General features: G+C 35.2%; 1 protein-coding gene across 1 annotated transcript; it reads left to right on the top strand.

The window, feature by feature from the left end:
* The first annotated feature begins 31,291 nt into the window (after positions 1-31,291).
* Positions 31,292-36,644, top strand: LOC145037705 (serine/threonine receptor-like kinase NFP). The gene is made up of 2 exons (XM_078986414.1): positions 31,292-32,440; positions 35,578-36,644. The coding sequence occupies exons 1-2, from the start codon at positions 31,346-31,348 to the stop codon at positions 36,310-36,312; spliced, it is 1,830 nt and encodes a 609-aa protein (XP_078842540.1). The 5' UTR covers positions 31,292-31,345; the 3' UTR covers positions 36,313-36,644.
* The last annotated feature ends 35,445 nt before the right edge of the window (positions 36,645-72,089 follow it).

Below are 72,089 nucleotides of genomic sequence, written 5' to 3'. Positions count from 1 at the left end.
TTTTCTTTTCTTTCTTCTTTTATTTCGTATTTGTTTATTATTTATTATGTATTTATTTACCAGTTATCATCTAAAATACTTATCTATGCCTTTAAAAGAACAAAAGAATTGTGCCTTAAACCCTACGCACATCTCCTCTCCACCATCATCACCCATACCAGCCACCTACATCATTCTTATTTGCCGGAAGCATCTCCAACAGCCACTATCTTCTTCCTCCAGCAACTATCTCCAATAAGCACCAAAACAAACAAAATCAAATAGAAAAGTGATACTTGTTACAGCTCAAATCCTACATTGCAATGCTCAAATCCCCAAAACTTAGATAACCACTTTTGCAATTTAGCAAAAAACAATTCCTGATCTAGGGCAAAAACCAAAACTTCATACAAACCCTCAGTCATGGTTCAATTAAAGATTACGTCTTCTGAACCTACAAACTCTTACCACCAAAAAGACTCATCTCATCTTTTAACCCCTTTTATCCTTCTTTTCATTTATTTTTTACTTAATTAAGAAACAATCATGTACTTATTAAATCCATTGCAGAGGTCAGCGAATTCTTTAAGGAAAAAATTTGCATCTCCAATCTCAAACAAGATGAACAAATTGGAAATAGATTAGAAGAGGGAGATAAGGAATTTGTTGTTCGAGATGGGCCACTAGCCACATACAACAAAATTATTTGATGGTGTAGCAAAAATCAAAGAAGATGAAGAGTTATAAATCTGAGACGATGAGGTGCGGATCTCAAGGTGAGGTAGATTAGAAATCATGTTCGCTTAGGGCTTGTTTGGTAGCCTCTTAATTGAAAAATTAAGAGGCAACCTCTTAATTATTCAGATTAAGAGTGTTTGGTAGGCTATGAATTAAAGCCTCTTAAAGTTTTAGACTTGGGCTTGCATCTTAAAAATAAAAAGCACGCGTCCTTCTCTCTTTTACCCTCAGCGTTGTTGATATGCCCACCTCCAAAACAACACACCCCCTTCAGATCATCTCTTCCGTCTCCGACTCTCCTCCTACCTCTGACCATGTCAAGCACCAATCACCTCCTCCGTCGTCGACCTCCCTGAAATCGACTCCCACCACGACTTCTAACGCTTGGCTCCTTCTCTTTCATCCTACCTCTTTTCTTACCTCTCCGCCTCAGGTCCCTCTGGTCATGGTGGTTTGAGTTCTGTTCCTCCGACAAGATTGTTGATTCTCCTTCATCCCACCTCCTCTCTTACCTCTCCTATCTACAGTTGTCTACACCCTCCCTCCGAAATTGACTTCGCCCCCATAACCTGCGCTGCCTCCGCCAGCTTCCGCTAGCACCACAACAACGACAACCTCCTATTGCAGGTAAGTTTTTTTTCATGGCTTGTTCTTTTTTCCCCTAAAAACCGATTCTTAGAAATACATGGATTTTTTTGCCCTAGAACTCGATTATCAGTCCTTGATTTTGATTTTCTTTGTATTTCATGCCCGATCTTGTATTCGATCTTCATATAATACATGTATTTCTTTCTAGATTTGTGTCTTAAATTGTCTGTATTGAGGTTCTAATTGATAGTATCAAGGTTTTACAAAATATAAACATTGATTGAAATCTTAATATAGAAGATGATAAAACAACCAATTGTTTGGTGAATCCGAAATAGACCACACAAATTCATACGTTTGGTGAATGAAACTGTATATTTGAACTCTGAAACTTTGAAAAATCGAGTTTGAAAAATATGTTGATACATAATTGATGGTACATCATTATCTAGCAATTATGCATGAACTGTGTGTGAATTGAAAGTAGTTTAGACAATTGGAGTTTTTGACAATTTATTCGATTCTAGCAAGATACTTTGAAAATTTGTGATGGATTTGGTATGCAATTTCTATATATATGTTTAAAGTGATTTTTGGAATCACTTGAATTTCAACCCAAACCTACAAATGTAAAGATGATTCATTCAACTCTAATTTAATGATTATATAACTTGCTATTGAGCTTATTTTTTCCTTGTTGAATTTGGATATTACAGGTTGAAATGTTTGAAAGAAAATTTTGAGACGCTATCATGTTTGATGTAATGATGGAGAAGTAAAGGAGTACAAATCAATCATCAATAGTTCAGTTGCAAGTTCCTTGTCATTTATGTTTCATCATTCAATGTCAAATATGTTATTTTTTAACTTTGAAATCCTTGGGATATAAACAATGATGTTATTTTTGTAAATATATGTCACAAAATCATTATAAATTGTTGAAGATAAATTTTGGTTTATGTTAGTTTTGATTTTGTATGTTTTTTATAATTATTCAGTAAAAATTAAGACAAAAGGGTAAAATGGTTGTTTTTATAATTCAGCACAATAATTCAGAGGTTCCAACCAAATAACATGTTAAAATTCAGATCTTAAAAATTCAGACCCTCTTAGAAATTCAGACCTCTTAAAAATTCAGATATTAAAAATTCAGATCCTGCCAAACAGCCCCTTAGTGAGACGGTGGTGCACATGTTGCAGATGGAGCTTGCGAAGACTAAAGTGCATAAAGGGATCTTGCGGTGGTGATTGCGAAGATGGTGGTGCACAGGTGACGACGTCGGTGCACCCAATCTTATCTTTTTTTTTTTTAATTATTAAAATATAAAGAAATTAAAAATAACTCAAAAATAAAATAGGTAAGGGTAAATTTGTCTTTTTAGGTATGGTTAATGAAATTATGGACTAAACGTGTATCTCTTTACAATATAAAGAACAGTCCGAGTTAATTTTTATAATTAGAGACTGAACGTGTTTTTTAAAATTAGGGAGTGAACGTGTCTTTTGATATTTGTACGATAGAAGATTCGTATAATTTACTTTATAAGCTATTAGGTGTACAATATCCTTCTTCGATTTCCATTTTGTTTTGTTCTTATCAATCTTTTTTATATCATTCTGGTGTAACTTCTCTTTACAAACACCACCCATATTTAGGTTTTCATTTTTCTCCTTAAACGTTATTCCTTTCACATTTTTATATTTAAGTAAGGGTAAATAGTACAAAAGACACTGAGTTTATACAAAAATTATAATTTGATACTATTTTTTTTTTGTCTGAAATTTTACACTGTGTTTTTCAAATTTTTACAATTTTGATCATTTGATCGATCAACCCAATTACCTGCTGATTTGGTATAATGATGTATCAGTTTTGATGATGTGGCATGCTGACATGACATGCTGATATATCAAAATTAATTTTTTTTCGCAAAAGACAGTAAGTTTTCATTTTTTTTTTCAATTTTGACATTAAATTTAAGTTTTTTTTCTTTAAATTTTGGCATTTTGGTATTTTTTCCAAATCAAACATCATTTTTTTCAATTTTGTTCAATGTTTAGCATTTTCCATTTAAAACCGTATAAATATATTTTTCATACATTTTAAATCGTATAAATATATATATATTTAATTTAAAAACCATGTTTTTGTATAAATAAAATAGTTTTTTTGTATACATCCAAATCATAATTTTATGTATAACTATGTATTAGTTATATAAAAAAACATATTTTATATTAAATACGCAACTTTAAAATGAGTTTGGAGGTTTAGAAGCGAATAATCGATCAAGACTTAGAGGTTAGGTTTGCAACTTATGAGTTTTTTACATCTCATTCAGCGCTTATTGTCAGTTTGGTTCTCATGATATAACTAATGCATATTTTTACATAACATTATGCATTGAATTAAAATTAAAAAAAAAATTATTTATATTAAAGTATGGTTTTTACATATAAAAATGTATTTATATGGTTTAAAATGTAATAAAAAAAAATATTTATAAAGCTTCAAATGGAAAATGATCAATATTGAATAAAATGAAAAAAAATATGATGTTCCATTTGGAACAAAAAATAGAGTGTTAAAGTTGAAAAAAAAATTAATTTAGTGTCAGAATTGAACAAAATGAAAACTTAGTATCTTTTGTGGGAAAAAAATTCAATTTTGATACGTCAGCATGTCACATCATCATCCCAAGTCAGCATGTTATCTGGTTGACCCGTCAAGTGATCAGAATTATAAAATATTGAAAAATACATTATCAAAATTTAGACAAAAAAGAAATGTCAAATTAAAATTTTAATATCAACTTAATACCTTTTATTCTATTTACCTTAAATACCATATTTTTTAAAAACATGAAATTTTGTTTGGATAGTCGATCATATTCATATATAATTTTGTCTATTAATTTGAATTGTTGATCATCAGCTCATCCGTTATACCCACCACTAACCACTATAGGGTTGGGTGTTACATCATCAGTACTAACTACCATTAACATATTGAGATAATGTTATGTAAAAATATGAAATATTTCCACCACTAACACATTGACCACTAAATATTTTCACCACTAACGCATTGAGATGGTGTTCATATTTATGATTAGTGGGCACCTAGACCATTAACCCTCTCGTGATGATCATACCATATGGTCTCATATATATGTTAATATTGATTCATATTTTTTATTTCAAGAATAAGAATTGCTAAAACCATACCACTAATGTAAACTGTTAGGTGTAAAATATCCTTCTTCGATATATATATATATATATATATATATATATATATATATATATATATATATATATATATATATATATATATATATATATATATATATATATATATATATATATATATATATATATATATATATTAAGGGGGTGTTTGGGGTATCTTTTCAGTGGGCAAAAGAATTTTTATGAAAAATTCCAAAAAACTAGGTTTCCCTGACTTTTTCAAAAAATCAGTTTTTCTTCTTTAAAAAATCTAAAAGGAGCCTTTAAAGAGTTTTCCCCAAACATCTTTTGTTTGTTATCTTTTCCCAAAAGTTCTTTTACCCTTTCAAAAGATATCCCAAATACCCCCTAAATTGTAGATAAATGTAGAAAGGTAGAGAGAGATAAAGAGAAATAGAGAGAGAACTAAGTTGATTGGCTGTGGCATTCCGTGCTCTCACCACAAATGATCACGAAATATTTCTACCACTATCCACCACTAACACCTTGAAATGGTGTTCACATTTATGGGTAGGAGTCATCTAAATCATTAACCCTCTTGTGATGACCATACGAGATTGTCTCATAATTTTAATGTTCATTTTGATTTTCTATTTCGACCAAAAGAATTGCTACAACCATACCACTAACGTAAGCTATTAGGTGTACAATATATTTCTTCGATTTCTATTTCCTTTTGTTCTTATCATTCTCTTTTCTATCCTTCTCATGTAACTTCTCTTTACAAGCACGACCCACATTTGGGTTTTCATTTTTCTCCTTAAACCTTATTGCTTTCACATTTTTACATTAAACTAATTCGATCTAGTGTTCCCTTTATAATTTTAAAGTTAAACTATTGAGATTTTATAAATTTTGATTTTGGTATTTTATTATATTTGAAAGTTATGTTTTTGTCCTTTATATAATTTATTTGTATAGTGTTTCTTTTATTCATATTGCCTTTTATTAATATTATTTTTAATTAATTGTCATTTGTGTATTATATACTAAAGATATATTTTCAAATTTTATTTTTTCGGTCTCTTCCATATATAATTATTTATTGTTTAGATCAAAACTTTAAACATATTTATGGTCCACTTTGTAAAAAGATTCTCCACTGCAACAAGGCCATGTGCCATAATACTAGTTTACATTTAATTGGTAAATGGTAATACGTTTTAACAAAAAACTGTTTGATACTATTGAATATCTAGACATTGCGTATGATTAATTTCATACAATTAGACAGATATATAATTTCTAGTTTGAAATGTTATTTGTATTTTTCTCCTCCTAATTGAATCTAATCCATTTCAAAGATAAGGCTATAAAAGTCGTGATATGTGCCATTTTCCATTTGCTTTTTAGATTCAAAATGAAGAGTCGAGAAAGTGATTGTTCAGCACCACCAACACGACTTGAATAGACAAGTTAAGTTTTATATGGTACAAAAAACACTCATTTTACATAGAAATTCGATTTTAACACCGTGTTATTTTTTATGTCAATTTTAACACTGTGTTTTCCAATTTGTTACAATTCTAACCACTTGACCGGTTAACCAGGTTCCATGCTGATATGACATGCTGATGTGGCATGTTGACTTGTCAGTTTTGATGACGTGGCATGCTGACATGATATTCTGACGTGTCAAAATTGATTTTTTTCCACAAAAAACACTAAGTTTTTACTTTTTTTCGATTTTGACACTAAGTTTAATTTTTTATTTCAATTTTAACACTATGTTTTTTTTGTTCCAATCGAACATCATTTATCAAATTTTGTTCAATTTTGCCTATTTTCCATTTTAAACCGTATAAATATATTTTTTTCGTTTAAAAACCAAATTTTTATTTAAATACAAAATGTTTTTTTCTTACATTCAAAGCATTAGTTATATCATGAGAATCAAACTAACCATAAGTTTCTAATAAGATTGTAGCACCTGGTTCCTGGTATGTAAATCTTATTTGAGTATTTTTCATTTTTAGCCTTGGACTCGGCGAGTCATAGGTCCGACTCGCCGAGTAGGGACGAGACCGAGGACACGTTTAAGTTGGTGACTCGGCGAGTCCATATCCTGGACTCGGCGAGTCACCGCTGTTGGATGAAACCCTAAGTTTCAGGGGTTTGCACCCTATTTAAACCTCATATCCGCCCCTTACCAGCCCCCATTCACCCCCAGAGCTCCCAACCCTCGTTCTAAGCTTGTTCCTTTAGAGTTTGAGGCTATTGTGTGTGTTCTTGAAGGCTTTAAGGCAAGAAGGGGAAGAAGATCAAGAGGAAGGAGAGCCATCCAAGCATCATTGTGTTTTTCAACAGTTTCATTGAGGTATATCCCATTTTCCCCCTGTTTCTATGCTTAAGGTTTCATTTAAGACATTCTTGAGCCATTCCCCAAGCTAGTATGTGCATAATGTTTCGTAATAAGTTGATTAGCCTCTAGATCTAGGCAAGATTGAGCTCCAGGAGCTCAGATCTGTTAGCTTTATGGACCCATGTGGCTTGTTCACCCTAGATCTACCCTTTTGAGGCATTTTGAACCCTAAAATCCATATTGGTGAATATCTACACGTAAAGTTGGAAACTTTACGTGTGATTCGTGTCTTAGAAGCCCAGATCTATGAATGGCATGGACTGGAATCGAACAAATCGGTGTAATTAATGGATGCATGGCGACGACTCGGTGAGTCGTTCATGTGACTCAGCGAGTCTGCTCGCGAGTCACCGAATTTGTCCCTTTTTGCTGTATCGAGTTTGAGCAGTGAGTTATAGGGTGTGACTCGGTGAGTTGGAAGTTGAACTCACCCATGGTAGGACTCGGCGAGTCCAAGGCAATCTTCATAGATCAAGAACAGACTCGACGAGTTGTTCATACAACTCGACGAGTCTAAGCATGAGTGTTCATCGGATGAAGATGAACTCGATGAGTTGTTCATACAACTCGGCGAGTAGGATGAAGAACTTCAATGTCAGTTTAGAAGAAGAACTCGTCGAGTCATAGCCTAACTCGACGAGTAGAATCAGGGACTCAGGAAAATCGTCTGGATAGGGACTCGGCGAGTTGGAGAGCCAACTCGGCGAGTCGGGTCAACTGAAAGTTGACTCTGACTTTGACTTAGGGCTAGACCAGGGGTAAAATGGTCATTTTACCCAAAGGACAGTTAGCAGTGTGTGATTGAGTATGTTGTGGGAATTGCAGTCGGAGGATTTCCGGAGCAGCAACAGCAGCAGTCAGTCAGTTCCCGATTAGTTGAGCAGCTACTTTGAGGTGAGTTACCTTCCAGTAGCAGTGGGTCTATAGCCACAATGCCGGCCCACCAGTAGGAGATGTGTGATTAGATGATTGTCTATGTGATATTCATCTAGGGTTGCTACTACTGTGTTATGTTATGTGTTAGTGATAGTAGGGGGAGATAGTCGCCCAGAATACCGGTCGATAGGGCCGAAGGGGCGGTTATGCCCAGCCATGCTAGATAGACTATGTGATATATGTGTTATGTGGTAGTAGTAGTAGGGGGTGAAATAGTCCCCAGTATCCGGTCGAAAGGACCAAAGGGGAGGCCAACACCCAGATATGCTAGGCAGTATCTGGTCGAAAGGACCGAAGGGGAGGCCAGCACCCAGATATGCTAGGCAGTATCCGGTCGAAAGGACCGAAGGGGAGGCTAGCACCCAGATATGCTAGGCAGTATCCGGTCGAGAGGACCGAAGGGGTAGGTTGGGCACCCAGATATGCCTGACAAATTTACGTATGTTATGTGATTATGTGGTATGCGGTACAGTGGGGGAACTCACTAAGCTTTGTGCTTACGTTTTACAGTTTTGTTTTCAGGTACCTCTTCTTCGAAGGGAAGGAGCTGGCGCGGTAGCGGCACATCATGCACACACTCTGGTTTCCGCATTTACGAGATTCATTGGGATTTGTACTCTGATATTTTGATGGGTTGTATGGTTTGGCTTTTTAAACATGGTTTACGTTATGTTGTGGTGTGATCAAACAATGTTTTTAATTATAAGTGTTTTCTAAAGTAATGTTTTAAAACGAAATTTTCGGACGTGAAAATTGGGTCGTTACAAGTTGGTATTAGAGCCCTGGTTTGAGGGATTCGGACTCACCTTCGGGGGTGTCTGAACTCAAATCGAGGGATTAAAAGATTTTTAAAACAGGATGTTTTCCAAAATGGAGAAAAGAGTTTAAGAAAGAACAAAAGTGTGTGTGATGTGCGCGACCGGCCGAGCTCAAGTAAGTATTCCCCAAAGTACCCATACAAGTTATGCTATGTTTATCAGCTTTTGTAGAACAGCATGATAGAATAGGACTAAGGATCTAGGAATGATGCCTTGTGTGCCTGCCTTATGTGTTCCACCTATATGAGAATTGCATGCTAGTATAGAGTAGACAGCAGTAGGGTAGCCTGTTAGGGTGTGCCTGATAGTATGAGTTAGCACGGTGTGCTAGTTCAGTTTCTCTCTATAAGAGCGGAATTGCTTGAGGTTGTTTCCCCTCGTCTGAATGATGCTTGCTTCGTGCTACGTGGGACTCTGAATACTGGGAATTAGCCATTAGGCGAATACGTCACATCACATGTGGTCAGAGTTGAATAATCTTAGAGTACCGGATTTGATCCTACTGCGCAGCTCTTGTTTGAGTCCAACCGTTGTAGGGGCGAGTCGGGTACTCGAAGGATTATCTGAGTCTCGTCGCATGTGATGGTATTCGGGTGATGGCTAATTGGCATTACGAGGAGGCCTGCAGCAGCTGAGGACTGGATCGAGTAGAGCCGGAGATTTCCCTACGGCGAGCCTGGGATGAGTATAGTAGTAACCAGCCTTAGCGTAAGGGACCTGGTGGAGTCGAGGCAGTTCTTGAAGAAGGTACGGATAGATGTGGAAGGTAGTATGGGCCCATACTACTGAAAGCAGAGGATCCATACCCGAACCAAGGAAGGCCAAGACAAGACCAGAGAACTTGTAAGTAGCTGTGATCCCTCAAGAAGCATCAGTGTATCTAATGATTGTTGTGATGTATTGCAGAATGGTGATACTTCGATCGAGGCCGGTGGATGGCGGTTCTGGAGAGGGATCAGGTTCCGAGCCGGTAGATGAGGGGCTACGTGAGTTCATCGCATCAGAGATCACCAGGGGTATCCTTGAGTCGACTCCCATTATCTTCGGGTCGATCAAGGAAGGGATTATGGAGTTGATGGAGGATCGCCTGCAGGCATTCAGGAGTGATTTGGCATCTAGCCAGTCGGGGTCACGCACACTGTCCTTCAAGGACTTCAGGGGTAGTGGTGCGCCGGATTTCCATGGGGTAAAGGACCCCATTGCTGCCAGGCGATGGATTGCAGACATCGAGTCTGCACAGTTGACTAGCTTCTGCCCCGAGGGGTCGAAGGTGAGATATGCAGCGGGGTGTTTACGGGACCGAGCCCGGGATTGGTGGGAGTCAGTGGGTGACTCGTTGGGAGCCTCAGCTATCGAGGCTATGACCTGGTCGGTCTTTGTGACCAGGTTCAGGGCAGAGTTTGCACCGGCTGTCGAGCTTCAGCAGCTGGCTAGGGAGTTTCTGGATATGAGACAGACGACGGAGACTGTGGCGGAGATCACTGCCAAGTTCCGGGAGAGGGCTTTGTTGGTGCCCCAGTATGCTGGTGACGAGGATATGAGGAGGACTCGTTATCACGATATGCTTCGAGCTGACATCCGGGAGCATGTTAGCTTTTCGGCTTGCCCTACCTTGGACTCTATGATTGGTAGGGCAAAGGAGAGGGAGATAGATTTGGAGCACATTCGGAAACGGAAATTTGAGGAGGGACAGACAGGAGGGGCTTCGGGAAAGAAGCCCAAGGGATCAGATATGGGGCCGAAAGGCCAACAGGGACGGGGACGCTGCCGGAAATGCGGCAAGTCACACGAGGGGGCGTACAGGATGGGATCATCAGGCTGCTACAAGTGCGGCAAGTTTGGGCACATCAGCAGGGATTGCACTGCTCCTGCAGCAGTTATTCAGACATCGGAGTTGTGTTTCCACTACAACCAGAGGGGCCACAAGAAGGCCAATTGCCCCCAGTTGACAGTTTCAGCGCCGGTGAAGGCGCCAGCTCCAGCGACCCTGCGGATCACGGATGGCCGATAGGGCAAGGCAGAGGCTCCGGTGGTGAGGAGCCGAACATTCCAGCTGACTACCGAGGAGGCACGCGCCGCACCCGATGTGGTGACGGGTATGATTCTTTCCTTCTATCTTTTGTTTTATGATGTTATGATATAGATATGTGCTCCGTGTGTATATATATGCATTAGGATCGTTCCATGTGAACGACATCCCAGTTCAGGTATTGTTCGACTCGGGTGCATCCCGATCGTTCGTTTCTCTTGCGCTTAGCAAGAGGTTTCATGAGACTTCAGGCGAGTTAGATTGCCCTTTAGAGGTAGAGATTGTTGATGATCGATCGGTGCGAGCATCGATGGTATTTCGAGATTGCGTTCTGCAACTGTTTGAGGAGCGTTACCTGGTGGACTTGGTTCCCATTCCATTGCGTGGGAACAAGGTGATTATTGGCATGGATTGGTTGAGCCCTAGTGATTCATGGCGAAAGGCCGTAGTGTGGACCCACTGTATATTCAGCAGCGAGGGCTAAGCGCTATCTTCAGCAGGGATACGTAGGATATGTTGCGTATGTGATGGATACTTGGGAGGCGGGTAAGGCGACAGTGAGCGAGGTTCCAGTGGTTCGAGATTTTGCAGATGTTTTCCCGGAGGAGCTACCTGGGATACCTCCGGGGCGACAGGTGGAGTTCAGGATTGACCTTATCCCCGGTGCGGCTCCGATAGCCAAAGCACCGTATCGGTTGGTTCCTCCCGAGATGCAGGAGTTGTCTATGCAGCTGCAGGAGCTGCTAGACAAGGGATTCATTCGTCCGAGCAGTTTGCCTTGGGGAGCACCAATTCTATTTGTGAAGAAGAAGGATGGGTCGCATCGGATGTGTATAGATTACCGGGAGTTGAACAAGGTGACGGTGAAGAACCGTTACCCACTCCCGAGGATTGATGACCTCTTTGACCAGCTTCAGGGAGCATCTTGGTTCTCCAAGATTGACTTGTGTTCGGGTTATCATCAGATGAGAGTCAGGGAGGAGGATACGCAAAAGACAGCGTTTCGGACACGTTATGGCCACTATGAGTTTGTGGTGATGCCGTTTGGGCTCACCAATGCTCCTGCCGCGTTCATGGACCTCATGAACCGCGTTTGCAGACCGATGTTGGATCGGTCTGTGATAGTCTTTATCGATGACATCCTGGTTTATTCCAAGACTCAGGAGGAGCATGAGGAGCATCTGAGAGAGGTGTTGGAGGCCTTGAGGAGGGAGAGCTTGTATGCCAAGTTCTCCAAGTGTGAGTTCTGGCTGCGCGAGGTGCAATTTCTTGGGCACCTCGTCAACCAGAACGGGATTCTGGTCGATCCGGCCAAGGTCGAGGCCGTGATGAGATGGGAGGTTCCGAAGTCTCCATCTGAGATTCGGAGTTTCCTGGGATTAGCGGGCTACTATCGTAGATTTATCCAGGATTTCTCTAAGATAGCCGTACCCCTGACGCGGCTGATGAAGAAAGCCGTGGTCTTTCGGTGGGGACCCGAGCAGCAAGCTGCATTTGAGACGCTGAGACAGAGATTGTGAGAGGTGCCGATCCTAGCCCTGCCAGAGGGCATAGAGGATTTTGTGGTTTACTGTGATGCGTCCATTTCAGGGTTGGGCGCAGTTCTAATGCAGAGGGGGCATGTCATTGCCTACGCTTCGAGGCAGCTCAAGCCTCACGAGGCGAACTACCCGACGCACGATTTGGAGTTGGGGGTTGTGGTCTTCGCCCTCAAGATTTGGCGACATTACCTCTACGGGTTTCGTTGTACCATCTACACGGACCACAAGAGTCTGAGGTATCTCATGGTTCAGTCGAATCTGAACATGAGGCAACGTCGGTGGTTGGATGTGGTGAAGGATTATGATTGCGAGATTCTTTACCACCCGGGGAAGGCCAACGTGGTGGCCGATGCGCTTAGCCGCAAGGCGGCACCGATCAAGGACGTATGCATGAGGATGACCGTAGTGACTCCCCTATTGGAGCGAATTCGGGAGGCTCAACAGGAGGCTATCAAGGAGGAGCATCGGAAGAGCGAGCGCGTGGTGGGTCAGGTGTCCTCCTTTGATTATGATAGCCGGGGACTATTGACACTACACCGTAGGGTGTGGGTGCCGTATCACGGGGGCGTGCGCCAGATTTTGACGGAGGAGGCGCACAAGTCCCAATTCTCTATTCATCCCGGGGCGACGAAGATGTATAGGGATATCCATCTAGACTATTGGTGGCCCTGCATGAAGCGGGATGTGGCATGGTACGTTGAGCGGTGCTTGACCTGCAGGAAGGTCAAGGCTGAACATCAGAGACCGCATGGTAAGATGCAGCTGTTGGACATTCCACTGTGGAAATGGGAAGATATCATAATGGATTTTATCACAAAGCTTCCCAGGACCGCGCGTGGAGTGGATTCGATTTGGGTCATCGTGGATCGACTGACCAAGAGTGCTCACTTTATTCCGATTCAGGAGAGCATATCGGCCGAGAAATTGGCCGATATCTATATCAGGGAGATCGTGGCGCGGCACGGGGTGCCGGTATCGGTGATCTCGGACAGGGATGTGCGTTTTACTTCCAGGTTTTGGAAGAGATTTCATGACGAGTTGGGCACTCGTTTGCATTTTAGCACCGCCTTTCACCCGCAGACGGATAGCCAGAGTGAGCGGACCATCCAAACTTTGTAGGATATGTTGCGGGCATGCGTGCTAGACTTCGGTGGTAGTTGGGATACCTATCTTCCCCTAGCTGAGTTCTCATACAACAACAGCTATCACGCGAGTATTGACCGTCCTCCTTTTGAGTTATTATACGGACGAAGGTGTAGGACCCCGATATGCTGGGGTGAAGTTGGCCAGAGGGTCATGGGGAGCACCGAAGTGGTGCTCAAGATGACCGAGAGGATCCAGTAGGTCCGGAGCAGGCTTCAGACCGCTCAGAGTCGGCATAAAAGTTACGCCGACAAGCGTCGATCCGACTTGGAGTTCCAAGTCGGGGATATGGTTCTCCTAAAGGTGTCGCCTTGGAAAGGCGTCATTCGATTCAGGAAGCGGGGCAAGATGGGCCCAAGATTCATCGGACCGTTCAGGGTTGTAGCCCGGGTGGGCGAGGTGGCGTATAGGCTGGATCTGCCAGCCGAGCTCAGCCAGATCCACAACACTTTCCATGTTTCTCAGCTACGGAAGTGCCTAGTGGACGATTCCGCGATAGTACCATTAGAGGATATTCAGGTTGATGACAGCCTGAATTACATTGAGCGCCCAGTCGCAATCCTCGACAGGAAGTCGAAGGATTTGAGGAACAAGAGGGTAGAACTAGTGAAGGTGCAATCGCAGCACTGCAAGGGTTCGGAATGGACTTGGGAGCCGATGGACGAGATGATGGAGCATTACCCCGAGCTGTTTCAGGATCGAGCAGCAGACTTCGAGGACGAAGTCTAAAATAAGTGGGGGAGATTTGTAGCACCTGGTTCCTGGTATGTAAATCTTATTTGAGTATTTTCCATTTTTAGCCTTGGACGCGGTGAGTCATAGGTCCGACTCGCCGAGTAGGGACGAGACCCAGGACACGTTTAAGTTGGCAACTCGGCGAGTCCATATCCTGGACTTGGCGAGTCACCGCTGTTGGATGACACCCTAAGTTTTAGGGGTTTGCACCCTATTTAAACCTCATATCCGCCCCTTGCCAGCCCCCATTCACCCCCAAAGCTCCCAACCCTCGTTCTAAGCTTGTTCCTTGAGAGTTTGAGGCTATTGTGTGTGTTCTTGAAGGCTTTGAGGCAAGAAGGGGAAGAAGATCAAGAGGAAGGAGAGCCATCCAAGCATCATTGTGTTTTTCAACAGTTTCATTGAGGTATATCCCATTTTCCCCCTGTTTCTATGCTTAAGGTTTCATTTAAGACATTCTTGAGCCATTCCCCAAGCTAGTATGTGCATAATGTTTCGTAATAAGTTGATTAGCCTCTAGATCTAGGCAAGATTGAGCTCCAGGAGCTCAGATCTGTTAGCTTTATGGACCCATGTGGCTTGTTCACCCTAGATCTACCCTTTTGAGGCATTTTGAACCCTAAAATCCATATTGGTGAATATCTACACGTAAAGTTGGAAACTTTACGTGTGATTTGTGTCTTAGAAGCCCAGATCTATGAATGGCATGGACTGGAATCGAACAAATCGGTGTAATTAATGGATGCATGGCGACGACTCGGCGAGTCGTTCATGTGACTCGGCGAGTCTGCTCGCGAGTCACCGAATTTGTCCCTTTTTGCTGTATCGAGTTTGAGCAGTGAGTCACAGGGTGTGACTCGGTGAGTTGGAAGTTGAACTCACCCATGGTAGGACTCGGCGAGTCATGGCCTGGCTCGGCGAGTCCAAGGCAATCTTCATAGATCAAGAACAGACTCGGCGAGTTGTTCATACAACTCGACGAGTCTAAGCATGAGTGTTCATCGGATGAAGATGAACTCGACGAGTTGTTCATACAACTCGGCGAGTAGGACAAAGAACTTCAATGTCAGTTTAAAAGAAGAACTCGTCGAGTCATAGCCTAACTCGACGAGTAGAATCAGGGACTCAGGACAATCGTCTGGATAGGGACTCGGCGAGTTGGAGAGCCAACTCGGCGAGTCGGGTCAACTGAAAGTTTACTCTGACTTTGACTTAGGGCTAGACCAGGGGTAAAATGGTCATTTTACCCAAAGGACAGTTAGCAGTGTGTGATTGAGTATGTTGTGGGAATTGCAGTCGGAGGATTTCCGGAGCAGCAACAGCAGCAGTCAGTCAGTTCCCGATTAGTTGAGCAGCTACTTTGAGGTGAGTTACCTTCCAGTAGCAGTGGGTCTATAGCCACAATGCCGGCCCACCAGTAGGAGATGTGTGATTAGATGATTGTCTATGTGATATTCATCTAGGGTTGCTACTACTGTGTTATGTTATGTGTTAGTGATAGTAGGGGGAGATAGTCGCCCAGAATACCGGTCGATAGGGCCGAAGGGGCGGTTATGCCCATCCATGCTAGATAGACTATGTGATATATGTGTTATGTGGTAGTAGTAGGGGGTGAAATAGTCCCCAGTATCCGGTCGAAAGGATCGAAGGGGAGGCCAGCACCCAGATATGCTAGGCAGTATCCGGTCGATAAGACCGAAGGGGAGGCCAGCACCCAGATATGCTAGGCGGTATCCGGTCGAAAGGACCGAAGGGGAGGCCAGCACCCAGATATGCTAGGCAGTATCTGGTCGAGAGGACCGAAGGGGTAGGTCGGGCACCCAGATATGCCTGACAAATTTACGTATGTTATGTGATTATGTGGTATGCGGTACAGTGGGGGAACTCACTAAGCTTTGTGCTTACGTTTTACAGTTTTGTTTTCAGGTACCTCTTCTTCGAAGGGGAAGGAGCTAGCGCGGTAGCGGCACATCATGCACACACTCTGGTTTCCGCATTTACGAGATTCACTGGGATTTGTACTCTGATATTTTGATGGGTTGTATGGTTTGGCTTTTTAAACATGGTTTACGTTATGTTGTGGTGTGATCAAACAATGTTTTTAATTATTAATGTTTTTTAAAGTAATGTTTTAAAACGAAATTTTCGGACGTGAAAATTGGGTCGTTACAAAGATGTAAAAATTTGATAGGTTGCAAACTTCATATCTGAGTTTTGATCGACTACACGCCTCCAAACCTCCAAATTCATTTTAAAGTTGCATATTTAATATAAAATACATATTTTATATAACTAATACATATTTATATATAAAAATATGTTTTGAGTGTAAAAAAAAAATATTTATACAAAACTATAATTTTTAAATGAAAAAAAAACATATTTATACGGTTTAAATGTATTAAAAAAATATTTATACGGTTTCAAATAGAAAATTGTCAACATTGAACAAAATTGGAAAAAATGATGTTCGATTTGGAACAAAAAAATATAGTGTCAAAGTTGAAAGAAAAAATTAAACTTAGTGTTTTTTGTGAGAAAAAAATTCAGTTTTGACACGTCATCATATAATGTCAGAATGTCACATCATCAAAACTGACACGTCATCATGCTACATCAGCATGTAACCTGGTTAACCGGTCAAGTGGTCAGAATTGTAACAAATTGGAAAACACAGTGTTAAAACTGACACAAAAAATAACACGGTATCAAAATCGAATTTTTGTGTAAAAATAGTGTTTTTTGTGCCATTTACCCATGAATAAATACAAAATTACAAATATCTATATTGACACTTTTTTTTTCCGTGGGACATAACATTTCTGAATAGATTATGGAATCCGGACTAGCCATTCCGGAATTACATCTGGGAGGGTCAATTCAATGATCTTTTACGTAAGATTGTTTATTTTATTTTATTTTTATGTGTTTTTTTAATGCTATGTGTTTATGGTATAATAGTTATTTGTAAATTTATGATTATAAGTTGGAAATTTGAGTAAACTTACCGAATGCTTATGCAGTTTGAAGAAAATAACCAACTTTTTTGCTTTAACTAACTCATGATTTCTACATGAACATCAATACATAATATTACTAGAAAAATAAATATTCATTAACATTCGGACAGTTCAAATAATAATAAATCGTGCAAATTGATCCTTATTTTTTACGTGTACCATATGTTATTCATGCAAATCACCTTTTGATATGAGTTGGCATGGGTCTTGGTGCATCCCTGAGTGACATGCGGTGAGTCTCAATAATTCCTCTTATTGTGTTGTACCTCTCTCGCCTATATAAGATCCGATGGTTTGGGAGAGATTCTTACCTCATTTTCGGTGGGTCATACTCTTCTTTCCCTCACTTCCCTTTCCCTCACCTAAAAGCCAAGGAATAGGTGGGTAGCCCTTCCCTCACTTTTTTTTTATAATATATTTCATACATATATTATACTCATTTTGTAGAAAATTAAAAACCATGAATTTTAATATATTTTTTATATTTTTATAGTAGATATATAATTTTATAAATATTAAAAAATATTTAAAAAAAAAAAACTAACTGACCAATAGCGTGAGAAGAGAGAGTGCGGCACCTCCTCCCCCACCTTTTTTCCTGCGTTTCTTTCCCTCACCCACGGAGTGGTGTGCAGGAGTGAGGGAAGCTTCCCTCACCTTTTTACCGCACAAACTCCGTCCAGCCTAAGAGTGACCGTGAAAATCTCAAGGTGATTACATGAATCGGTTTGGCGGTCGTACTCCCCTCCAATTTTAATAATTTTATATCTATAGTGTACGTGTAATTTTATTTAGGATCTGCTACTACTACTCTGTGTAATAAATTAATGTTATCTATTTTAATTTGGAAAATTATAAAAAACAACATAGCTTAAAAAACATGACTTTACGGCATTCGAAATTGGAGCAAGCCCGTCCCAGAGGGTGGGCAATAGAGGCGACCGTCCAGTGGCCATTTTTCAAAAGGGTCCAAATTTTTAATGGAAATTTTTATATTTAGAAGATAGCACAAATAATTTTCTTTCAATTATTGAGTTATTATAAAAAACTTGATGATATTTACGTATTTTAAGAATCCATTTTTTTTCTTTCGTGCTCGGACTAAAATATATTTGGAACGGTCCTTAATTAATAAGTGATATCTTTATGGGTAGTTTTTAATACATAGAACACAACGAAAAAAAAACTTAATTCAAAACAAATTTAGTACCAAAGAATTATGAAGATTCAAGTTGGGTGGGCTTTGCATCTTTGTGGCTAGGAAGCCTACTTAAAATTAAATTTTTTTCCTTCCAACCCTATTAATCAACTATTATATTAATTTCTTTTCTTTTCTTTTTCTTCTATTTTTTTCGACTCACATCGTATTGAAACTTTATTTTTTTCAATTCGTTTAATCCATTTTCGATATCATTCTTTTTTATTTAATTAAATTAGAAAATATAAATTAAAATAAAATAAAATAAAATACTTTTTCATTTAAAAATAAAATTTTGCTAACTTAAATAAAAATCTAAAATAATATTAAAAAGATATTTAATTAAAAAACCACACTACAAATAAAAAAATACATAATAATTATAAAACATGATAATTAAAAACTACACTTCAATGTTTTGGTTGTGTTGATATATATATATATATATATATATATATATATATATATATATATATATATATATATATATATATATATATATATATATAAAAGAAAAGAAAATAATAAAAAAGTAGCAAGTAAAAAAATTAAATGCACTTCAATCAATTAATTGGCTTGCATATGTTTTAGCAAAATACACCTTAAATCAGTTCACATGTTCCAATCAAAATAAAATTACATATACCTTAAAAGCATAAAAAGGTTAAGGTTAGCTGCAGTACTTCTTTTTCTCTTGGGAAAATGACTTGTAACGGTAATGATGTTTTACCCGTGTTCACATTATACCATTCATGTTTTTTTTTTTTAACAAAAAATACCATTAAAATGTGTTTCCTGTACATATTTTACCATTGGTAACCGGATACAATAGGTATCCCGGTATTTTATTTATTTTTTTAAAAAAATTATGTGGTAAATACGTGGCTCACCCCTCTCTCAATTAAACACCCTCACCCATAATTAAACACTCTCAAAGCACGATTTCTTCTTCACTCTTCAAGACTGTAGCAGCTTTCTCAAATCCATGGCTTCCTCTTTTACGTACAACTCCAACACCAGATCGAAGAAAATCAAGTCAAAATCGAAACTTGATTTTGCAAATCCCTTTGATTGTGGCTACCCTTCTCGTATATGGACTTCAACGACCAAAGATAATCCTGGAAAAGAGTTTAGGGTTTGCCCTAATTCAACGGTATGTCGGGTTTAATCTATATGTAGTAAGGTCTTTTCAATAATTTTCATATATTTGTTTTAGGATAACCCATAAATTAAATGCAAATTCTGGGAATGGGTTAATGAAGAAGATACAGTCAACAAGAAGAAAGAGATGAAGTGGGAGCACAATCCTGTGAAGTGAGGGCACAATCTTGTGAAGTGAGGATTGCAATTATGGACCATGATTTCAATATTTACAAAAATAATACCGATGAAGAATTTGATAAGATAATTAGGAAAATTAGCAGTCTCAAAACATATGTAATTGTGTTGTTTATGTTGTTTGTAGTATCACTTTTAAGGGCATAAATGTCAAATTGTAATCAGATATTATGGTTGTTTTGCTGAATATGATTGAATGAACATGTTTTGTTGTTGCTAAATTGACTGATGTACATTCTTAAGTTTGAATATGATTTAATCTTAAGTACAAGCAACATTGAATGAGCATTCATGCATTGTCTTGTTAGGGTAATAATGTGCAGAATTTTACCCCTGTACAAACAACTTTGCAGAATTTTACCCCTTAATGTGCAGAATGGCATAATGGTCAAAATGAAGGAATCCTAAGAGCATACTGGTCAAAAAGAATCTTATGTAAAAGCAACTTTGCAAACAACTTTGTAGAATCTTATGTTTGAATATGTTTGAATATGATTTAATGTGAATAATGGTAAAAAATAATATGAAGGGCATAATGGTCAAAAAGAAGGAATCCTATGTAAAAGCAACATTGAACGATGTAGATTATATTTAAAGGGTAATAACACACAAAGGTGCAGTTTTTAATGTGCATATTTACATCAAAAGACAAGCATAGTTTTTAGCAAAAGACAAGCATAGTAATTTCTGCCCTAAACAAACAAAAGCACAGTTTTTAATGTGCAGATTTACATCAAAGGGAATCATTCCAGTGTAACAGGTTTATTCACACTTAAACCACATCCATCCTTGGTGATGACCACCCTCCTTAATGCCACTTCAGTGATCCTCTCTGAGTATTTCCTTTTCCTCTTCAATGGTTGTGCTCTTTGTTCAACTTCAACAACAAGTTGTGCAGCAGGTTCCTCAACATCTTCAATTACAGGTTCAACAACAATTTGTTCCAATTCATGCTCAATAACAGATTCATGAACTTGTTCCTAATCATGTTCAACAACAGCTTCAACAGCAGGTTCAACAACAGGTTCAACAACAGCTTCAACAACTTATTCATAAACTTGTCCCTGATCAGGTTCATCAACATCTTCAGCCAACTCTTCAATCTCAGATTCAGACTCTGATTCATACTCATCTTCAACTTCAGCCATATCTTCAATCTCAAATTCAGACTCATCCTCAACATCAGGAACATGTTTACCCTTCTTCTTTTTGGCTTTAGTACTTGGTCCTACATTAAAATTTATAATGCATTAATAGATAATACCAAGGTTGCAAAAAACGCTCGGTGTTAGCTAGTCAGTCGATTGGGGTCAAGGGATTAATCGGCTCGGCGGAGATTGATCGGAGGATTAATCGGGTACCATTAATTGCTAATTTGTTGAATTTTAAGAAATTAAATATGAATAATATCATATCAAAGTTCGTAAATACCACTGATATGAAAACAAAATAGGTTAATATGATTAATACAACACTAATCATGCCTCAAATAGTTTCCATTAAGATAGAATTTCTTCAAAATGTCAAAAATTCATCGTTTTATAATGTTTCACTTATTATGTATGCAAGGATTAATCGTTAGGCATCCTCTAATCGGTCGAGTAGCGCCTAGAGATTAATCGGAGATTAATCGGGACCTAGTCGAGATTTTTACAACAGTGGATAATACTTATATTTTTTTTGTAAATGAATGATACTTGATATGAAAAAAACCTTCTTTGGACAGTGGACATCTTATTTTGTTGTGTCCTGGCTCTCTACAGATGTTGCATTTTGTAATAGCCCCTTTCTTGCTAATAGTATGTCGACCTTCTTTTTCTGAAGCAGCCTTCTTCCTATTGACTTTAGGTCTGCCAGGTAATCTTTTACGTTTCAGGGGCAACATAGGTTGACCTTCCCAAGATGGCCACATTTCACTTCCATTTAAAGGATTAATTGTATACTTATAGCAATTTCTAAACATTTCTGTTGTGAACCAAGTTGCCACATAGTCTTCCACATTCTCATTTAGATAACTGATAGCAGCCATGGCATGTATACATGGTATACCGCTTAGTTTCCATCCTCTACATGCACATGTTCTTTGGTTCAAGTACACAGCATAAACCTTATGTACTGACCTCACCTTAAATTATTGCACTCCACTGGGAATTACATACCAATACCTATAAAATAAAGGAATATAGTATAAAATTAGTTTTGGGAATTACATGCCAATACCTATAAAATAAAGTATATATATCTTAGATGTTTCCTCTTGTCCACTATTTTCTTTCTAATAGATGGACATATGGCTAGATTCCATTTCTTCCCCTTCAATCTTTTACAATACATCCTATCCATCACAAACCTCCTAATTTCCTCTAAATTGTTATAATCGGTTTTTTTCCTAGCATGCACAATTGCAGCATTAAAAGATTCACAAATACCATTCTTAATGGTATCACAAGACCTGTCCAATACAAAAAAAAGCCCTAGACCAGGATTTTGGATCTCTTTCCATCAAGTGATCATATGCTTGTATATCAACCACCCTAATCTCTTTCATTATACCTTCAAACCTTTGCACAGTTGTGGCCTTTGCAGCCCTCCAAAAAAGCTTCCTATAAGCAGCACCCTTAAATTTTTTCTTGAAATTAGCATAGACGTGCCTAGCACATTGCCTATGCTCAACATCTGGTACTCTTTCTTTAACAGCCTCAATAAGACCCTAAACATGCAAGATAAACATAACATTAAGATAAATAAAACAGTAACCAATTAAAAAACAGTTAGGATAAATACCTTGTGTTGGTCAGAAAGTAAGGTTAATCCTGCCCCATTTCCCATGTTAATGTCCTTAAGTAGTAAGTTTAGAAACCACTTCCAAGTTTCTTTGTTCTCAACTGCAACTACTGCCCAAGTAATGGGGTAAATATGGTTGTTAGCGTCTCTACCTACAACTGAAAGAAGCTCACCTCGGCAAATACCTATTAAAAAGCAACCATCTACACCTATAACCCTCCTGCATCCTTCAATCCAACCATCCTTTACACCTTTGATACAAACACATCCTAGAAAAATAAATTGTGGAATCAGGCATTGTATCCATCCCAATTTTCACTGTTGACCCTGGATTAGCTCTTAATATCTCAGCTCCATAACTCCATAATTTTTCATAATGTGTGTTCAAACTGCCTTCGATATCATTAAGTGCAAACTTCTTTGCATTCCTGCATTGTCCAACACTAACCTTCACATTGAAAATTTCCCCAACTTTATCCCTCATATCCCTGCAACTCAATTTGGTATTTTCTAAAATATCATTAAGAAAATGTTTCCCTATCCATGAGTAAGTAACAGCTGACCCAAACTTGAAGGTTCTAGCACAATTATGCTCATTAATTAAGGACTTAATTTGGAATGACTTTTCACTGCTTATCCAAGTAGCCCATAGTCTAAAAGGACATGCTGGCTTTCCTTCACTAGTTTTACAACACCTGACTAACAACCTAGTTTTATCATTTTTTTTCATACCAAAGGTTAAAACCGTTTGCTACTGCATAGTTTGAGACAAGTTGTTTAAGTTCTTGAGGGTTACAAAACCTCATACCAAGTATGGGTTGCATTGTATCCCATTTCTGAGTTGAGTCATGAAAAGGATAAATCGGGGCTTCTTTGGTTCCATTATCTGAATCATCATCCTCATCAACAAAATCATCTCTAAGGACAACACTAATATAGTTAAGAAAGGGATCATCAGATTTAGTCAATGGTATTACCTCTTCATCGGGTTCATGATCAACAGATAGAGCATCAGACATGACCGAGTCTTTATCTTCATCAAAGCTTTCACTATCAACACCTTTTTCTTCCTTTTCTTCCTCTATCTAGTCAAGCACCGAATAGTTGTAGTGATCAATATATACATTAATCTTTCCCTCGTTACCATGTGCAGCATCAAGAAACCTCCTGTAGTCATCATCATTTTTCAGTGGTGTCAACCCATCACGCATTGACTTATGTCCAAGACAGTAGTAGACAACAGGACACTTCCCCTTTGTGACATCCTCAAGAACATAAATGAACTCCTTGAAATTTAATCCATCAAAATCGACATCTGTAATTGACGTTTTTTAGATCAGGTAGTATATAAGATGAGGAATGGGGGGAAAACATTCCATCGTAATGAACATCTACTTGAATGTAAGTTGATCCTTTTGCATTAGATGGACCTGCCATGATTGATCTCAAACAAACCTTCGACTGAGAAAACCCTACACAACGATCTTGGTATGAGGGTGTTTAATTGTGCTTTGAGAGTGTTTAATTGAGGGTGAGGGTGTTTAATTGAGAGAGGGGTGAGCCACGTATTTTCCACATAATTATTTTTTTTTTAAATAAAAAAATACCAGGATACCTATTGTATCCGGTTACCAATGGTAAAATATGTACATGAAACATATTTTAATGGTATTTTTTGTTAAAAAAATATGAATGGTATAATGTGAACACGGGTAAAACATCATTACCCTTACAAGTCATTTTCGCTTTTCTCTTTCATCAATTCACACGGAAGTTTTTTTTCCTTATTTTGGACACCATACTTCATACATTCTCTCCTACTTATCTTAGTTTATTACCGCCTAGTCTTCCATTCCACCAATCATATTTATTACACTTTCTTTACTTTTGTTCCTGTTTTCCGGTTGCTTCTCCTTTCTCTTTGCTTCCTACGCTCGTATTCTCCCTTACAGGATTCGTTTTTTAGCTATGTTTTGTAATTCTCCCTCTATAATCTCATGTCAGCAACTTCCACTTTTAAACGCCGTTTTTCTCCCCCATTTAGCTGGACTTTTGTCTTTCGAAAAAGGATTATCTTCTTCTGTTGGTAACGATGCATTACTTTTGCATTCTTATGATGATATCGATGATTGCAATTTTATTTGTAAATTTTGTAGTGCTTTTTTCTTGTTTTATGAAAGGGTTCTGTATCTGTCACGCTCAGATTGAGTTTCCCTCTCTTTCGTGCCTTCTCCTACAAGTTTACGTTCTTCCGTTTTTGTTGTGTTTTACCTTTTCTGTGGTTGTTTTTACTTTACTTTCGCGTGAATACGCTCTTTCTCTTGTATTGATTTCGCTATCCTAACAAAGCGACAACTTCTCTTAGGTCACTTTATTTGGTGCTAATTTGTAAGGGGTATTGATTTTTTATTTACTTCTTCCAATTTTGGCTTCAATTTTGACTAACTTATCAACTACTTTTATTCTATTATATATCTTCCCTCCAATTGGATATGAGTGGTGTGTTTTAACTTACTAATTCATTGTGGCACAACACATGCTCAACAAAATGCAACATTGAAGAATATTGATTTTTTTGCATACAATATATTATTCATATGTATGTGTAAACTAAAATTGGAATTTACGTATCACAGAGTTGATTGACTTATATTCCCAAGATTTGATGTAACCATGGAACATTGAAGTCATTAATGTTACCGGTTATTGTTTGGATTATCTATAGTAAGTCGTTTTCCTTTGTTGCATTTTCACTTTGTTAGGACAAAACAAACGTTTGCTAAGGCTTTGAAGGTTAGATACTCATGCAGTTTCTTTTAAGAATGTTAGTTCTATTTTTTCATCTTTATTTACAATAAGGCAATCAAATAACATAAATTTGTCTCATGTTTTGCATATTATCACTGATAAAATGAATACTGCTGCAATGAAGGTTTGTTTCCCTGAAAGTGCAGTTTACTTCATTGAAGATGGGGAGAAGGTTCCTGTTGTTTAAAGCAACAATAAAATGAATGAAGAAAGAAAAATGTATGTTTGTTCTTGTGGGTATAACTTTTTTAGAAGCAATATTTGTACTATTATAAATCGTTTGATTTGGCCCACGAATGAAGTTTTGGATTTGAGAGTTGAAATCAGTTTTAAGGATTTGAAAAATCTTATTATATCTTGTAATCCATGGAATTCGTTTGCCTTTTGGTCTTGGGCCAATAAGTATGGATAATCATTAGCCTTTAGGTAAATAATCAGTATCTTATTTTTTTTCATAGGAAGAGAAATACAGGTTTGAAATTAGAAGAACTACCTGCTCTACAGTCGTTTTAGGTCCTAGGTACCTTTTCATTCATTTTTGGGTTCAATATTAGTGCTAAGCTAAACTACTTTTATTGATACTTGAACATTGTTCTATGACTGCATTTTGTAATAGGAAAAGTAGAATGACATTCACATGGATTTCCACTCTTAACCTTGGTAACACAGCTAACCTGATTAAGGTTAGATTGCTTACGATATTATACTTTTAGCAAATAATTATATTTTAAATTGCATTTGCTTTAGTTTTAGCCTTGATTTTCTTTAGCACTTTGGTTCAACTTTTATTTCCTAACCTACAAATTAATACAGATAAAGAGTTATGCTCATCATGCTCATCCTGGTCATTTTCTGATTAGGTATTATAGTTTATTTATTATTTATTTATTTTTAATTTTATTATCATTTACTTCAGTTTTTTATTTACTAATAATGAAGATTTGATGAATTATAAAAGTATGTAATAATGATTTTCAATGCATCTAAGTGGATTCAAGTGAACTTGAAATTATTCGTGTCTTAACGAGGCAACTCGGACGGTTATGTGAAAAGACCAATATTTCAATTTGTATTCTTTTACATTGCAACCGATAAGTTTGTACTTATGCTTGTGTTATCAATGTTTTTCTTTCCAGGATGTTAATGGAGATGGTCAAATTTGACTTAAATTGAGGCCCGAATATAAAAAATCTTCTTTGGAATACACATTGAACGTTTCCTAAATTATACCATCATTGTTCTTATGTTCCTCTTTATCATTGTTGAGTGCATTTTGTAATAGAAAAAGTAAATGAAGTCAATGAAATATAAAACAAAATTTTATCAACATTTAGGTAAAACGCCAACGGTGCATATAATTCTACTAGTAATAAATGAATCATAAAGGACGTAAGCTCTAAGACGGGATGGTATGGGACTCAATGAGTAATGACATGGCTGAGGTGGCATACGGAAACACGGTCATAACGGGGGGGAACACCCCCCTACTCGTTGCATCTCGTCGATCAATTTTCGTGGCCGTCACAACGTCTTGAAACGGGAAGAAAAAAACGTTGGGGCTTATGACCGTTTGAAACGGTCAATATTTAAAATAAAAAAATACCTTTTTACCTCTCTCTCTCTCTCTCTCTCTCTATATATATATATATATATATATATATATATATATATATATATATATATATATATATATATATATATATATATATATATATATATATATATATATATATATATACTCATTTAATCCAACTTTTATATCTTTCTATTATTATCTTTATATTTTATACATTTTCTTTAATAAAAAATGGATCAAAACCCAAATACCCTCCCTCCATCATCAAACCCAAACACACAACTAAACACAACATCGCTTCTCGGATTTACGGGCTATGGAAATTATTTCAATCTTTAATTGTCTCAAGGATCACTACAAGTCTCATACCAAGGTGCCGTTTTCAATCTCGTTTCACCACCACTGCAATTTCCCAACTTACCTTACATTCAACAAAATCTATTTGGTTAAAACCCAAATTTACAACAAAATCTTTTCCTTACTTTTGCTTCGATGCAACAAACAACCAACCAACAATCCCCTACAACACAACAATCAATTGAAGTGGAAGTTGGAGGTAGTAGGAGAGAGAAAGGGAAAGGAAAATCAATAGCGGTTGAAATAGAAAATACAGACGTTCTACAATAGTGGACACCGGAAGAGGAATATGGTTTGATGGCGGTTTGGTGTGCTACTTCATAAGATGAACTCCGCAGAAATTGAATGAAGAAAGGAGCTTATTTCGGAGGGGGGGGGGGGGGGGTGCGCGACAAGTTTCATGTTATTTTGAAGAAAAATTTGTATCGCAACAATGACATGTTGAGCAGCAAATGGGGTCAAATAACTAAACGGTGCAATAAATTCAACAATATTTACAACCGGCTTGAGGCGCAACAAAAAAGCGGAACCAACAACTTCGACTTGTTCAAATCTGCTAAGGAACAATATCGAATTGAAATGGGTAATGTTTTCGACTTTGAAAAATCATGGAAGTTGTTGCAAGTGGATCCAAGGTGGAATAAAACACATACATCGTCGGAGGTTCAATCCAAAAGGTCTCGCAGTTCTAGCTCGGTCGATGTGTCGGACGCATGGACTCACATCGACCTAAACGCCGACGACGATGAGATCCCAGATGATATCCAAGAGATATCCCCACTACGACGACTGCCCGGATGCGACAAAGTGAGGTGCGCTGCAAGACATGCGGAGGAGGTGGAGGCGAAAACAAAAGAGGCGGCGGAAATGAGAGTGAAATTCGACGAGCACAATTTATTAATAAAAGAAAAAATGACTTGAAACGTTGTCATTTAGAGTTCCTAAAAAGGCAGGAACGGGAGAAGTAGGAGAAAAAAAGGGAATTGATGACACATCAGTTGTCAATTCTTCGGACAAGCGCGGACGGTTTGGCGCCTGCTGATCTAGCGGTGCTACAAGTGATGAATGAACAAATTAGGAAGAAATATTTTTCTTAATTAGGATTGTTGTGTGGTTTTAGCATTAATTTGAATGGTATTTTAGTTATGATTTTAGGTTTAAAATTATGTTATTTTATTCGTAATCGTAATTTTAGATTTTAAATATTATGTCTTTTTTTTGTTTTTAAAATTTAATGTTTTATAAAAAATATATTCATGTTAGTGATTAAAAAACACAAAAAAAAGTAAAAAAAAATGAAAAAAAAACCAAATTAAAAATAAAATAAAAAATAAAACATATTTATTTTCAAAAAGTTGGTGTTGCATCTTGTTATCCATTTCTCACTTGGTGTTATAACACCATTTGCTTATGTGGCATGTGAGGTGACAGAACGTGATGTTGCATTTTGTTGCCCACATCCAATGCTCTAAAACAATTCAAATGATAATATATTGGGTTCACCAAACTAGGCATGGCATTCGTGTCGTGTTTGGGTTGGTGTGTCGCGGGTTGACGGGTCAAAATATCCCAACCTAAACACGATCCATTTAAATATATCACAGGTTGGCGGATCACGAGTTGGTGGGTTTGAAACATAAACCCATATATGACTCGCCAACCCAATTATTTATATGGGTTCACAGGTTAGCGGGTTCCTGGGTCAGATTTCATAAATAAAATTGACAATTAAACATAAATAAATTCTTAATGGTTGATGCAAACATATTCGAAGATACGTAAGTCTTAAACATCAAAATAAAAATAAAAAACATTCATAGAAATATGTTCAAACTAAACATTAATACAAACATAGATAATCCAAGTGCTAAAGTAATAGCCACAATTCCCATTTTTTTCTCCTAAAAAACAAAGTCAATTCTCCAACACTATTTTCTTTTTTATGATGAACTTCAACCTTTAAGTAGAAACAATAGTTATGTGTTTGTGTTATCAACCTATTAGGTCATCAACAATCTCACTTCTCACAATCCTATTATAACCTATGCAGTTATCGCGATCAAAATTTCAATAGCGGTCACATGCCGCTATTTGAGATCATGGTTATCACAGTGGTATAACAGTGATATAGCGTTTTTTAAATATTACGTATAATTTATAATTTTATATAATATTTATATAGAAGTTATATATATTTGAGTACTAATACTATAAGTCTATATAGAATTGATATCATAAACCTAAAAAGTCATATAAAAACATAACATAATATTCTATTATGGTAATAGGGAAACTACGTAGTGTCAAAGTGTCAAATAGAGATTAATCGTATTGTCCGTGTTTAATATCGTATTAGTAGGTCATGGTTGATATAAAGAGTTAAGTCCAAAGTCATAGCCTCATAGGTGTGGTTTGATTTACAAAAAACATTAATGGAGTCCGACCATAGCAACTGAAGTCGTCGTGAGTACAGAAAAAGATGAGAAAGAGAGTTGTCGGTAGATGTAGTTGCTTTGAATGCTTTTTTAATTATGTTAGTTGTTTAGGTATTTTAAAATGAAAGTGTAGTGAGATCATTAAAACTAGTTTTTCATTGACAAAGTAACAAAATAACCCTAAATGTGAACGAAAATGGAATAGCGCCCATAGCGCCACTATAGCGGTTATTGAAATAACGATAAATAGCGGTGAATAGCGCCGCTAATAGCGGTACCGCGAAATGAAAACGCTAAGTTGAAAATAGCGGTTCCTGACCTCCGCAAAACGCTATAGCGCCGCTATAGCACCGCTATAACGCGCAATTGATAGCTTAGATTATAACCACTCATACACACTTCACCATCTGATTAAAAACCAAATATGTAAGGAACTAAGGAAGTGCGTCTTGTAATCGGAATACTAAGATAGAAGAACAACTTAATAAACATACCAGAAGATTGTATTGGTGACTCATGTTCAGGGCTTCATCGCTTCATCCTTCAGGCGTCAACGTTGTTTGTGATTTTGATACACAATTTGATTTCGATAACTGATTTCGATCACAAAGTAATAGAGGGGAGAGTGGAATTGTGAGAGACCGGGAGACTAGAAGTCTAAAAGAGGGAGATACACTCATACACGATTTGATTTTGAGATTATTATTTAGGGCAAATGTGCAAAATGGTTACAGACTAAGCCTAACAGGTTACGACTCATGAGCATAGGTCATCCACCACGAGTCAAAGTAGTTTTTTTTTTTTTTTTTTTTTTTTTTTTTTTTTTTGTTTTGTTTTTTTAAGAGACGATGCAAAATAGTTAAATGGTCTATGATCAATGATATATATTTTATATAATACTTATTAAACATTAATACTTGATACATAAATAAATTTAAAAAAAAAATAATTTTTTTTATTAAAAATATAAACGGATTGGCAACTCAACCCGTTTATTTTTGAGAAACATATATGACCCGTTTAATGAATGGGTTGAGGGGTTGAAAAACTCAACTCAAATCCATTTATTTTGTATTGTGTCGAGAATTACCGACCCTACACCAAACTACTTGAAAACATTTAGCCACTTAACTCAATGAAACTCCAGTTAACTCAATGAAATTAGATCAGCAAGGAATGACCTACTAGCGGTACGGTTACTTTCCATTTTTTAACCCGCCATCGACTCCGAGAATAAAATGTCTTTCTATAATTCAAATTTGGAGTGTCATATATGCATGGATACCTCTTAATAAACATAACACAAACAAAAAAAAAAAAATTTCAATAGAAGTTCGTATGAATGTGTTCAAAGTTAAGAAAAAAAAAAGCTAGATATTCATAACCATATTATACTTTTTATTTATTTATTTATTATTTATTATTTTTTATGATAAAAAAATTATAAAAGTAACAATTCTAGCCATTTTCTCTGATATTATTTTACGTTTATTAACACGTTTAATTGTTTTGTATTTCTATCCGTTTGAGCATCCTTGGTATTTGATTCATCCTAATCAATTTTTGTCGACTTTAGCATCTTGATTGACAAAGAATTTCTTTGTGGCACCCACCAACTTTGATAGTCAACCTAAAACCTGAAAGCCATCCTTCTTTTAAAAGTTAAAACCACACCATCACCAATCCAAAACAAAAAACATCTCAAAAAATGAAAATCACACTCCAAACTTGCTTCCTTTTAATCCTTCACCTCTTCTTCCATATTTCATCTTCCCAATTCCTACCTTCAAACACCACCGGCTATGCTTGCAACCTTAGCCAAACTGCATCCTCTTGCCAAACCTATGCCTTCTTTACAGCCATGGGTCCAAACCTACTCGACTTAGCCTCCATAAGCGATCTCTTTTCTGTAAGCCGACCGATGATTGCAAAACCAAGCAACATAACATCTCTAACTTCACCTCTTGTCCCTGATCAATCCCTCTTTATCCCACTTACTTGTACATGCAACTCAGTCAACACCACTACGAACATCTCATATGCTAAAATCAACTACACCATCAAAGGAGGAGACACTTTTTATCTTGTTTCCACGACACTTTTCAACAACCTTACAACCTACCAGTCGGTGGAACTTGTCAATCCTACCTTAGTCCCTATAAACCTCACCATAGGTCAAGATGTAATCTTTCCGATCTTCTGCAAGTGCCCAACAAAAACCCAACTCCAGAATCAAATCAATTATCTCATTTCGTATGTGTTTCAGCCATCTGACGACATATCCTCCGTCGCTTCAAGATTTGGGTCAACGACAGAATCCATAGTTGAAGTAAATGGCAACAGAACAATTCTCCCTACAGAAACTGTTTTTGTGCCTGTTTCGAAGCTTCCTGAGCTCACACAGCCTGCTCCTACTAATGTATCGAATAGCCAGAGAACGACTGAAAGAACATCGGCTGTCATAGGATTGGGTGTTGGGCTAGGTGTTTGTGGACTGGTGTTGATTTTGATGGGTGCTTTTTTAGCTTATAGAGAGTCTGTATGGAAGAAGAGGGTAGGGAAGAAGAAGGATGATGGAGAAAGCAAGAAAAATGAAGCAGGATTGAGTCTTATGGCTGACGTTTCGGATTGTTTAGATAAGTATAAAGTGTATAGGGTGGAAGAGTTGAGCGAAGCCACCGATGGGTTTGATGATAGATGGGTGATCCAAGGGTCTGTGTTTAAAGGTTATATTCATGGGAAACCCTACGCAATAAAGAAGATGAAATGGAATGCGTATGAAGAACTCAAGATCTTGCAAAAGGTGCAACACTTCATCTATCTTTCACTCACTCTCACTCTCACAATTTTCAAGTATTTTTAGTAAATTTTATAGAAAATTAGACATTTTCTTAATACTTAAACACCTAACGGTTACACCAAAAAGTCAAAAATACAATACAATTAATTAATTCACCATATTTAATCATGTTATAATTAGATGTTTTTTTCGAATTCCATTTAGCTAACATGAATATTATAATCTAACTCTTAATTAAGAGGTTGTGGGTTCAATCACACAGAAAAGATATATATTTATTTGCAGTTAAAAAAAAAAAAAAAGATGTGTTTTCTGATTAAATATTATAATTTGTTGCTTACATAATTTATAAATAGGAAAGCCCAACATAAAAACTTTATGCAAGTAGGTAATAGACAATGGATTGAAGTATTTAATTAATAGCATGTTAGCTAATTTGGATGTCTTTTTCTCCTAGTGTGATTAGGTTTATTTTTCTTTTTAAATAATATTAGAGAAAGCTTTTTGTCTTATATAAAAAATGTCCTGGCTGGAAATGTGATGTCATTCAACACACCTTTTAATACTTTGACATATTCCTTTTAGCATTTTGACATATTCTTTCATTTCCCTTTTAAACAATATTGTGTTATTATATTTACCCTTCATTCATAAAAATCGTGACATTACGAGGATATACTAGCATTATTTCATATAGGGGCTACACAAGGAAATTGGAAAGGGGAAGGGGGTACAAGCATTATCTCATTTTGTTTATTTGTGGTTTTTCTAGAAAAAAATTATTATTATAGTGTTATTTTTATTAAATAATATATAATGATATAGAAGGTTAATTCAAAAAAATATTAGCCCGCTTTTTTAGGCTTAAAACAAATGCAATAATTTTTTTCCGGAAAAGTTTCATTCTAATGCTTACACGGTTCTTTTTTCTCAATATATTATTAAATAACCACATTAGTTTTGGTTTATAAGATTACAATGTCATCTTTTTCGATAAATACTTTAGTTGTCTAATAATTCATAAACCGTTTTCTAACATGAGAAACTAAGTGAATGTTATATATATATATATATATATATATATATATATATATATATATATATATATATATATATATATATATATATATATATATATATATATATATATATATATAAAGCCTTTACTTTTTATAATTTTTCTTTTACGTTAGTTTCATGCTAGTTTGTTTCAAAATATTTTATGTCATTTAAAAGAAAAATAAAAAAAAATTGAAAGAAAGTAGAGGAATATATATATATATATATATATATATATATATATATATATATATATATATATATATATATATATATATATATATATATATATATATATATAAAAGTGAATATACCCTTAAAGGTATATAAGCTTAGGTACCCAAACTCACTGTAATACATCGTTTTGTTTGATATATTCATTATAAAGTTCTTAAACTTTAAGTCTTAACTTGATTTGATTCCAAGATTTTCAAATTTTCACTATTATATTTCTCTTAAAGATTATACGAAACTTCTATATATTCACTTTTTGATATATTCATTATAAAGTATATTCACTTTTCCATATATATATATATATATATATATATATATATATATATATATATATATATATATATATATATATATATATATATATATATATATATATATATATATATGGAAAAGTGACATACAATTATCATATATTAAGACCGATCCCAATCACTATCTAGGAGCATGGATCATGTACACAACAAAGATAATTAGAAAAGAAAACCCAATAACCATATTTACGCAACTGATTGAATGAAACAGGGTTTATAACAAGCATATAATATAATAGACATCAGTAAGTTATATATGATTTTTAAGAACAAGAACAACACCTTTTACATCCGGCATGAACCAAATGGGTGATCCATGAGATAAAGAAACAATGGATGAAAAATAAAGTGACATATGATAAGATGCATCAAAATCTAAGATTCAGAAGGATGAAGGAATACTTGAACTACTAGATAAGGACAAACCTAAATGAGACATAAATGTAGAGATGGTTGCATGTCTATAACTAAGGACTTTTCTGAACTGCTCAAAAACCTGAGGATCCAAGGCAGAGGGTGGTGTGGTTGTATCATGAATATTAGTTTCTAACATAGGTACAACAACAATAGAATTTGGTAGGTCAGGGTTACATTGTTGAAACAATCCAGATGGTCTGTTTTATGCTTCTTTGCACTGTTGACTAATAATTAGCACTAAGATTTATAATGGTTCTTTTGTTTGTAGTAAGAACATTCACCAAAAGCAACTTTGGGGGCTGATGTATCCTCAAGAGCTATTATAGTAGTAACCAAAACAAATAAACACTAGTAGCAATTTTAAATAAATACCAATAATACCATATCAAACAAATATGAAAATAATAAAAACAACAAATAGTACTCAAACGAACGAAGAAATACGATGAACATTGCATGAACATTGATGAACAATAATCAATTTTTTTGATGAATAATGCCGAGTCGATAAACAATACCATTTTTTTTTCATTAAATGAACATTAACAAATCCATTTGTAATCACAAAATCAAAAAATTAAAAATTAAATTGGATTGTATTGTTTTCTGATATCATGTAAACTGATAACAATTAGAGAGAAAAATGCTAGGTTTCATTATTGAAAGAAAATTGTTATTACAAATATAGATAAGTAAGAATATAAATAGGAAAGGATATCTAGGGTTAACTTTGTTAAATGGATAAACAAATGGTCAAGTCCAAAATACTTTATTATGCTAATTTTGAGTACATATTTTTATTTGGTTAAATTTCCGATGATTTATTTAACAATTTTTCAATAATATATTTCTTATCAACAATAATAATTTGAATGGTGCTTTAAAAAATGTACTATTGATTGATTTGATGCCTTTTTGTTGTTTTATAAATATTACATGTCTTTTAAATGTTAATTATATGAGTTTATGGGTTTCTCAACTTTGTGGTTATGATGTTTAAAAAGTTGTCAATTTCTAGTTACATTTGAAATAAAGAAAATTAGAATCTAATGATGAAATAACTCAATTTATTTATTATTCAGTAGCTAAAATTTATGTTACATTGTTTATGTGAAGGTAAACCATGGCAATTTGGTGATGTTGGAGGGATTTTGTATAGACTCTGAAGATGCAAACTGTTATCTAGTTTACGAGTATCTTGAAAACAGATCTCTTTATACAAGGTTACATGAGAGCAATGTAGACATGCTTAACTGGAGAACAAGACTAGGAATCGCAGTTGATGTGGCTAATGGTCTTCAATACATCCACGAACACACTAGACCACGAGTTGTGCACAAGGATGTTAAGAGTAGCAATATTTTGTTAGATGCAAATATGAGAGCCAAGATTGCTAATTTTGGGTTAGCTAAATCAGGATGCAATGCTATAACGATGCATATAGTGGGAACTCAAGGATACATTGCTCCAGAGTACTTATCTGATGGTATCGTATCTACTAAAATGGATGTTTTCTCTTATGGCGTTGTTTTGCTTGAGCTTATTTCTGGAAGAGAGGCCGTCAATGAAGACGGAAAGGCTTTATGGGTAGAAGTGCATGAAAATTTCAATGGAAAAGAGGATAAACACATACATAACTTGAAAGGGTTTATGGATGATGTACTTTTGAAAGAATTCTGTTCAATTGATAGTGTTATGAATGTTATGTCGATCGCTATAGCTTGCTTACATAGGGATCCTACAAAAAGACCAAGTATGGTTGACATTGTCTATGCATTATGCAAGAGTGATGATTTGTTCTTTGATATCTCTCAAGATGGCTTATCACCACGCCAAGTTCTTGCGAGATAGGTTTACGTTCGTAATTATTTTTGGGTATCAGAGCTTTGGTGAATTATTGAAATATACTTAAAGTATATTATACATAGTTAAAACAACCAATTGGCCCCTACACATTATAATGGTTCATGTTTAAGAGATTCTACTCTTCCATGTGACCTGGGTATGTTCTACAGTGTTTCATTACTTCATATTTGGTTTTGGGTAAAGTGATGGTAGAGGATACATACATATGTGCATTAAGTAGGAGAACAATTGTGTTGGATGTGTGGATTTTCTACTGTAATAAAAGTATAAAATGTAACATTCCATTAGAGTAGTAAAAAATACTAGATTTAAAAATATTTAACAATATTCTAATTGAATGTTGCATACATTATAATTTTATTAATAATATGCTATGAAGATAATTTACTAAAATTGCAATTCTTTTATTTTATTGAGATAAAAAGTAACAAAAATGATTGATAATTTCTTCTTCTTCTTATTATTATTATTATTATTATTATTATTATTATTATTATTTGTTATTATTTGTTATCTGTTACGGTATGGCCAAAAATACATCCATTTGTCTCATATTAGTGCACTTTAGTCTCGCTTACACATTAATAACCATATTAAACTTTTTGTTTTTACAATAAAAAAAATAAGTATCTTAATTATTTATAATTAACTAACATTCATTAGAATACTTACATAAATATAATAACTTACAATTTGATTAGACGATCCCTTTGATTAATTAATAATTATTGAATATACATTTATATACTTTTACACAATAATGGTCAAATTATATATATATATATATATATATATATATATATATATATATATATATATATATATATATATATATATATATATATATATATATATATATATATATATATATCATTAAATTGTAGTCGATCAAACTATTCCATATTTATGCTTCTTAAGAATTGACAATTTTCTTCAAGGCGGGAAACAATGACAAATTATTACACATATCTATATCCATAAGTGATGGGATCCAATCAATATTCTTGCAATATTTACATTTATACATGTTGCTAACCTAAGAGAAAGAACTTAGCCTAATCAAGCCAATAGAGACATTACAACCCCAGTTCTTCTTGTTAAATATAAAATCGTTGCTAAATTCTATATTTCCATAATCACTATAATTTGTTGGAATTGACTTTTCAATACAACCCACTACACATACAACTCAAAACAACAAAAGCTAGTGTATTCCTTGTATTGTGTATTTCTAAATAAAAAGAAGCATAAAAGATACACGAAGAGGTTTCATAACAGATGGAGAACCATGACATCTAATTATCAGAAAAGAACTGGAAAACATTACAGTTGAAAATACAACTCCTACCAAGCTTTATATCTAAACTAACCAACAAAAAATGAATAGATAACAACCCATTCATTGGTTTATACAACCTATGATCATATGACTCTAAACCTATCAATAAAGAAAAAAAGTGACTAAACTACCCTTCATACTTTTAGATTACTCCAACATTCACCCCCTAATATGAATGTTGGCTAATTCTTTGCACCCGCAACTTATCAAGCTTCACCTTACCAATTGATTTCTTTATAAAAATACGGGTTCTATAAATTCATGATCTTGAACCAATTTAGACTCTTGGTTTTCATCTCGCCGTGGTTCAGGGAATTCGTAGTCATACTTATCGCAACACCCCAAAGATCCTTGTCCACCTTCATAATAATTGTGTTTTTGAGCTCCTCGATGTCCTCTTCAGCTACCACCCCATCTACGAACCCTTCCTCATTTCCTGGAAGAGTTATCATTAGAATCATGACCTTTTGCGTCGATCCCGAGTCGTCACCTTGTTCACCTCTTTGCTTTGACATTTCCAGCCATTCTTCATGCGTGAGAAGGAGTTGTTGCTACTAATTATTTCGTCTCCCTTAAATATTTATTCATGATTTTTTAATCTCCTAATGACTTTTTTGACGTTCATAGTTCCAAATCTCCAAATTGTTCGATGTTGAAGCAATTTGTTGAAATTTTGTTGGGATAGATCTACGTTATTTCTCGATGGCATATTCTTCTACAAAATTATCACCTAAGGCTCATATGTTGCTCACTAAAATTTTCACCTTCATGGTGAACTCGTCTATCGTTTCCATCTCTTTCATGTTCAACACTTCTAGTTCATCCTTTAATGTTTGCACTTTCGCAGTCCAAACTCTATCTGCACCTATATATATATATATATATATATATATATATATATATATATATATATATATATATATATATATATATATATATATATATATATATATATATATATATATATTGTCTTGAGAGTTTCCCAAGAATCTCTTGTTGTTTCTTATCAGTAACGACATATCTTCAAGTATCCCTTAGTAGATAGCGAGAAGTGTTATCTTGTCTTTACGAGATTCAACAACTTCTCGAGGATTCTTGGGATTAACAACATCCCACACACCTTGGGTCTGCATAAATATTTCCACCTTAATAGACAATGTTGTGTAATTGGTTTTGGACAGTAGAGGATACTAAAGTGTAATCTGACCATCTTCGTTGGTTTTGTTGCTCATTTATTTCTTATGGGGTTGATGATTGGGCATTCACCAGGTTGTTCTGATACCAAGTGTTGGAATTTCCCCGTTAATACAACTCATTGCACACACAACTCAAAACAGTAACAGCTAGTGTAACCCTTATGTTGTGTAATTCTAACTAAAATGAAAGACAAAAGATATAGGAAGAGGTATCATAACAGATGGAAAACATTAAAATCTTATTATTAGAAAAGAAGACGAAACATTTCATTTGAAAATACGAATCCTACCTAGATTTATATTTAAACTACCTAACAAAATAGGAAAAGATAACAACCTATTCTATGGTTTATGCAACCTTTGATCACATGGCTTTAACCCTATCAATAAAGCAAAACAAAGTAACTAAACTACCCTTTATAATTTTAGATTACTCCACCACAATAATCGCTAAGTCCAATGATTTCCTCGTATATGTCTTCACTTCAGACCATTGATGACTAACGAACCTTTTTCATAGAATTACATGTTGAAAGGTTCATATCCCACCACTTTAAAATTCTTTTCCAAAGTGTAGTGGCATGATCGTAATTGATGAAAATATGGCTCATTGATTCCAACCTTTTTATAGTATCCTTGACATATGTTTTAGGTAATTTAGTCTCGTCGATTCATTTGATGTAATGGGATTTATACATGTTTCAAGGGGGATTATATGTTAGTTTTAATACAAGGTTAGAGGTAAAGAGTTTACATTTGTATTAATCTAGATTGGTCCCATTATGACAAAAAGAGAAGGGGTCAAGGGGGTTGCACCCCCTTATAGGGTTCCAAGGGCCAACACCCTTTGGACGGTAGTGCTACCACTTTGGCTAAGGCATATATCCAAGTGTATAATGGCAAGTCTAGATATTTGGGTGTTCGACATATTATGAATAGAGAATTAATCATGAATGGTGTAGTCTCAGTTGAGTTTGTGAGAATGCAACAGAACTTGGCACGTCGTTTAAATAAAAGTCTAGCATGAGACTTAGTGCACAAATATGTTATTGGGATGGATGAAAAGTCCATTTAATTCTATAACGGTGAGACACCAGATTCCATTCTAATACTATGTTAGAAGCTGAATTGAATGTGAAAAGCTCGTGCTTGTAGATTGGAACACATAATGAATCATCTCAGATATGTTTTCGGTACTACAATAAGTAAGGTTGAAGTTTAACTTCTTAATAGTTCCTTTGAAAAAGTGTACCATGTACATGAGATAAACGAATTACCTATATGATTGTGAAGTGTAGCTACACTTCAAAAAGTTGTGGACCTGAGCTTTATACAATCGTGGGATGATTAGGACACACAGTTTAATAATCATGTTGGGTTGTTTAGACCAGTTGGGAATTCTAAACATGTATGTATTTTATCATTACGTATTCAAATGGGTTATGGGTTCAATCCATAGGACAACCTAATTGTTGAATATTTGAAATGTGTAAAATACTAATATGAAAATTCAATCGGTTCGACATTTTAATTTACATTCAACAGTTAGTGTGTTTAATTGATTTTGTGTAAGTCCATGGTTACATTAAAATGGGGGAGGATTGTTGGTGATTTTAGTATCACCGGTTCATATTATGTAATGGAACTTATACATGTTTCAAATGGGATTATATATTAGTTTTAATACAAGGTTGGAGGTGTAGAGTGCAAACTTCTATTAATCTATATTGATCCCGGGGCCACCAAAAGAGAGGGGGTTAAGGATTGTGCCCCCTTGCGGGGTTCCAAGGGGCAATGCCCCTTAGCGGGTGTCCGGTTAACGAGTTAGAAAAAAAAAATGCAAATTTACTAGAAGAACCCTAATAGAAATTATTGAATTTTTTAGGTTTCACTGTAAATTTGTGTGTTTATCCAATCCTTAACTTGTAACATCGTGATTTTTCACCCAAAAATTTTCATTGTTAAAACATTTATTTAATAGAATACGTTAGTGGAAGTCTTATTTTAGATTACTAGAAAACATCACCAATGTTACTTTTATTACCAAAATTTTCAAAATTATAGATCATAAACCAATCCAAAACAAGATATAAAAAAGAAGTGTTAAAAAAATTCAACGACATGTCTAAATGGTATCAATACTAAGACATACACTTGGAATATAACTACCCAAAAGCCCTAAATCCTCACCAGGCCATCATCTCATGCTACCTGTACCAATGTTAGGTAAAACAACAAGAAGCAAAGAAACAAGTTTCAAAAAATGCTAAGTGAGTCAACCATAAGTACAATGTTAGGAAACCGCACATATCATATCATCACATACATCTCACACATCACATACCACACATTCATCACATATATCCCACACACCATCTACATCACATACATCGCATGTTCTTTACTAGAGTATTATTAAGGTCTACCATTTTTATTTATCGTTTAGTATCAGACTATTAATAATTATTCCTAGCCCTGGGTCCACCACTAACCCGCAAGGAAGATTCCCGACACATGGTTCCATCATTAACCTGTAAGTAAGACTCCCCACACATGGGTCCATTACTAACCCGTAAAGTAGACACCCCGCATGTAGGTGCATCACTAACCTGAAGGCGAAATCCATTCACTACTAAATGACGAAACCAACCCCACCCTACTAGGTCCATCACTAACCGAAGAGGGAAAAACCTCATTTGCTACTAACGTGACCAACTCCGCCCAATGCATAAGTGATGCATCACTATCGCTGGTAACATTGCTCCTAGTTTGTTGCATTTGCTACTCCAACATTCCACATACAAGTATGCACGTTGTTGTTCGACATTGGTACTTGTCATTGTTCCCGTCACTAGAACTTCCTACCCAAACGTGATATTTGATCCAATGTTATCACTACGCCAATATCAATATAGTCCTTGAACACTTTAGTGTCCATGAACCATGTCCCGAGTGGTGGTCTAGAAAAACCACTCGATGTTACTAGTGGCTTAAGCTCATCCCCCTTAGGTATCTTCCAATCTATAAGGACCTCACAAGTATCTATATAAGGTACAAACAATACGTTTCTGTTTTTGTCTTTGACAGGTTCTTGAGTTCTTGTTTAGAGTATTTTCAACTGGGCTTTGGTTTGAGAAGAAACCTTCTTTTGTTTCAACTTTGTTGTCCTCTTCGATAATTTTGTTGATTTTAGGATTCACTTTGTCACCATTTCCTAAAGTAACAAACACGATTTGGGAACCCAACTACATCTGTGCATTTGAAGGACAGATAGACGATTGGGTTTGATTTAATATAATGAGGACCTTTATCTTTCATCACTTTTTGAACTGCTTTGTTTCTTCATAAACCTATTTGACAATAACTCTGGATAGTTGTTTCAATCAAAACTTTATCCTCATCACTATCATATTATAGTCTTCGACAACCACTTGATCATAATTATAAAATTTCGATGTATAGGGTTAATCAGTGTTAACCTTATCTATTGAATCATGACAAATTTCTTTGCCCTTGGCCATTGAAGTGAAATTAATGAAATATAATTGAGAACAATCTACATATTCATCTTGCTCAATTTCACTGATATTGTTAGAATTATCTTCGATATCAACAAACATTTGTTGAGAGTCTAATGTCTAATTAAAAGGTTCAAGAAGAGTACATACCTTAAATGTCATAGGCGACTTATTAGCTGTTGTTGACACGAAACATCTCATCGTGACATTTTCCTCTTTGGAACTATCCTCTTCGAATTGTGCAAACATTGCACCATTAGTGGCGTTTCTCATCTCTTCATCATTTGAACCAGATGACCATATCTGGTAAGTTCCATCCCCTTCATTTCATCCCTTCACGACCAAAGACAAACCTTTGGTATTTGCTTTCACCTCCTCTAACCTTTCTACATAGTATGCTTCGTCTTTAACTCTTTATTTATTCTCTTTTGTCTTTCTCGACATGCAATCCGTTGCAAGATGATTTTCACCATTACATTTGTTACAATCGAACCCTAAATCTCTCTTCAACTTTTTCTCACTCTTCTCAACAACACTCTTACTTTCTTTCTTCTCTTATTTCGACTCCACTCTTGATCCTTATCTAGATGAAGTATTTCCCTTGAATTCATTATTGCTTTTGTATTTTAGATTGAAAGGCTTCTTGAAAAACTTTTTTCACTTTATGGTTTGAATAATATGCCACAGCCTCATCCTCCGAATTTACCAAAACCTTTCAGCTTCAGAACCAACTTGTTCAGTAGCTTCGATCTCAGAGTCCTTTGCTGACACTTTCGACATCAAGGCCAGAGAGCCTCCTAGTCTCATCTTCCCTTCTTTAACAATTTCATTAATTTCACTCTCATGAGATTTGAGGATATTATACAAGTCTCCCAATGAATAGCCATCAAAGCTTTGCTAAGTGTTTATCATTTGATAGATATTCCTCCACTCCTTTTGTAATCCCATCAGAAATCTAAGATTGTATACTAGAGTTGAGCGTATACACCATAGTGGTTGCACTTAAAATAAACACATTCAAGCAATCATAGTAGAGTTTGATGGTTTCTGTTTCTTTTTTCTTGAATTCACCCAGTTCTAGTAAACATTACTTCACATAGCTCTTATTCGTCTTTTTACTTCCTTGATACTTTTCTTTTAAAGTATCCCAAATCTCTTTTACAATCTTGCATCCTCGAACAAAACTATAAACAACCGGTGGAAGAGCACCTCAAAGTTCACGAAGACACTTCTTATCATTAGCCTCATACTTTTCCTTTTAAGATGCCATACCAGAGGTTGAACTCGCATTTCCAATTTGAGCAAACATTTCCATGAGTAACACATCACCAGAGATCTTTGTTGATCCTGTTGAGGTAATCCTCCATGCGATCCACCCACTGCTCATAGTACTCTGGAATGAGCATTGGAATCTTCGTGGAAGATCCAAATAGATGAGAAAAGCTTGACATAGTGTTCATGTTGAAGTTCGCCATTTTTGTGAGGATAATAGTGACGATGAGATTCAGAAAAGAGATCTAACAGATGAATCTATCAAAAAATTGTTTAGAAAACACTCAACCTATCAAAACTATTGAAAAATTGAAACAAATCAATCAATTAGAATAAGTTTACTAAATCAAAATTGCGGAAATCTTTTGAATTGGAAAGAGCGATCCAAAAACTTTTAAAAAATATGAGAAAACCACTAATGACTGAATGTATCCTTCTTTGATACCAAACATAGTGGGTTTGAATCGAGTATTAAGAACAAAATTAAATAACAGAAAGAGTATAAAACACAATTGTAAATAAGTTCTATTTGAATTGTTGATTCGTATGAATGAGTATACAAGTACACAAGAGAGAAAGTGAACGAAATGCCCAAGAGTTACTCTTTACTTCTATACTAACTCTAACACCATAAATTTTCAAACAAAATTTTCATTTAAAAGCACATTTATCTCATTAGCACAATCACAAAAATCCCAAGAATATCAATTTATCAAAATACATGTTCCAAATATTGTTTATAACACAATCTAGGATACTCTAAAAACATATCTCCAACTCGTGTGTGTATAATCAAGCCGGTGCCTTACGGTGATCCTGAGGGGTATCTGAAACACATAACACATAACACATAACACGGTAAGCACAAAGCTTAGTGAGTTCCCCAAAATACCACACATATCTCATTAGCCTCTCATGGCTATGCTCGAATAAGATCCTCTGGTCAATATGTCTCAGTGGGACCCTCCACTCCGACAACTTGGGTGGACCATTCGATCCTAACTCAGTAAGCTCAGAATAATACACAACATAAATCAAAAAGACATAATGCAGGATATCACAATACTCAATATAAGCACATAAGACCCTCCGGTCACACACACATATTACCACTCTAGGTAAGTATAGTGAAAAGAATCACCTCATAAGTAAACAAGTAAATAATCTCGTACACGAATCTCAAATTAGCCTCCACTTAACACATAAGATAATTATCTATAATTAACATCTAAATCACAACTCTAAATAACCCACATTATTCATTCTCTCAAACTCTTTGAATGGGTAAAATACCATTTTATGCCTCCATGGTCCCCATAATCCCTACGTTGACCAAACCCTAAAGTCAACATAAGTAAACACTCGAGTCATTCGTCCATGTTGACCTGACTCACCGAGTGTATCTCTATGACTCGTCGAGTCCCCATAGTTCCTTCAAAAATGACGCGCAAACCCAAATTAACTTGTCGAGTTATCTCAACAACTCGCCGAGTTACCCATGTCTAGACTCATAAGGGAAAACCCTAGCCAACTCATCAAGTCAACTTATTGACACGATGAGTCCATTCAGTCTTTATTCTCATTCAGATGTTTTAAGGCTGATCATGTTGGATTAGATGTCTAAGCCCATAACTATTATTGGTATGTACTCGACCCGAGAGTAGCATGGTCTATTTTGGTTGCCCAACACCAGGACAATTTGTTAGGATGGACTCTTGAGAGAAGGTTATATATGATTTATTAATATATTATAAATTCTAATATATTAATATGAAATCAGATGTTTTACTTAGTATTGATTAAAAATTATTTTAGAATTAATTTAGTGATCAAAGGAGACTAATTAAATCTATGGGGACTAATTATGGTAATTAGTTATATTTATATGTGTTGGGCCTATGATCCATGTTGGACCAAATTTAACATGAACCATGGATCATAATACCCATGGGTATGGATTTCGTTTATAGCCATGACCGTTGGAATGTTACATATAAATAAGTCACTCCATAGCCAAAATCGCGACTTCTAGTTCTTGGAGCTTATGGACTTGATTTTAGTGTGGGTGGAATTCTCTCTCAAGGGCCACCTTTGTTCTAGGGGACTTGTGAGCCATTTGAGGCATTCATACTTTTGGTACTAAGCTCTTAAGGCCAAATACATCAAGACTTCAAGCTACATAAAATGTATGTTACCATAACTAGTATTTTGTATGGTATATGTCAATTGCGTGCTAGTTATAGGCTTAATACCTTGGAAACATCATTGCATGTATAATTAGTGAAAACATAGAATCAAGGTATTTAGGTTTGTATTTGTACCATAGGATCTTGTAGTATACAAAACCCAATAGTAGTATCAGAGCCATGGGTTGTTTTCAAATTATACTTGATGCTACTTGCTGAAAATTGCTTGAAAAATCGAATTTTTTGCTTTCTGGAAAGGGGACTCAACAATTTCATGTGTAAACTCATCCAAATCGTCAAGTTGGTTCATTCACTCGGTGAGTTGGAGCCCTAAGAGCATATATTCGAGTTTTCTGGCATGTTTTGGATTAGAATCATTACCACAAAATATTTTTGTTCATAAAATTTGATTTTGTTGTTATGATAATGTTGATTCTCTTCTAATTATTAGATAATTTTCATAATTTCAAGTTTTGTATTAGTTTATGTGCATATGCTAATTTCTTGAAGATTGATGATATGAATTATCTTTTTCTTAAGAGTTAGTTTAGATTAATAGAAATATTATGTGATAATTGTTTTCGATCCAAATTGATCTAAAAGTTGTTCATAATATTTGTTTTTGTAACTTTCCCTCAAGTTATATGAAAAGTCTCATTTATGAATTTTAAAACTCATTAAATTTCCATAAGTTATGAAAATGAAGAGTCTCATTTTTAAATGTTTTTAAAGTCTTCCATAACTTGTCCTCAAGTTATGGAACTTGAAGAGTTTATACATTAAACTACTTTAAACTGATGATGTGATAATCGAGTATGAAACAAATCAGGGTAACATAAATGTAATAATAACACGAGAAGTAAATATAATTTGGTTTCAATTCAATTATGCTTTCAACAGTTTTCAGAGAGAAATATAGACAAGTTCTGTAAAGACTCTTATCTAACCCTATGTAATGTCCCTATATATAGCAGACGTGAAATCATACAAAAATACTAAAGCATAGACATTAGGCTCCGTAGAAAAGATACCTTAGTAAATATATTACAAAACATACAAAGGGTACAATAAACAGACTTTGACTTATTACAACTTTGACCCTTACAATCTCCCCCTTTGTAATAAAGTTGAATTCTCTTAGTTCGTGAGTATCTGTATAGCAAACAACATCACCCTTCATATTTTTGTGTATAAAGAAGTAATTCTCTTTAATCTTTCTAGTTCATTATTCTTCTTGCAGTTATTCATACGAAGAATAAAGTTTGTGTACTGGGACGCAGAATACCTTTCTACTTCGCATGCTTGGAACATAAATCTTTTAGCCTTCCCACTCTTATCTTTGCCTACGAAGACCATTCTAAATGGCTTTATGCAGATCTCCCGATATTCATAGTTCTTTAGTTACGATTAAGACTTTGTTGGTTCGATGGGAGCTTTCACTTCTAATCCCTTCGCAGTAGCTAAGTCAACATCAGTAAGTGCCAAACATTCATAGTAGTTGTCTATGAATATCTTGATGTGAGAAACTCCATGTCGAAAAACTTCTAGATCAGTTTCTCGAATAAAACATCCTTCTTGATTCTTATTACTTTCTTTATTTTCACCAAAGACCATACTTCCTCTGGAGCTTTCCCAAGAACCACATGAAATCAAAGTTTCATGTAGTTATACTCATCTTCATTTTTGAACTTCTTAGCAATCTTGAACTTAGGCATTAAGAACATCATTTTGTTTATTAGGAAATCAAGCCGGCTCATATAGGCATTTGTAACCACATAGCTTTGTTTTGGATTCTTCTCAAAAGAATACGTTTGGTTATAAGCCACTTTTGCTTCAATGGTCTAATAGTTATAATGTTTTCCTGGATCTCACTTTTCTAATCCAGGAGGATGACTTGCATGTTGGCTCATTATACTTGGAATAATTCTTAGTTTCTCCATTTCCGCTTCAACTTCAACTTTTTTTTTTCTTCTTTTGATTTTTCAATCACAATTGTTTTCCCTTTGTCTTTGTCTGAAGAAATATCAACAACTTCCTTTAGCTTCGAACTACTACCACCAGTAGATGAACCAATCACAATCCCTTTGGAAATTGGCCTTGTAATTGGCATTGAGGTTACAACCGTTGAAGTAACTTGCCCAACAGAAGAAATGATTGGCTTTGTTGATGGATTTTTTGAAGAGAAAATTTTCCAACGACCATAGCATAATCATGTGAAGCTTCATCACCAGCCTTCGCATCACCAACCTTCTTTTCCCCCCTTGCACCCATGTGATAACAGGTGGGGCATTGGTTGGTAACAAACTTGAAATGTGAGATAAAGGGTTAACTATTTGTGAATGATTGCTTCGAATTGAGTGAACTTTTGTGATGAAAACTCGAGAGTGATTAACGAAGAAGAACTGGACTTCGTGAGCAACCCCTTCAACTCATTTAACTGAGAAGTAATCTGAGTTAAATTGTTCGTTTCTTGAGTTGACAATTAAGAAAGTTGAGGACTCATGGCTTCGTATAATTTCACAAATTTTGTCACAACATCAGCAATTATGTCCACTTGCCGATTTAACAAAGCATAATCCTTTTGCACCACATCAATCTCCTTAGCCATATCCTCACGAAGTTCCTAAAGATTTAAATTAACATCTTCTCTAACCTTATTCACATCAAGAGCAAACAACGCATGTCTTTATTTTGAAATCTATTTCAAGTGTTTAACTGCCCCCATAAACTTTGAATGTAAAGAGTTCACCCATAACTCAGAATTTTTATCAGTATGATCCACCTTCTCTAAGATTCTAGACTCTAAATCTTTAATCATGCCAGACATTTTACTAACAATCCTAGCTTCAAACGCTTTCAACAAACCATCAATCTCCAAACTTGAAACAAAACTACTTCCTCCCATATCCGCTTGAGACTGAATAATAGAATTCAACTTTTTATTCAGATATTTAAGTTGCTTCATCGACATGAGCATGTGGTCAGGAAAGTTGTCTTCGTCCTCGTCAAACTCTAAATCTTCAAAAGTACCACCAAATCATGTGTCTTCATTTTCAGATTCTTCAATAGGTGTGGGTGGCTTATCTAATTGTGGTGGATCAGTAGATTGAGAAGAAAAGAAGGTAGTGAATGGTTGATTAAGGATTTGAGTAAAAGTGGGTGAGGAAGTGACAGATAGATTGGGTATGATAAATGGAGGTAGAGAAACAAGAGGACTAGTGACATTTTCGATAGGAAGAGTAACATGAGTACCTTGAGTAAATTTTGGTGCTTCCTTATTCGAATCTCCTTCACGCATTGTGACATTTACATCTGTATCAGATACGTGTGTAGTGATGTCTGAAGTTCGTTCCTCCTCATGAAATGGCTTGATAGACGAAACTTTGGGTGCTATGACTGTAGTCTTCTCAGGAGATGAAGATTTTGTGACAAGTGTTGCTTCGAGATTTTCAAAAACTTCTTCTTATCCAGAAGACTCGTTTTAAATAACCAACTTCTGTGTCTTCGTCTTCTTCTTCTTTGATATAGACTTAGCCATATCTTCAGCTCTTCGTTTCTTAGATGAAGGAGAAACAGGAACTAGAACTTCACAAATAAGAACTCCCTGATGAGTAATGTGGTGTTTTCTAACCACATATGAAGTTGGAGATATTCGTGAACCACCAAAAAAATTCGTAAGTCTTTGAAATACACCAGATTTTGATGGAATAATGACCTTAGCTAGTTCATCAATAACAGGCTCTACTGACTCAATCATAACAGTCGATACATGTGCTTTTGGTTTCGTCTGTTTCGTTGGTGACTTTGTTTTCTTTGACTCCTGAATAGGTTTCTCAGGAGTAGCCTACGCATCCTTCTTAAAACGTCTTGATTTCTTCGAAGGACCAACATCTGCACTTGCCAATAACTTCCCAGTTTCAATGCTAGGATCAATAGTATTCGAATAAGCCACTAATATAGAATTGGTTAGATCAACACGCTTTAACATTGCATCTGGAATTCGTGCAGTGCTTCGAAATGCCTTATCTTCATACTTAACATCTTTTGGAAAGTTATATTTTAAGAATTTAGCTCTTTGTTCATCAACAGGCATCTTAATCCCTTCTTTATCATTGAAATAATGAAGGATCAGACTTTAGTACCTCGCACATGAAATCCCTTGAACAACATTCGTGTTTTCAATACTCTTTTGAAACTCCTTCCAAAGCCATGTAGAGTAATCCACCGGAATATCATAGTACAGTTCGGCAACCCTGACATACACCTCCATTCTCCCCTTATCTAGTTTAACACTATGACCTGTCAAACATCGTACAAAAATACTGAAGAGAAAATTCCAAATAGTTGGAAGACCTGATTTCTTGAAATCGCTGATCTTGGTGAGTTAGGGTTGATGGCCCATCTCATTAAACATGTGGATAACTTTTTCAAAAGACAAATCAGTGTATGGTGGAACGTTTGGAATTTTAAGAATCTGACAAAAAAGTTTCTTGGACAATCGAACCGTCTTATCATTCAGTAGATTGAATGTGATTACATCAAGGGATTTAGAGTATGTTGCCGTAGATCCTACTTGTGAAAGCGAAAAAAGATGAATATCAATTGAACTGAACATGGACCTGGATAACACAGAACTCTTCAAGGCAATGACCAGCATCTGTAATTGTTCTGGATAAAGAGATTCATCCTCCTGAACCTGATAATTTGCGCTTTGAATCTTCATGATCGGTTGAGAAGTAACCTCTTTTTTAGTTTGTGATCGAACACTGACATCAGTAGGAGTAGCCATGATTAGGGTTTTGAAAGCTTTGAAGAATACTCAGAGAAATCTTTAACAGTTTGGAAATTTCTTTTGAAAGCGTAAACTGATAAAGAACCCTTGAATTCCCTTTTATATGTAACCCATAAATTTGAATTTGAAGCGGGATGTGCAATAAGCGAAATCCAATGTGGCACCTTGAAGATCGCACCACTATTTCGATAAAGTAGCCATGCGTGAAAAAGTAACCGTCACTTCTCCTTGAAAACTGAAAAGAATACAAGACGTCACATTCAACATCCTGTATTTAGTCACCCAATGGAATTGCAACCGTCACCAACCTTCGGATGGAAGTAAGGCTCTTTCACTTTTGGGATGAAAAGCGAAGTCATGTGCCAGACGTTTGAAATCATCAACCTAAGTTGGTATTACTCAGAACCTCAAGGATTTCGTGAGTGTAGTGTGCTAAAGAAAGAAGATAAGAATCAATTAAAAAAAGTCTTTGGATTCGTGATGTCAATTTTTTTTGACAAGAAAGTAGTTAAACCCCAGGCAAAGGTTATTTCGTTACTTATCAAGAGAGATAATCAACTGCTTGTGTGTTGTCTCGTGAATTATAATCAAAAACTTATAGAAAAGTTTCGAAGGGCTTCTTTTCCAAGGCTTCGTGGGAGGTTTACATAATTTCGTTACACATCAACCTAAACCTAAGGTGAGTAATTGTAATCGAAATTACCTGTTTGACCAATGTAGTCAGTGACAAGTTTGCTTTGGAATAATATTTGAAGTGACTTAGAAAGCAAATGAAACTCACATAGAAATCATATTCATGGAAACAATATTTGTGCTAGATCCTGTTGGGTAACAAACATCGTGAGTTTTGATAATTTGATCAAGATCACTCATAAGAAATGATTATGATTTGGAGTTTCGAAAATTGGTACAGAAACAAAAGTTTCATCAAAATCTAAGTTCCCCGTCAATTCCTTACAAAGTTAGAATTTTGGGTTTCACTTTCATCACGACCTCATGATGTCAGATAATAAACACAGAGTTTTGATATGTCTAAGTCTTTGACGGCTTTGATCAAAGACCTCTTGGACATATGTCTTCGTGTGTGATGGTGTAAGAAATTTTGGATGAAAAATATTGCTTTAAGAAACAAAATGTACCTTTGTTGTTTTTGGACAAAACAGTAAACTCTTAACTCATGTGAGAAGAGTCAGGTAGCTCATGAGACTAATGTGAATACAAGCCTGACTTGGGAAGAAATTTTCGTATGAAATATTTCATTATGGCTTTCGTTAATCACACATTGAGTCAATAGAGACTTCGGTCAACATGTTGCAGCATGCTTATAGGGACACCTTAACTAGTACATAAGTTTCGAAATATTTACCTGACCCTAGAACTGCAAGAATGAACCATGATAACATCTGCAACATATTGTTAATAAAAGACTACAAATAACAAAATATTTTTTTTGTTTTTGATTTTTCTAAAATGAAAAAGACTAAACAAATAAAAATCTTTTTGGTATTTTTGATTTTTTGAAAATGAAAATACTTAAACGAATGAAATCTTTTAGATATTTTTAATTTTTCGAAAATAAATACAAACTGACGAAAAATCATTTTGTTGTTTTTGTGTTTTTCGAAAACAAATAACAAAACAAATGAAAAATCTTTTTGTTTTTTTTTTTTACAATTTTTCCAAAATAAAGACAAACTAATGAAAATATTAAGTATGTATCAGACACACAAAATTTTCAGCTCCTTGTTACGAATACGAAGCGTGTCGAAGTGTTGACTATGAATAGTAACCTTTGACTTTTGACAACTATTCAATTTTCGCTATTCTTTCGAAACAGACTCCCCTTCAACCATTCCAAGTCCTCCTAAAATTCTCACAAATGATTTTTCATCTAATGGTTTTGTGAAAATATCAACCAATTGATCAGTTGTTTTCATGAATTGCACTTCGGTATTACGATCCTCCACATGATCTTTTATGAAATGGTAACGAAGAGCATTATGCTTGGTCTTCTAATGTTGCACATGATTATGACAAATACAAATTGCACTTTGAGAATCACAATATAAAAGAATTTTCTTCATATTTATTGCATAATCGCGTAATGGACTTTGAATCTAAATTATTTGTAATGTGCAAGCTGCAACAGCAACATATTCGGCTTCTACGGTCGAAATTGAAACACATGTTTGCTTTTCCATTTCCAGCTCATCAATTTCTCATCAAGTAATTGAAATCCTTCACTCGTTCTTTTTCGATCAAGATTGCAACCTCCTAAATTAGCATCTGAGAAAGCTTGTATAAAGAAACTTGTTTTTGAAGGATACCACAATACTAACAAAATCAAGCCTTTGAGATAACGGAAAATATTCTTAACTGATGTGAGATGTGGTTTGCGTGGATTTGACAAGGACCTAGCACAATTAGAAACAGAGAACATAATATCAGGTCGACTTGCCGTGAGGTAAAGTAATGAACCTATCATGGTTCTGTAAAGAGTTCAATCAATAGTAGGTCTGTCTAACGAAGGTGTAAGCCTTGTTCCCATTGTCATTGGTACTCGTAATTTTGTGCTATTCGTCAATCCAAACATTTCAAGCAGATTCTTCATATATTTTTCTTGATTGATAAAAATTCCTTCTCTACTTTGATGAATATTTAGACCAAGAAAATTATTAATTTTTCCCATCATACTCATCGCAAATTTGATTTTCATCAGATTTTTGAATTCATTAAACAAAGAAGGGTCAGTAGAGCCAAAAATCATATAATTTTGAACAAGCATAAGATAACTGCTAACTTTCTTTTGAAATAATGTGGGGTCAACTGATTCTTATTTAAATTTCGACTGTTTTAAGAAAGAGGTAGGAGTTGCATTACAGGCTCTTGGTGCTTGTTTTAACCCATAAACTTCCTTATATAATATATAACAATAATCAAGATGATCTTTGTTAATAAAACCTGGGGGTTGTTCCACATATACAGTTTTTTCGAGTTCTCCATTCAAAAATGCACACTTCACGTCCATTTGATAGACATCAAAATCTTTGTGAGCTGCATAAGTCAGAAATATACGAATAACCTCGAGTCTTGCGACAGGGAGAAATTTTCTTCATAGTCTATTCCTTCTTGTTGTGAGTAACATTTTACAACAAGCTTGAATTTGTTTCGAACAATGTTTCCATCTTTGTCAGTTTTATTTTTTAAAATCGATTTTAACTCGACAATTGAAATATTTTCAGGTTTAGGAATTAATCTCCAAACCTTGTTTCGTTGAAACTCAGCCAATTCATATTGCATTGCAACAACCCAATCAGAGTGTTCCATTGCATCCTTAACTGTCTTTGGTTCGATTTTCGAAATGAAAACATTGAACATACAATATTCTTGATGAGTATTCAGTACCTCATTCTTTGCATGAAGTTGAGCTCTTGTTAAAACTCCATCTTGTGGATTACCAATAACTTGTTCTTTCAGATGATCTTTTGTCCATTTTTCGAGTGGTGGATGTGCTGGATCAAAATCCAAATGTGCATCTTCGTATAAATCTTCATTTTCTGAACCTGCAATAGAAGGATTATCATTTAATTCATGAAATTCATCATTTTGATGAAGACTTATTGTATAATTGTCATTATGATTCTATTGCTCCCCCTCAACATCTTCATTCATTCTCCTATTCTCCCTGCCCGAAAGAATGCTCCCCCTCAATCAGAGTATTCGAATACAAGTGCTCCCCCTCCACTGGATTACTAGGCATACTTTCACCAATTCCTTGAGAATTCGATGTTGAATTACTATCAACAATAATTTGAGTGGGTTCCGAGTCATCAAAATGCTTCGAAGATTCAGGTTGGTGATTATCATTCACATGATCTTCAACATTCACATCCCTATCAGGAACACCAGAAATTAAATCATAATCAAAATCAGATGAACTCACAATTTCAGACTCATCATTGAATTCATTAATAATCAACTTTTGTTCGAAAAGTTTGTCAAATTGTTTGACATAATAGTCATCAAAAGTAAGATTGAATGTCTCTTCGAGTTTTCGTGCGCGCTTATTTAATAATCTGTATGCAACCGAATTGTTTGAATATCCCAAAAATATTCCTTCGTTAGCCTTAGCTTGAAATTTCGAAAGATTATCCTTGAGATTCATGATAAAGCACCTACAACCAAACACATGAAAGAATTTAACATTTGGTTTTCGGTTATTGATAATTTCATATGGAGTGATATTGAAACGTCGATGAATAAAAGAACATTTCTGAGTAAAACATGCTGTTGACACTGCTGCGGCCCAAAAATATTGAGGAAGATTCACATATGTCAACATTGTATTGGATGCTTCACAAAGTGACCTATTCCTGCGCTCAACTACACCATTTTGTTGTGGTGTATATGGTGACAAAAAATTATGCGAAATTCGTTTCTCAATTAAGTACGAATCCAACATATTATTTTTGAACTCAAAGCCATTATCACTTTTGATTTTTCTAACATTCTTTTTCAAACTCCTCTCATTTTTCTTGATAAAATCAATAATTGTTTGAGAGACTTCATATTTTAACCTGAGAAAATACACCCAAGTAAATTGAGAAAAATCTTCAACGATAACCAAAATGTACCGTTTCTTGTTAAGAGTTTCAACAGTTGATGGTCCACAAAGGTCAATATGACACTAATAGAAAAACAGCCTTAGACACTCATTGCACGTCGTAAAATGCTCAGACGACGCGCAAATGCGTGTCAAGGAAGGCCCTGTCATAAAGAGAGACGATGCGCATTTACGATGCACATTTACGACGTGCGGTTATGATACGCAATGCGTATCAAGGAAGGCCCTGTCATAAAGGAGGACGACACGCATCTGCGTGTCGTAACCCTACGACGCGCGTGTTTATGACACGCAATGCGTATCAAGGAAGCCCCTGTCAAGAAAGGCCATGTCATAAATGAAGATGACGCCCATTTTTGCGTATCGTAATTTTAATTTTTTTTTTAAAATTATTTATAGATTTACTGATTTTCAAATTAAATTTGCATTTCATGTCTCATAATAGAAAATAAAATACCATATACAAAAAATACAATACATTGCACAAAATTTAATGTCATACAAATAATCATTCCAATAGTAGACAAATGTTACATTTCAACAATTTTTATATAATTAACTAAATTATTAGCCAAATTTCCTAAAATACCAACATACTTTTCTATGAAGAGCATTAACACTATTCTTTTCCATCAAAAACTTCAAAACCTGCATAATAAAATTAATGTGTAATCAGCTACAGGTCAATAAGGTAGGTTTAAGCAAAAAAGTTTCATAATAGTAAGATTTTACTTACCACTGTTGTTAATGACACTGAAAGAAGCATCCAAGATTTTACTTACCACTGTTGTTAATGACGTTGAAAGAACCAGCCCAACAAACACCCCCCCCCCCCCCCCCGGAAGGATTACTACCACATAACTGTTGATATTTGATACTTTATTACTAAATGAAACCAAAAACAAAGTTAAAAAGTCAACAAAATCAGAAGGTTTTATCCAAACATACAAAGGCTGTAATTCCAAATATTAATAAATGACATTGATTGAACCACCTACAGATTTACCATTTTGTCCCTATGAGATTCACTATTGAACACATTCTACAGTTTTAAGCTATATATATATATATATATATATATATATATATATATATATATATATATATATATATATATATATATATATATATATATATATATACCTGAGCGCTTTCTTCGGTGCTTCATAAATTAAAACACAGTCATCAAGAAGTTGTGACCATGACACAACATAGTAATACTACATAATCATAAGAAAAGAGAACAACTTACCTTGTCATCATCAAAATCGTACAAATCAGCAGCTGCATATGTAATCCATTAGAAGTTAGAATACAATAAATAAAGTAAAAATGATGATGCATAAAAATTAAATGTACATACTGTCGTCCATTTTGAACTTGATTGCATCTTATGTGAATTTTTTCATCTTGGCATCAAGTTCTGTAGTTGCCTCTTCTCTCTTAGCAATGATTCTATCGTTATCTTCATCTATGATTGTACAATCCTTTGAACTGAATACCATTTCTAGAATGTCCAACATCCTTGTCATCTATTATAGTACACCACAAATTCTTTTAATATAATAAGAAATAGACTTGATTAAACCAATACTTTCATGTTGCATAACAAATATAAATATAAATGTTAGAAGTATGAACCTGTGAGAACATCAACACCCTTGAAGTCAAAAGTAATAAGTTGAAATGGTAAATACCTGTGAAACAACCTGTTTACACAACTGATGCACAATCTCATCATTCATTATAGTGTATGTATGTATGTATAAGCAGCAAACAATGTGGCTTTACCTTCAATTTCTCACGTCTGATGATTCTTTCACAGATGAGACATAATCTCTCCAATTCAACCTGCGAGACGATTTTTTTAAATCATGATTTTGGATTCAAATAATGTATTTTATAAACAATAGTGTAACTTAGCCTGACTTTCTTGAGGGAACTGCAACCTGTTACCAAGTAAAATATTTAAATACAACAACAACACATGAAAGTGAAAGTGAAAGCGTACGCTATGGCTTATCCATTTGATGTTGTTGTCCCTTATACAAGTTCATCTAATGCCACAACTGATCTACATGTTTCTGATGACTGCACAACATATCCAATTTTATATCACTCACAAACCCAACACACACAGAGAGACCAGCATAGATGTGGTTTCCAGCAGCTCGGTTAGAAATGTATTGTGGCCTGCCATAATATGGTCTTTTTCACCTATCCTCAAAAACATGCGATCAACCAGAAACATGTTAAAAGCTTTGCGCAGGCACATCTGCCCCCACCTGGAACATCCGTCCATAACTAACCAGGGTTAACTACTAAGAGAGAGAGAGAGAGAGAGAGAGAGAGAGAGAGAAAACACATATTACATATATCTCTACCTGTGCCAAAATTAGTGCTACACAAACTTGACGCAAAAGAGAGCAAATACATAAAGAAAGCGATTATGTTGAAACAAAACTGATATAAGTTTATAATATTTTATTCTAGAGATTAACACAAAAGGTAGAATCATACCAAGACATTCTTCCCACATTGAAGAACTGGAGCGGGAACATACAGGTTACACTGGGGGCTGAAAGATTGAAAAACACCCAAAAAAACGAAAAAAATAAATAATTAAATAAATAAATAAAATTGTTAGGCTAGTATAAAAACCCGGTTCTTTTAAATCCACTCATGCAAAACAACAACATAGAGTCTTGTTATTGGGCTAGTGTTTAACTTTGGGCTTAGGTTGTGTTACAAGTTGCACATACGCAAGCTGCTTTTTAGGGTTTTGCGAGTTGAAGCTTTAATGAAATTGGAATATGGCTTGTCAAAAATGGGATTTATTTTTTTGGGTTCGTTTAGATTGCTGAGAGGAATTGGGAGCATTTTCCACTTGAGTAGAGGTTTCCCATCTAAGTAAATAGGGGATAGTATGCCCTAGAAAAGACAATGGCATACATTAGTTTAAGAAACCAGAGGGTATAAATGTCTTAAATTGGTCTATGTTGTTTTTTGTTGCCTTTTACCTTGCTATCAAACAAGATTTGTCCATAATTCAAACGACCCATGTTTTCAACCTAGAACATTAACAAACAAAAGGTGTTAACATATTATTGAAAAAAAATAATTAGTAGTATGTAAAGTGAACTGAATTACCAGAAATCCAGAATTAACAATTTAGTAGTGGAAGCACACTCAGTGTTGGGAATATTAACATGCTTATTTGACCATCGACTGATTGTTACAACATATTGTGGTCTTTCTTTCTTGTTTTTAGAAAGACATGTAACATACACTTAGGCTCTATCATGCACCTGAAATTAAGAATGAGAAACACAACACTATATAAATATCAATGATTGAAAACCACACGGTGGCATTTTTGTAAATTACTAAAACTTCAATGGCATTAAGTAATGTGCATTTCATGTTATGTGATGTGCACTTTATCTTTACCTTTGGTATGGACAAAGTGTTCCGCTTTCCGTTTGCTACATATTCAGAGGTGTATAATAAGAATCCAAACATCTGAAAATGAGACATTGATGTTGAATGTTTTAAAATGAGAAAATTATTCTTTAAAATGATCATAAATACTTGGCCTAAATCCTCCATTGAAATTGGATTATCAGATTCAATAGCTTTAATGTGCACATTAGTGTCCAGTATATCAAATAAGGATGATGATTTTTCTAACTAAATTCGACCATATCCTGTCTTCTCATTATTCTTAGGAACTGGAGGGAGAGAAGATGCACTGTACTTAGATATAACTCTCCGCAATGCTGAAAAAAATAAAGAATCATTATTATTATTATTATTATTATTATTATTATTATTATTATTATTATTATTATTATTTATATTATTATTATTATTATCATTATTATTATTGTCATTGATCTAATCTATTACCTTTAAATTTTGCACTATCCACATCACCAGACTCGATAATAGGAGCATCCTAAAAAAACGGTTTCCATTTGGAATTGATCCATAATTATGTTCAACAGGAAGAGTCTTGGACCATGAGTGTTAATCAATGCTGAAGGTGATGCTTACAGAAAGAAATGGTATATCTTTAGTAAGATTTCCAGTCAATTTTCCAAAAGAAAAGTATATTTCTATTTCTTGCCATACCTGTTTCAAAGCTCCAACATCATTGGTGCCATCACCACACATCAAAGTTACTCTCCTGGATGATTTAAAAGTTGTCATTATCAACTCTTTTTGCTCTGGAGCCACCCTAGCAAATACCTGATAATTGAAGTTGATTTTTTAGATAAAAATTCTAATATGAAATTGAAAAAGCAAATTAATAAAACTAAGAGTATGTTTCTTTTTATTTTCTCCATTAAGTCCTGTAGACAAAAGATTTCCATACAAAATGCTTGTTTCTTTTCTAGACTGAATAAAATCATCTGAGTGAGAGTACATGACCATTTTATCCTTGCATTCTAACAAACAATTTTCACTCAGTGATACTTACCAAGTCATGTGATGATTTTTTTCAATTCAGCCAAGACAGTAGCAGAATCTGTTTTGATATGGCAGTTAAACAGCTGAAGTTTATTTATATAACAAAAATGTTTACTTCAAACCATATATATATATATATATATATATATATATATATATATATATATATATATATATATATATAAAAGATATCAATAAAAAAATTCCCTGCCAAGCAAACATGTGACTTTCAATTTTTTTCCTTACATGTATGTTGAATTTTTCATAAACATGATTGATTCATAGAAATAGAAGAGTTAATTAGAAGAAAAAGAATGTGAAGTTATTAGACAAGATGTGAAGGTTGGCGTGAATAATATAAATAGAATTACAACAGGGTATTGAAGATAGAGCTTTGGTTTTTCTGAAGGAATCATTGTTTGATAAGTATGTTGATGAGCATGGAGTTGTCGATTTTGCTAGGAGTTGTGGGATGAGCTATCCAAAAGAAGCAAAATGATTATTAAGTGCACTCAACAAGCAATCAGAGAAACAACACAAAGACTGTTTCTCTGAAAAGGTATATACTACTATAGCATACCTTTTTCTTTCTAGGATAAAGTCTTGTGCTGTCTTGATATAATATAAATAATAATAATAATATTGTATTATTTATTTATTTATTTTACAGGAAATATTCAATTTGGCTAAACATATCGGGATAAGTGAGGAAAATTTTGACAGGCTTGTGGAGATTATAAACACTACTGGGTTTGTAACTAAAAAGTGGCCAAAAACATATCAGGTAAATTATTATTATAAGATGAATGGATAACATAACAACACTGTTTAATTTGTAACACCATAATATTAGCACCTATCCGATATTTTATATTTCTTTCATACAAGTGTATTCCTTCCTTACCAATTTAGTCCCATGAAGTTGTGAATCCCATTAATGGCATACTGCAAAGCTGCAACTGGTAGCCAATAATTCGCAACAGGGACATTTGAGGAGAGTTGCACAATTTGAAATGAATGCAGCTGCCAATGCCTTTTCAGTTTTTGGTTGAACAGGAGCCATTATATCATATTCTGCCTAAGAAAAGTACCCAACAGGGACATCTGAGAAGAGATTCGTGGTCATAATTATGTCACATCCTGCTCTGAAACATGATGATACACTGTTACAATTTCAATTTATGCAAATTATAAGCAAGAAATGAATCATGCATCTTTTTAATCCGAGTTTTTGATGGCTTATCTCAGAGTGTGCTTACCTACCCTCTTGCCTTATAGATCTCATTCCTAGGGAAGTAGTGAGCTGACTCTATTGATAGAAGAACAGAAGCAGTCCCTTCTTCTTTATGTAACCCAAATGAAGCAACAACCTTCTTCTTCTTCCAAAGGATAAACTTGCATCCAACAAAACAAGACTTCCAATCCTTCATGAAAGCACCTTTTAAATTATCATTCATGTCATGTCATCACAGTAAGATCATATACTTGAATCGTACGAAAAGGAACAACAATGGAAACATGAAATCGAAGAACTATGATACATGTAAATAATGCTAATCACAGTAGAAATACAAACCTCTTCATGACCAGAGATAAGTATTGGTTCTTTACGAAAATCTCTAGAATAAACTATAGAGTCTTCTCTCTCCAACTACTCCTCGCAGCTTTCCCCCCAACAGATGCGAAACATCCATCACGACGGTAGACAAATCTGCTAAGGCGGCATCATCAATGGGATCAATGGAGAGTGATGAAAAAGAGTAGTTCGTGAACTGTAGGAACGATTCATCCCAAGAGTTGACAAGGTTATGGTTCTTAATAAATGAGAGAAGTGGAAGCTTGGAAGAAAATAAAACCCTAGCACGTGCTAGAGAGAAGGGTGGTGGCGACGGCTTAGGGTTTACAGAGAGACGGGAGTTAGAGAATGAAGGGAGATCTAGAGGAGAGAGTATCAGAGAGGGGAGAATGGATTGAAAGGATGTAAGATAGATATAAGATAGAAAAAATGAGGCGGGTTTTCAAAATTTTGGAGATTTCGTTTCCCCCTGCGCGTTTCATTAAAATTATAAAGCGACAGGTACAGACGACGCATGTTTAAGATAAAGCACCCTCCGTGTTTTTAATTTTTTTTTCAGACACTAAATTAAGGGTACGCAGTAATGCGTGACGTAAATCCTTAATTTTTTTTGGAGAGATTACACTTTTTTAAGGGCACGTCCTTTTGCGTATCATTAATCAGTGCGTGTTGTAAAAAGCGCGTCATTAAAGGTCTGTTTTCTAGTAGTGAAAAGACTTGTTTTCACTATGGAACACCTGGTTACATTGCCCGAAACTGTCCAAATCGCGCATATGTTCCATACTACGCACAAGGATGGCAAAACACACCAAGAGGGAGATACTCCAAAAGAAACCCCTCAAGGTCACGTTCAGACAATGGTGACTGGAACACGCAGAAGGCCAAGAATCAAACTTCCAAGGCCAAGAATCAAAATCCCAAGGGAAAGAAGGGCCAAGAAGCCCATTCCAAGAAATAAACCAGTGAAACAAAGTCCAATTAGGTCAAAGTCATTTCAACATCCGACATTAAGATCAAAAGCAAGTACTGAGCCACCCATCAGATCGAAAAAGAAATGGGTTAAACCTAACTACAAATGGGGTCCAAAGGATCACTCTCCAAAATCTCCTAATGTTTCTAATATTTCTACATCTTTTTTTGTGATAAGCATGATATGTCGTGGGAGAGAGTACCATGCAAGGATGACAAAGGTCAACCCAGTTTCAAAATGGATTGGGTTCAAAAGACCAACTGATCCCGCTCTGTGTCGGAGCAGCTATGGAGGCATATCATCAGACTTCAGTTTGTTGCTAGTGGCTGTTCTAGGCACATGATAGGGGACATCTCTCAACTGTACAACATTCAGACCTTTGTTTGAGAGTATGTGTCCTTTTGCGAGAAAGGAGGAAAGGAAGAGATCACAAATGGGGTTAGTGCTTAATGACATGAAGAATTTTTGGATCTATTCTGAGATTATGCCTGCTGTTCTTAGACCTTTTGGATGCAAATTGAATCAGTAACTTACAGTTTGAGTTTTCTTCTCTATACTCCTGAGTTTATCTTAAACTGTTTCATATTGAAGACAATTTTTATTTTCTTATAGTTTTTCGTTAGTAGGTATTGTTTGGGAAGGGATATGAAGTCTAATGTTAAAGGGCAATTTATAATTCGTGTAATGCACTAAAACCGAATTGTCTAGACTATGTGTTCAATGTGCTGGTAGGCACAAAGGATTCAAAAATGACGAGACATTGATTGACCATGAAAGGACTATACAATATAGATTTAGATAGTTTCATTTGGACTGACCATACGACACTTGGGTAGATTGAGTAGTGATATAAACATGGGAACCCACAAGATACACTAAATTAATACACATCTAGATCTGTGGCTTAACTCTTCCTTGATGTACGGACTTATGTCCTTAATTCTGGTTATGATAGAACAACTAGGGGGTTCTGATAAAGTAGGTATGTAGGAAATTATTTTCTTGCTTTCTATCTGTCAGTCATATGTTGCTTCCTCTGCGTGATTGGAAGAGATCCGACCTGGATTGCAACATATGCAACTCTAATTCTACGCACCTCCTTGTCTCTGAAATTCTTTCTATATGTTAACCATATGTTGTCCCCTCTGCGTGATCGGAATATCCAACCTATGACACAACATATGCAACATTCTATCTCTTTAACCCTTGTATATGTTAGTCATATGTTGTTCCCTTTGTGTGATTGGAAGACATCCGACCTGGGATACAACATATGCATTGCTATATCTGAATTCTTTCTTAATGATTGAATACTCACCTAAAGTAAGGAGTTCTTTGGAAGTTCTTGATTACCGGGGTATGTCGGGAAGTGGGAAACACGTTCTAGTTCATCTAAAATTGAACCATTTAATAGGTTGTCTGTAGATCTCGCTGCTTAATTTAAGTGGACAACAATATCCTTGGTCGTCGTCAGCTAAACGACCATTTAAGAATATAGATACCACTGTCTTGTCAGTTATAACCTATCCAATTTTTCAACATCCTTTGTGTTTAATTGTATCACAATACGAGTGATTGACCAGATCTAAACATGTAGGTGTGTACAAATACACGATATTGGATTGCCTAACAACTTTGATCGCAAAATAGTCTTAAATTTAGCTTATGTTTTGGTTTTTGTTAAATTTGTTCATAGTTTCTTTTATGCACAAATTTAGGGGGAGAATTACAAAAAAATTCAACTACACCATTTTGTTGTGGTGTATATGGTGACGAAAAATTATGCGAAATTCCTTTCTCAATTAAGTACGAATCCAACATATTATTTTTGAACTCAAAGCCATTATCACTTTTGATTTTTCTAACATTCTTTTTCAAAATCCTCTCATTTTTCTTGATAAAATCAATAATTGTTTGAGAGACTTCAGATTTTAACCTGAGAAAATACACCCAAGTAAATTGAGAAAAATCTTCAACGATAACCAAAATGTACCGTTTCTTGTTAAGAGTTTCAACAGTTGATGGTCCACAAAGGTCAATATGAAGAAGTTCCAACGGTTGCATAATTTTTGAACCTATGACAATTGGATGTCCTTTCCTATGTTGTTTCCCTTGTTCACAAGCTACACATAAGGTATCATTATCAATGTTTAAAACCTGTAAGCCTCGAACAAGATCATCAATTACCAACTTATTTAAATTTTGAAAATTTAAATATGATAAACGATGATGCCATAACCAACTAACATCAGATGTAGCTTTCGAAAGTAAACAAATTAATGGTTTCCCAACAATCACATTGATATCAAGAGTAAACATGTCGCCATATCGTTTGGATTTCAGCAACACTTCGTTCGTTTCAATCTTTGAGATAATACTTCCTGCTTTGTTAAACACAACTTGATGGCCAGTGCCCACAACAAGTTTTGAAACACTTATCAAATTATGTTTAAGACCTTCGACATAAGCAACACGATTTACATTAAATTCTCCATTTGTTACTTTGCCGTATCCTTTGACTTGACATTTGTGATTGTTTCCGAACATCAGAACTCCAACATTTTCCAATCTTTGAAAATCTTTTAAATTTTCCTTTCGACCAGTCATGTGACGTGAGCAACCACTATCGATATACCATTTCTCATCATATTTCTCGGCATAGAGTACCTGCGATCAATGAATGAATTTAGGTACCCAAGGCTGTTTGGGTCCTTGGAAATTAGTTTTAAAAACAGAATGAAATGCAGAACTTTTAACCCAATCACAAACTTTAGTTTTGAGACTATCAATTAAGTCCATATCACTAGGATAAGGAATCGAAACATAAGTTTTTGTTAGTTTGGGATTGTCATTGAGATATGCCTTCGTTTTCTTAAGTTGTGTTTCAACATTCTTTTCTTTCAAAACCGGTTTCCAAGTCTTTACTAAAACATTTGAATCTTTTGAAGATGAACTTTCAGTTGACAAAGTATTCACACATTTCTGATAAGCTTCTTGGATTTGTTGTTGAGAGTATTTCCTTGATTGATACATTCGTCCTTTTCCTTCAAGCCAGTGATCAATGTTTTTCTCTCGAGACAACCCTTTTTTGTAAGAAACTTTTAAGGTTTGTTTCACTAAAGGATTTGGAAAATTCAGTTTTTGTGGAATGAAATCAACATTGAAATTTGGACAAAATGTTTGAGCATATTTACCATGAACCTTGTTTCATAATTTGTATTAGGAGAAAATCCATTTCGAAAATGTTTTAATTGATGTGGAAATGATTTTGGTTTTAGGTTCTGATTTTGAGAAAATCTTTGTTGTGGATTATACGAAAAACAGTTTCCAACTTTTTTACTGGGAAATTTCCTTGTAGAATAATTAGCACTTGAAGAAAATGATGTTTTCTGAACTTTTAAAAACTTGTTTTGTTGATTGAACTCAGACGTTGATTTATTTCTTTGAGTGAGATTTTTCTTTTTATCTGAATAAGATGATGAATATGCAGACTTGTTCTCAATAATTGAGTCGTTATGTTTTCAGATGTTTTCGCTGTCAAGCCATTTTGTTTCTTTTGAGACTCAATGGTTTGCTACAAAATCTTCTTTCGTGCTTGGCTTTTTGAAATTTTATTTTCTTTTGAAAACTTGTCAATTTGTTTTTTAAATTCTTTTGACTTTAATTTGACAACTGGTTCAGTCTCCATAATAACCTCTTTGTAACTTCTTTCACAAGCCACTTTCGTTGAGGTTTTTGTCTTTAAAAAACATACGAATCTTTTTTTAATGTGTTTTCCATAGTGTTTTGATTGGCAAAGAATCCTTCATCTGTTGTTTTCTTGTTGTCTTCTTCAACTAATTTATTGAACTCCAGTTTTATGTTCTCAACATTCTTAGTAGTAACAAAGACTTGATTATGGTATATAACATCATTAGTGCATTTGAAATTTGGATACACCACAATGTTCGTTTCCAGAAAATGAGCACCTTGTGCTGACAACACTTTGTCTAATTTTTCTATATCCCCATACACTTGATCAACAACTATTCGTGGAATTGTAGTTTCTTTCGAATCTTTGTTTGATAAGACCTTTTTGTACGAATCATCTTCTTCATCTTCATCATCACTGCTATCCGTTTGACTATCTTGGATATCCACAAAATCAGGATCACAAACTTTCAAAGTTGAAGGTTTGTCAGTGTCAATCTTAACACTCGAATCCTTACATATTTCTTTTCCTTTAGATTTTGATGAAACATTAACGACAGACAACTGAGAACAATCAACATCCTGAATATCACTAATTTCACTAATATTATCATAGTTATCTTCAATATCAAAAAAATTAGATTGAGAATCAGATGATGTATTCTAAGTCTTTTTCACAATTTTGATTTGTTCAGATTTAGTCAAATTATCATTCACAATGTTAACTAATTCATTTGTATCAAGACATTCATCAATTTTGACAATTCCATATGCATATCTATCATCAGGAAATTTGTCAAACTCAACAATATTTTCTCACAATCATACAAAATATTATCAACCTTTTCTATTTCGTATGCTAGAAAAGATAATAATTTTCTATGTTGTTCCTTGCTAATTTCACAGGAATGATCCAATGCAGTCAATTTACCATAAAGTCGTTTAGCAGAATTACAATAAATATTACGTTGAGCTAACAAAAGTTTTACATCACTAGCAAGAGAATCTCTATCACACATGATATTTGTAACCTGCAATTCTAAACGCTCTATTTTGGTTATTTTCAAGTCTAACATCTTCTGAGTCTCTAAAAACCGTGTGCTTAATTTCTTATCTTCGTTACTAGCAGACACCACAAGTAAATTAAAGTAAGCACCAATATCATCATAAGCAACAACTTCAGAATTATCTGCACTCAAAGGAATGTTGAAAGATACAAGAGTAGAACGTACCTTAGTTGTCATTGGAGACTTATCAGCAGATTTAGACACGAAGCATCAACTCGTCACCTCTTCGTCCGAATTTTCCTCCAGCTTCGCATACATAGCACCATACGTAGGATTACGCATTTCTTTATCATCTGAGCTCGAAGACTAGATTAGATAAGTGCCATCACCCTCTTGTTCGCCTCTAGCCACCAAAGACATGCTCTTCACCTTAGCTCTCACTGTTGGATTAGTATCTAAGGCTGTAACTATATTGTTAAATACCTGATCCGATTATGCATGGTCCTTTTGGGTTGCCTTCACCATAGCAACTTGAAAGGGTGATTTATATAGAGAGAAGAAATATTATTGTTAATATATTATGAGAATAATATATTAAAGGAATAATAATATTAATTTGATTAATATAAGTCATAAATTAATTAGGAATTAATTTGGTGACGTAAAGAGATTAATTGAAGAAAAGGGTATAAACTGTCAAATGTGTGATAGTTGTATTTTGAGCTAAGAATCCTTATGGATAATGGGTTTATAAAGCCCGAAAACGGATCTACCAATGATCAAAGACAAATAACAGAAGCAAAATATGAAACAATAAGCAAATAACAAACAAACAGTTTACGGCCGTAAAGAGTTTACGGCCGTAAACTCTATTACCACCGCACATTATTACAAAAAGAGTTTTTCATACACAACCCCTATCACTAGCTACTATACCTAGACCAAACCCTTTTACAGAGCCTTTCAATCTCCCCCTTGGTTTGGACTAGCTCGAGGCCATCCCCTTGTTAACAATCATAACGTCCATCTGTCCCATGGCTCCATTCCATATACGCTTGCTCAAAATCTCAGCCACCATTGTTGTGTACACTTTAGCACCTTCTTCATGTATATCTTCAACAACCTTAATCTGAAAGTTGCTAAGAAAGTGAATATCCCATTTCCTAAACTACAACAAATCTCTACGATCATAGAGCCTGATGCATCCATCTTTAAGCTTAATGACGGCACCAGAAGAAGTTTCATCAAAAACCCAGCATTCCAAAGAACTAAGAGACCCATCTGAAAAGCCTTGAAGTACTGGAAACTACTTGACCTGTTTCGTTGTAGGCCACATCACAATTTGCAACGGCTTGTCAGTGGACAGGTCCAAAACATCTGGATGTTCAAATATGACAGATTCTGCAGTGGGCATAGACGGAAATCCCTTTTTAACTTGATCATCAAGGAAGTGCTTGAATTTAGTAACTTGTGGATTATTCATTAAATTAATGAAGGGAGCTTGAGATAGTTCTGTCAAATCAACCCTCGTGAACGAGCTAAAATCATGGCTATTCTTATACAACTCAGAATTACCGCTCTTGCGAATGACTATCCACATCTTAAGGGGTTCATGAAATCCTCAAGAAGCAACTCTCGATCTGTCTCCAAACGTATCTCGGAACCGAACCAGTTCAAGATCAGTAGCAGTGATTAACGGTTCTCCGCGAGACACATTCAAATTAGTGTTCCTCTTAAACAACAACTGTCCTTTCTTCACTTCTTCTTCTTGACCACGACGAATGATTTCTTTAATATGTGGAGCCAAAGGAGGTTCATCAACTCTACGATTACCAGTACCAGAAGACTGAACGACTGGTAGGTCAACTGGGAAAGCTTGCATGTGAAGATTGATCCTCTGTTCTTCAACAGACGTTTGATATTTGTCACCAAGGTCTACTTCGAGTTTCTTCTTCAGTTCAAAGTAGCTTGAAGTTATCAGATTGAAATGATCTTGCAAGTCAGAAATCTGCTTAGTCTTCACCTTTTTATCCTTTTTGAGCTCAGCCACTTGTACTCCAAGATTAGATTTATCTGATTGCAACTTAGAGACTTGAATCCTAAGATTTACATTCTCATCACGAAGTTCGCTACCTGAATATCTAACTTGATATTCTTCTGGCTTAACACTAAAATCTCCTTTTGCAAACCAGAGAGAGTAATATTGTCATCCCTAACACCACCTTCTTCAATGGCAACACCTTTTCCTCGAGGGTCTGGCGATAGAAATTTTTCTTCAGCCATGTGCAACGCCAACCTCTCAGAAGCAGCATCCCGATTGTATCTTGGGACTGAGAAACCAGGCGGCGCAGAGGGACCACCAACAGTAAATGCTGAACTCGGACCTGTTGGAAACATCTTGGTGGTTGTAAGTCTAGTAGTAGCAGTAGTGACAGGAGGGGTAGGAAGACCGCTAATCAAGCTCACAATTAGGTCATATTGCCTCACATCTCTCCTTTTTCTTTTAGACTGAGGTTGGTCAGAGTCTGGGGTAAATACACTCATAAATGGTTCTGGTGTAGGAGAAGCGGATATAGTAGGGGAACATCCTATAACTGCCTCCATAGGAATTGAAGCGGACACCATTTGTTTTGATGTTGGAGTTTGGGTTTCAAACGTTTCACTTGACTTCCTAGTCTTTGTTGTTTGCAGAACAACGTCATCCACTTTGCTGAAAATCGTGTCAAGGTTTTCATGCGTCACAAAATTTTCACTGCTGGCTAAAGAAGCCGCAATGTCATCACGATCAAAACTTGTTAAATCAAGATCACTGAATGAATCGTTTCTTTCGTTACCAACAGGCATTTCCGCACTATTTTGATAATGTCTCAACTCCTTTTCAAGCTCTGAGATGATTTGAGCGTCAGGAGTTGGTGAATTATCCCTTTCAGTTCCTTCATCCTCTGATACATCAATAACTATGTTATTTGGAGTTGATTTTTCTGCAGATGTCTGCTCTGATGAGGTTTGTTCAGACGAATCGTATGACTCTGTCGATTCATCCAGCTCAGTAAACTTTCCAAATTTCTCTAGAGGATACAGTCCTTGAAAAACAAATTTGCCTTTACGATTTTGTTTGATGAGTCCTTTGATGAGTCCCACAGTGTGGGGACCCAAGGACTTCATATCAAGAGTCTCGCTCTCCTTCCTTACATCCGGAAACTGAATGTTAATGAATGCTTGGATAAAACGAGGATATTGCAAAAAAGTATCTCGGGTAGAGGCTCTGATGTTAATAACAAATTCATCCAAGATGAACTTCGAGAAGTTAAATCTTATGCCAGCACCAAGGGATACCAATGCACTAGTTGTGCGCTGTGAAATCTCATCGGCTCCAGACCTTCTACCCGAAATGCAGCTAACAAAAACATGCGCTAAGAACCTCCAGTATGGATGCAACAACTTCTTCAGTGTTGGCGGAAAAGTTCCTTTGTAGCTCATTCTGCGTAGAATCCATTGAGCGTCTTCGATTCCGATTTTAGTTGGGAAATTGGGTTGATCGTCGATAAGCAGCGCCTCGCGTATGAAACCCTCATCAATCAAAATCTCCCGTCCGTGAATTTTGGCGTTCATAGTAAAATTGTCATCATTATCCATGTTCGACTGAGCGGTCACCCAAAACTCTCAAATCAAATTTGATACACCACTGGTTTGATCGTGATCGTGGATGCCAAACAACATTCCCGTAACCGATGAATCATCGAGCGCATATCAGAGTGAATTGCTGGAGGGTCCGCAAGCACGATTGGAAGGTTGTGCATGTCTGCAAATTTCAAATTCGCCATTTTCTGCACTCAAACACGAACTGTAAGAAATCTCAAAATAAAATTTTATTTTGACCCCAAAATTATCTTAATTAAAAATATGATCAAAACAAAAATTTTATAAAAATTTAGTTGAAAAATAAGTTTACGGCCGAAAAACAATAAATCTCGAAATTTTAATTTTGAAAATCAGACCGGCAGCAAACTCAATTCTTGGGCCGTAAACTCAAAGTTTACGGCCTAAGGAACTTTTGAAAACTTATCACACTTAAATTCCATATTTATTCGAAACAATTCAGGTCAGTAAACGAAAATTTTCTTGGGCCGTAAACACCGAATTTACGGCCGATGAACACTCAATCGAGAAAATTCACGAAAAACATATCTAAACGATGAATTGATGTATAACACATAGATATATGAAAATGTAGGAATTAGTAACATCAAAATAAATTAAAAACAACTCCAAACAACAGCCAAACGGAGTTTACGGCCGGAGCTTACGGCCGTAAGCTCCGTCGAACCCTTTTTCACGATTTCCGACAAAATGGCTTGGTGAAAATTGAAACAAAATACATATTCGTGATCTAGAAGTGATTACCTTCGTGATGGTGTAAACGGTTTTCTGAAAATCAAAGAAAAAATTTTGAACCTTTTGACAGGGTTTAAGGGTGTTTGCGGCCGGAATCTCGTGAATGAGGAGATTCCGACAGTGAACTCCTTTTTATCCTTTTTACCTTCACTTACCCTCTTACCTGATAACTACCCAGTATTTTCAACCTCCAACAATTAAATTATTTTTATTTTATTTTATTTTTTTTAAAAAAACATTGAGGATTAATTTAATTTCGAAAATAAAAATAAGTATAAAAATAAAATAAACTAAAATAAAACCTAACAAAATACAATTAAAAAAAAACGAAATAAGAATAAAACTGAAATAGTAAAAAAAATTAAAAATAATAATACTAATAATAAAATTAAAATTAAAAATTTAAAAATAAAAAAATGACATTTTTAAAAAATAAATAAAAATTAAAAATTAAAAAATAAAATAAAATAATAAAAAATAAAATTGAGGAAAATATTTTGACTAAATATAATTTTTACACAATAAAATTTAACCACTATGACTTTTGTGATGCTTGGATCAAACTTGTTGGACAACCTTATTCCACTTGTCGGTACCCTTATCTTCATATCTACGTCTGGCCGATTGCCAGTATTGTGGTCCACTTAAAACACAAAAGATTTGTGATATTTTTGGACATTTTACCATAGCATGATTCAGGCATATATCTAATTGTTAATTTCTG

Source organism: Lactuca saligna, chromosome 3 (genome assembly GCF_052625555.1).
Source record: "Lactuca saligna cultivar CGN05327 chromosome 3, ASM5262555v1, whole genome shotgun sequence".
Classification (NCBI taxonomy): Eukaryota; Viridiplantae; Streptophyta; class Magnoliopsida; order Asterales; family Asteraceae; genus Lactuca; species Lactuca saligna.
Note: the sequence above shows the minus strand (reverse complement) of the source record. Positions and strands in the feature narration are given on the sequence as shown.

Excerpts from the sequence above, each read along its gene's own strand:
- LOC145037705 (XM_078986414.1), top strand. The coding sequence starts at position 31,346 with ATGAAAATCACACTCCAAACTTGCTTCCTTTTAATCCTTCACCTCTTC. Across the intron at positions 32,441-35,577 it reads AACTCAAGATCTTGCAAAAG|GTAAACCATGGCAATTTGGT; the intron begins GTGCAACACTTC and ends GTTTATGTGAAG.